Genomic DNA, 72,089 nt, shown 5'->3' with positions numbered 1-72,089 from the left:
TGACTATTGGATTTTAAAAATGTTGAGTTGTCATAAGAACCAGGACTAATAATAAAGCTTAGTTGCAGACACATTTCATAACTGTTACAGCTGTTTATTGTAGCCTAGGCCTAAAATACAGTAAATTACCAAAATCCAGAGGGCCGTTTGTAACTAGGGGTCGTCTGTAAGTCAGGTGTTCTTAAGTAGGGGACTGCCTGTAGATACAAAAAAATATGTTGTACCTGGTTGCCAAGAGAACAGATGAGACTCTGACAGTTTATGTATGAAGCAGTTGCCAGTGGTTGAGCTCATGCCAAAACGTGTCCTGTAAAAGCCTCTATGTTTATCTGTTAATGATGTATAAAGTAGGGAAAGATTTTTGCCATAAATGAATGCTCTTCCAATTATATCCTATCCACTGGACTAATGGTAACTAGAAACTTTGTAGGGGTCCGACCACTGGAACTATAGCAGTCACCAAAACGGAGGTCCCATGTCCTCTGAATGGAGCAGCATTTGTGCTCCTTCTTTAAATAATAAAATATTCAACGGCAGATTAAATTCTATATACAAAATAAACACAGTGATAAAAAATGATTTAGAAATGTCATTGATTCTGACCCTCATGTATCAACACACGTTGCGATCCCCGATGTGCGTTGTCCGACGAGGACACCTTCTTCTTCCCGCTGCATGTGAGTGCTGATCTTGCGACACAATTTCGTTTTTAAATTCCATGGGTTTTCCGAATCAGTCAGGTTGTCCGACGTCCGGCACCCCCCCACCCCTATTTGTGTGGGCACCAATGCGCCCCAATCCGATCGTGTGCGCGGAAAACCCGGGTCAATTCAATGCAAAACGGTAAAAAGTCGGGAAACCTGACGAAAATACGCTGTTCGGACCTTTAGTAAATGTGCCCCACTGTGATAGAGGTCGTGGAAGTGCATTTTTGATACCTGTCTATTTATCCAACTTTAAAAAACTGCAAGATCAAGTCAAATTATACCAATCTACAGAATTCTGTAGAAGGTGGATCAGAACCACCTTAAAGGGCTTTACCACTTATCCATTATCCAAACAAAGGGATATGAGAATCTGATCGAATGCTGGGATCCACAGCAATTACAAAAAACTGATCTGCATATACCCAATCTGTGCTACAATCACTAACATGGGTCTTTGGAAGTTGTCCAAGAGACCCCATTGAACCACAAGGAGCATCGTTCAAGCTCATGTGAATAGCACTTTATTCATATGGAGCACTCAGGGCATCCCCTGCAGACACTTATATTCAGATCCTTCAAATTTTACAATAGAATTGCATTATTATATAGTAGCCTAATATAGTATATTAATTTATATTTATGGGATCAGTTTTATCATATAGCTTCATGAATTTTGTTTCTGCAAATATTTTGAACACATGAACAATTTAAAAGTCACCTTGTCATTAATAATGAATTCATTAATATTGTGAAACCATGGAACCAGGTAATTGTGTAATAGATTGTGTTCAGGTAACACGTGAATCAGATGTCAAAGCAGGTGACTGCAACGTTACATGACCTTTTTATCTCATGATTTACTGCGCAACATTTTTTTTTGCAGGACACAGTTGTATTGTTGAAATTAGTTTAGGACCAACACAACACATCTTCTCTTTGAAGGCATTAGACTCAATTAAGAATCATCCATTAGACTGAATTGTGAAAAAAAAGAGACTGTTAGGAGTTCCTAAGACACTGGAGCACATTTACGAAGGGCCCGAACACCGCATTTTGGTCGGCTTTCGCGGGTTTTTTTCTGTTTTGTCCTGAATTGCCCAAGGTTTTTGGCGCACGCGATCGGATTGTGTCGCGTCGGCACCGGCTTGCATGCGACACAAGTCGGGGGGGCGTGGACGTCGGACAACCCGACTGATTCGGAATTTAAAAAGCAAATTGTGTCGCAAGATCAGCACTCACATGCACCGGGAAGAAGAAGGTGAACTCCAGCGGACCTCAGTGGGGGAAGAGACACATGCAGGAAATTGGACGCACGATATTAGTGAATCGTGGCAGACCCAAATCCTCGTTGGACAACACACAGCGGAGATCGCGACGGGACGGGTAAGTAAATGTGCCCCACTGTTTTTTGGCTGTGCGCCTGATCATTCCAAAACTTTGGAAGTCCTTAACAAACCCTTCTAGAGCTTAGTGGGTTGAGGCTTGAATTAGTTTATGTGCTTGGAGGAGTTGAGGGCCACAGATTGTATGGTGGGTTTACAAATCTCACATTACACTATGATCTGGTCACCTTGGAGCATATCTAATTTATCCTTTAGCTTTGACCACTTGGACCTCCCTCTTCTAGCTATTGAGTCTCCCTCTTGTACACCAACCCCTAAAACACCCCTGTCCTGGTGTTACCTTTTGTTCCTTCCCTAGCATATCTGTTTGTCACTTTCTCCTTATATTAGTGTTGCCCATTTGTTACCCCTTTGTTCATTATTCTACATGTTTAGAAGTTAGTTTGACTCTTGATTATGTATATAACAATTTAGTATCTATACTGGACCTCATTATGGCTGGAAGCAATGAGCATTGTTAAATACATGACATTTTACTTTACTACTTACTATTTTAATACTTACTTTACTATATGTTATAGATAACATATCAATATGTTATTTTCTTTCAAACGTTCTCAATTGTATTTGTAATACTTTTCACTCTATATCATTTAAATAAAGCTTTATTGAATGAAAAAAAAATGTTGATTGACTTTTTTTCCCCAGCAAGATGATAGAGACTGGAAAGAAATTTAGTATTACATATTGACCATTAAAATAAATGTTTAATGGCTTTCAATCTGGCTAATAGGATGCCCATATACCCAAATAGATACAGAAAGGGGTGATCCCAAACGAGACATATTACAGCTATATATTATAGGCAAATATCAATAAAATACATAATGGAGTATTGCTATCTTCAGCACTCCCATTCAATGTGGGAGATCCAGGAAACTCCCCCTCTCTGCTAATTTTGTGGCTTCTCCTACCTGCACACCACTTTGGATATGTTAGGGAGGGAGGCCGGACAGGGACGTGAATGTCCGGTGGAGACTACAGCAAAAAACTCTGCCAGTTAGGACCTAAGATTAGGCCAGTTCGGCAGAGTTTGCGCCAGATCTACTAAGAGGCCAGATTCTCTTAGTAGATACAGGTGTCGGAGCACCGTTGGGGGAATTTACAGATACAGCTCTGTTGGGGGAATTTAGGTGTGTAAAACGCCAGTCTTAATAAATTCTGTCTTTGACCAAGTGTCTAATATATCTAGCAATTTCCAACACTCTCATACTACTGAATGGAGTAGCAGGGATGATGCTTAACCTACCACTACAACCATTGGTAAGAATGGGATCCCAATTCCTCATTTTGCTTGGGGTCCCATTCTTGTGATCATGGGGGTTATAGCCGTCGGACCCTAAGATAAGCTTGTGAATCACTATACTGTAATTAGAAGCAATGATATGGCCCCACACAGCCCTCAACATCATTGGGTCTATCTGGGATTTCATGAGGAGTCCAAAGGAGTAGGCCTACATCCACAAAAGATTTGTGGGTAATTTTCCAAGATGTATGAAACAACCTTTCTACCGGGTTCCTATCATTAAATGAGAGTAAATGTACATAGCCAAGCCTTCAAAAAATTGTGCACAGTACTATATATAATGGAAATATAAGCAAAAAGTTATAAAAATTGATAAGTGATAAAACTTGATGAATCATATGAACCAGATAGAGCACAATATAGCTGCATCTCTATTGACATTGGTGTATTGACCCTGTATCCTCATATTCTATAACCAAGTTATGGTAACAGGGATGACAAGCTGATTTTTTAAAACCAAACTCTGCCCAGGAATATACAGATAGCAGAACTTCTAGTATAGAAAAGGAAAGTGCTGCACTCACCGCTTCCTGATGTCCTCTCCGGCTTATTTCAGATTTGTGGGGCTTGAAAGTGAGCACATGCTCCTGCACAATCTGTCTATTGACACAGTGTCCTAATCCCTGTCACTAAAATGACATTTTCCCCCTTGTCTGTTTGCATATTCCATTGTGACCCTTTCACAATTCATTTTCCACGTGAATTTCAGCCGTCTCATTTACTTTTGTAATAGGGAACACACACACATATATATATATATCTTGTCGCCTGCTATAGCTTGATGCTTATATAATCTACTTTTATAATATAAGCAAATTTTCTGCATGTAAGAGATCACAATATCCTAATAATGGACAGCACAAGGATTTGTGGGTAGATGCAAGTCTTGAAATTATTAAAAAAAAACAGAACTTACATTGTGGGTAAATATATCTATAACTAATCAGACATTTTCCTAGTATGACAGGAGGACCTCTTTGGTTCTTGCGGCATGCTGTCTATGACCTTCACAAGCCGACTCCATTAATCCCCTCCTCTGTCTCACTGCTGTATGGCTCATATTACCCACAAGAACATTATACGAAGGCTCTTATAGGAAATGCAGGGGGCCCCTGGATGAAGACGAGCTTCAGTATGATCAGGGAAAGTTGTTAAAATTGCGTTCTCCTTTAAGTACTTGGTCAGGCCAAATCCTTCCTGATGAAATCATGAAACTGTTCATATAGATATTTTCACATGAGTTTTTCACGTTGGACTGGAATTTTCTTGCATATTTTCTTTAACATTGTTAAAAAAAGAGAATTGACTGGTACTAAGTCAAGATTATTTGCAGGATGTATCATGATTTATTCATGCAAAATCTGGCCATACATATTAGATACCATTGGCCAAACCTGAATGCTTTGTCAGGAACAGCCAACCATACAATGTGGCACATTTACTAAGGGTCCGCATACCGCATTTCCAACTTTTTCCGTTTTGCACCACATTTGTGGATTTTGGGGCCCGCAATCAGATTTTGGTGCGGCAATTTTCATGCGACACAAATCGGGGGGCTGGCCGTCATACAACCCGTCTTATTCGGACTACGCGTGGGATTTAACATTCAAAATTGTGTTTCAAGCCAAGCACTTACATGCATCGGTAAGAAGATGGTGAACTTCGGAAGACCTGAGCGGGGAAGCGACACATGCAGGAAATTGGACGCATCATCTTATCATGCGTCCATCCTCATCAGACAACGCACCTCGAGGATCGCAAGGGGACGGGTAAGTAAATGTGCCCCAATATGTGTGAGGGTTTTTCAGATACTCTTCTTGAGGCAGAGGTCATGGAAGATTGCGGCAAGGCCTTTGGATATCAACATAGTTGCCTAAGGTTTAGTAAGGTTTAAAATGTACACCAGTCCATCAACGACAGACAATATTTGCCTTGATCTAGATGAAGGCAAAAACTCTTTATAGAACAGACACCATTTCTTCCTGACTACAAATGCATCAGAACAATCTCTGGTTCAACATTTACCTTAACTTTTTCTTCCAAGCTGAACAATCACAATTTTTCTAGCCTTTTATTGGAAGATATTCAGATCACTTTGCCCTTGGAGATATAAAGGTTTATTGCAATAACTTTACTAAAATTTACTAAGGTTCGCGGATTGCACTTTTGTCGGACTGTACGTCTTTTTTGGGATTTGCGCGGCTTTGACAGGTATTTAACAGGTGTCTGCACCGAGATTGTGTCGCACGCGATTGTTTTTTGGTGCAGTACAGATCGCTGTCGTATAAACTTTACCTGGACTTACCATATTCTTCCATAACATACTATTTATGTTAACATTATATAAAACTGTTATGGACCAATTGACCTCTTGTTGTATCACTTAACACAGGGCCAAATGACCAATGTGTTTTGTAATTCTTTGATACAGTCACGACAATGTGTAATATGGTTCTATTACACTGACAAATGTTTGTATGAAGCAAAGTGGTATTCATATCTGTATTACCCGACTACTGACATCCAAAATAACATGCTGATAATGCCAGGGACACTGTGAGTGGTCATATGTGTGGTGAAATGTGAGATGTCATAACCAACATTCAAATGAATGGTTGCGCAAGGGGGTGCCGTCTAGTACCCAGTAGAGGGTATATAGATTCTCAGGACCAGGTGCTGATATAATATCTCTAAGTTATATCAAATAATTCATATTCTTCATACTTACAATAGTATGTGAGTGATAAACAAATTTCACCTACCTATGTGATGTGTAAGAAGGTAAACTTCATCTCAGTAATAAATCTATTTGTTTTGCCTTTGCCCTGAAAGAACAGTTTGATGATCAGTAACTCGCTGGCACTGCCCCCTTCTGCCACGTACAACAATCTTAACATGTGGTCGCCCAGAGGCAGCAAAGCATTCAGTCCTTCCAGAAACCCGCTGAGAGCACAGACCTCTGTGTAACCTCGATTTACAGTACTGACATGAGAAGACTTTACTCAGCAGCTTTCTGGGATTAGTTCTTTTGCTTTGCAGATTTCTAACTTGGGTCAGATTAGAAGATCATGTGAGAGTCAGCACAAAGCTTTGCCAGTTGAACATTTATTTTCTATTTTCATTTATAGACTTCATGTCATAAAACATAAACCATAGTACCTGCATTAACTTTCTGTTTACCCTTTATATCCACATTGTCTGATTCATCATAATCCTCCCCAAATCCATCAGGCGTAATGTACTAGTTTATAACATCACACAGGTTGGTCACCACCTTCCACATGGTAAGAGAGGTGGTTTCTGATTTTGAATATAGTTTTTAATGTTGTTAAACAGGATCCCTTTAATTTTTATAAAGCAACACACAGTGGATTGGCAGTAGGCGCAATATTTATTCACAGGTTGGATGAAAATATTGCTGGAATACAGTAAGGCTTCAGTATACAATTTCACAGGCAACAACAGTTTGAAGACCTTCCTGAAATAGAGAGACTGCGGGATGTTATGGTCTGTTCTGGCAGTCAGATGATAAAGTAATAAAGTCACATGCAGTAGGTAATGTCATGTCAAATGTTAAAAGTAACATTAAGTCTAATATGTAACATCAAGTCCTGTAAGTTACGGTATGTAAAATTGGGTAAGTAATGTTTATTCTGGGAAGTATTGTCAAGCCAAGTTTAGTAGGTAATGTCAAGTTGTTCACTAATGTCAAGTTTAAAAAATAACATTGCGTCTGGTAAATAACTTAAAGGCTGGTATGTGCCCTTAAATCTAATAAGTGATGTCATCTGTTAAGTAAGATCATGTCTGTTAAGTAGCATCAAGTCTGGTAAGTAATGTCAAGTTTCGTAAGTAGCCTCAAATCTGCTAAGCAATTTCAAGTCTGGTAAATAATTTTAATTCTGCTAAGTGACGTCAAGTGGTCAGGGTTCAGGGTCAGTGGACCCTCTGGACCACCGTGGGAGATGGTACTAGCCAACACCTGGGACTGGAATCTAAGTGGCACCTGGTCTTCACCAGAGCCCGCCGCTGCGGGAGGGTGCCACTAGGTCATTCCACAAGTGCGACTAGTTCATGCTGGCAGCAGAGGTCGTGGTACAGATTCAGCAGGCAGTCTCGTGGTCAGAAGTAGGCAGAAGTTCAAGGCAGGCGTGCAAAGTCAGGTTCAGGTCCGGGGTCACAACAAGAGGTCAAAATGGGAATGCAGTGAAGATTCTCAGGAAGCTTTTTCAATGAAGCTCAAACATCCGGCGGGGAGTGATGGGAGCCGCTGGTCTTTATGGAAACCCGGAAATGGCCAGCACCAATTAGCGGTGCACAGGCCCTTTAAATTTTCGAGTGCTGGTGCGTGCCCTAGGGAGCGGGGACGCACTCGCGGCCTAGCCGCGACGGGAGCTGGATCGTGGAGAGGTAAGTTTTGGCCGGGGGAGCAGCGCCACAGAAGGGGGCACAGGTGTGCCTGCGATCCGAGATATCTGCTAATTAACTTCAAGTCCGGTAAGTAACCTTGCGTCTTGTAAGTAATGTCTAGTTTGGTAACTAATGTCAAAACTAGAAATTTATATTAAATCTGGTAAATGAAGTCAAGTTTGATAAGTAACATCAAGTGCGGTTAGTTGCATCAAATCTGGTAAGTGAGTAACGTCTACTAAATATTGTCAAGTCTTTTAAGTAATGTCGTGTCTGGATAAGAAGATAAAGTCAGGGAAGACTAGTGGTATGCGGTACACATGAGAACCACAAAGGTACTTGTGCAAAACAGATTATTCTTTACTCAACTCTGCAGGTGCATATTTACATGGATGAAAATAACCGCATGAGCGTTTTGATGCTACCGTGTTTTAAACATGATCATGGTGGAAATCATGATACCTTTGTGGTTCTCATGAGTGCCGCATATCGCTACTCTTCCCTGCATTTTGGATCGTGATAGTCAAGGATATGGTAGCGTGCAGCACCACATGGACTGTCTACAGGAGGATACTTGGGTGATTGGGTGAGCGAACGACGATTTTTTTTCTCGATATCCCAAGATGATAAAGTCATGTCAAATTCAACAGATAATGTCAAATCTGGTAAGTGAATTTAAGTCTGGTAAGTATTGTCAAGCCTGGTAAGTAAGGTGAAGTCTGCTTAGTACTGACAAGTCTGGTAAGGAAGGTCAAGTCTGGTAATTAAGGTCAAGTATGGTAGGAAAGGGACGCAGTCCAATCCACGATAAGGCAGATTGACGACTACTCTCTGCCCCTCGATGCGGCTCTATTCCTTCCTCAACATAGCAAGATCTCACTACAGGTGTACAAGCGCTCGCTCCTTCGCTTCCTTGTTATGGCAGCAAGATCATGTATTCCCCTCTTGTGGCGACAAACGGTCGCTCCGCCTGTGTCCCTCTGGCTTTTGAAAGTTAACGAAATAATGCTCAATTCATGACACATTTGAAAAATTCCACAAGACCTGGCTTCCCTGGACTCAGTTCAGGCAAACAACCGCATACAGGTCCCTCCTGGCCACCGGCGAATAGTGCGCTCACCTGCATGGACGCCCTTCCAATGGCCGCCCTGGCTGCCTGGAGATCCAACCCCCCCCCCGTCCCTCCCCTTTTTTTTAATTTCTCTTTCTTTCTTTTCCTTCCTCTCCCCTGCCCTCCACTTTTATCCCCCCTCCCCTTCCCCCCACCTACCTATCCCCCCCCCCCCGTCCTTTTTCTCTTTCCCCATAGAAAACACCTTGTCCCCCCTTCTCTCTGCATTTGGTCATCCTGGGCATACTAGCGAACGTTTGGCCGCCCAGCTCAGCCGACGGTAAAAATCTAAGCCTGACCGTGATTCTGCGGTCATGTCAAGTATAGAATTTAAAAAAAAAAAAGGATGGTAGGAAAGGTCAAGTCTGGTAAGAAAGGTCAAGTCTGGGATGTAAAGTCAAGTCTTTTAAGTGATATCAAATATGTTGTATGTGGTATTGCCAGGTAAAAGGTTATGTCCAAATGGATGTGACAATGATCATCAGGACATATATGTTGAAATTATGAAAGGGATGTAAAAAATAGGGCTTAATAATGTAGCTTCTTTCCAAAACTCTTTTAGCACGCAAACGAGAGGGATCGGGTCAGCTTTCTATTGCCGCATCGAAATTGTTGGTGGTTTCAAGTCCTTTGACATTCAAAGTTGCATTCCCTGTAAAGAAATAATAAATATGACAGATGAAGGTGGGCGTTAACATAACTTGAAAGGGGGACAGAATTAGAGTATACAGTACAGTATAATATATATAGTATATATATATATATATATATATATATATATATATATATATATATATAGTGCATAGATATAGAAAAGAGGGATTGTCACTTATAATTGAAGATGCCACATGCACATAATCCTGGTTGAAGTTCATCTTCAAAACTATGGAATGTAGCCATACTGATGTCCAAGTTTCCAGATTAGAGACAAGAGGCATCAAAACTATGAATTAACACATATGGAATTATATAATTAACAAAAAAGTGTGAAACAACTGAAAATTGTCATGGGTGCTCCCGCTACCCATGTCTGGGGTTGTGGGCTTGGCCGTGCCATTCTCCGTGCTCCAGTGGTCCAACTCACCTGTACTCGTTCCTGCTCCGGTGGTCAGGCCCGCGTGTCCCCTCCTAGGGTGCGTGCATCGGCTCCCGAAGATTTAAAGGGCCAGCGCACCATTGATTGATGCTGGCCATTCCCTGAATTCCTTATAAGCCAGCCTCTTCCTACACACCCCTCCGGATTTTTGTGCCTCATAGCCATTAAGAAAGGTTATTACCTATGCCCTGTGTTTAATTTGATGTCTTGTTGTGACCCCGGTTCCGTTATTGACCTCAATCCAGTGCTGCCTGTCCTGACCTACTTCTATGTGTCACGGGTGCCTCCTGCTCTCTCAATCTTTACCTGTACGAGTTCCTGCTCTGGCAGCCGGCCGCGCAGACACTCAAGGATATAAAGGGCCAGCGCACCACTAAATTGTGCTGGCCATTCCCAGGAAACTGATTTAAACTGGTTCTTCGTGCCTCGTGCCGTAGAGAAAGCTGTTTCTGATGCATTGCACTGTTATTGAGATTTCCAGTTGTGACCCCGGTTCCGTTCCTGACTACGCTCCTCTGCCATCTGCCATGACCTATTGCTATGTCACCGAGTCTGATCCTGTGCTGCCCGTCCTGACCTCCTGCCTGTCTCCGACTACAAGATTGCCGTTTCTGTACCTCGACCTTGGCTGGCACCGCGGACAAGACGCGCCTGTAGAACGACCTGGTGGTACCACGCCGCAGCAAGTCCAACACGCTTTGCGGGGAACACTGGAGAAAACCGGATACCACTTAGACTTTGGTCCCAGGTGTCGGCTTGTGTCATCGTCCGCAGTGGTTCAGGGGATCCACTACCTCTTACCCTGACACTATGTCACCGACTCTGATCTTGTGCTGCTTGTCTCGACCTCCTGCCTGTCCCCGACCACGGTTTTGCCATACAACTCTGTACTATGCCTGTCGTGTCTGTGGATCAACGTGGCAGGACCAGGCCACAGCAAGTCAAACTCGCTTTGCGACGGGCTCTTGTGAAACCTAGATACCACTTAGACTCCGCTCCCAGGTGTCGGCTTACGCCATCGTCTGCGGTGGTCCAGTGGGTCCATTACCCCTGGTTACTGACAAAAATATTTCTTATGTTCTAGGTTCTTCAAAGTAACTGCCTTTTGCTTTGATTACTGCTTTGCACACTCTTGGCATTCTCTTGATGAGCTTCAAGAGGTAGTCACCTGAAATGGTCTTCACATCACAGGCGTGCCCTGTCAGGTTTAATAAGTGGGATTTCTTGTCTTATAAATGGGGTTGGGACCATCAGTTGTTTCGTGCAGAAGTCATGTGGATACACAGCTGATAGTCCTACTGAATAGACTGTTAGAATTGTATTATGGCTAGAAAAACAATTGGCCATCATTACCTTAAGAAATGAAGGTCAGTTAGTCCAAAAAATTGGGAAAACGTTGAAAGTGTCCCCAAGTGCAGTTGCAAAAAGCATCAAGCGCTACAAAGAAACTGGCTCACATGAGGACCGCCCCAGGAAAGGAATACCAAGAGTTACCTCTGCTGCAGGGGATAAGTTCATCCGAGTCATATACTATATATAGTGGGGCACTGTCAGAATCAGTGGATCCTCTGGACCACCGCAGGAGATGGTACTAGCCGACACCTAGGACCGGAGTCTAAGTGGCACCTGGTTTTCACCAGAGCCTGCCGCAAAGCAGGTTGGACTTGCTGCGGCAGGATACCACCAGGTCGTTCCCAGGTGCGACTAGCCTGTGGTGGCAGCCAAGGTCGAGGTACCTTAGCGGGAGTCTCGTGGTCAGGTCCAGGCACGGGGTCAGGGCAGGCGACAGAGATGCAAGGTCAAGTCCAAATCCGGGGTCAGCAATGGGAGGTCCAAGCAGATGGGAATGGGAACACATGCACACAACAACACGCAGGAACTCGGGTAACACAGCAACATAGAGGACCTCAGGAAAAACAACAACACGGAGGAACTCGGGTAACACAGGACTCAGGAGCACGAACACAGGACTCAGGAGCAGGAACGCAGGAATACACAGGAACGCAGGAGCAATCGCTAGGAAACTTTCTCTCAGGCTGTGAGGCACAAAGATCTGTCAGAGGGGGGTGCGGGATTATAAGGTGGAGGTTTTCAGCTGATTGGTGCGCTGGCCCTTTAAATTTTCTGCAGCCGGCGCACGCACGCCCTAGGAGGCAGGAATGCGCGCGCACGGCAGTCTGGGAAAGAGCAGGATCCGGGATAGGTGAGTAAGGCAGCGGGGCTACAGCGGGGGCACAGGGAGGACCACAGGTGCACCCGTGATCCAAGACAGGGATCGCGGGAGCACCCGTGACAGGCACATTTACTTACCCAGTCCTGTCGCGATCACCGCTGTGCGTTGTGTCACGGTTCGTGAGGGACGAACCGTCTGAGAGTCTCTTTGGGAAGAGTCTGTGGACCCTCTGGGCCACCACGGGTCTCTTACCATCCCCCACGGTGGCCCAGCCAAGGTAACAATAGCAGGAAACAGTCACAACCTGAGATGACGGCAGGAACGCAGAGGAACACTGGCAACGCTGGTACTGACTGAAGACACTGCTGGGCTGGAGCACGGGATGGCACAGGACACGGACCACAGGATACGGACCTCAAGGACACGGACCACAGGATATGGATGTCACGGGTGGTCCCGCGACCCATATCTCTCCCCGGGGTTCGCAGGCGCGGTGCCGGCGCAGCTCACCTCTCCCCGTTCCGGAATCACTGCCAAGTTCCGTCCGCGCGGCACCTTCAGGAAATTTAGAGGGCCAGTGCACCGCTAATTGGTGCACTGGCTGATCACTTCCCCTTTAAAAACCCTGCACCTTCCTTACACTCTTGCCAGATCCTTGTGCCTAACAGCCTGAGAGAAAGCTCTTCTGCGATTTACCTGCGTTCCTATGTCACCTGCGTTCCTGTGTCTCCTGCGTTCCTGTGTCCCCTGCATTCCTGTGTCTCCAGCCTTCCTGATGTTCCTCCATGTTCCTGTGTTACCTGAGCTCCTCCGTGTTGCTGTCCTGTATGCCATGTTCCCGTACCCATCTGCTTGGACCTCCTGTTGCTGACCCCGGATCGGACTCTGACATTGCATCTCTGCAGCCTGCCCTGACCTTGTGCCTGGACCTTGACCTTGAGATTGTCTGCCGTCTCTGTACCTCGACCTTGGCCGCCACTGCAGACAAGTCACGCCTGAGGAACGACCTGGTGGTACCACGCCGCAGCTTGTCTAACCCGCCTTGCGGCGGGCTCTAGTGAAAACCGGGTACCACTTAGACTCCGGTCCCAGGTAGTGGCTTGTGTCATCGTCTGCAGTGGTCCAGAGGATCCACATCCACTAGCCTGACAATGGACCACCGGACCACAGGATATGGATGTCACGGGTGGTCCCGTGACCCATATCGCTCCCCGGGGCTTGCAGGCGCGGTTCCAGCGCAGCTCACCTCTCCCCGTTCCAGAATCACTGCCAAGTTCCGTCCGTGCGGCACCTTCAGGAAATTTAAAGGGCCAGTGCAACGCTAATTGGTGCACTGGCTGATCACTTCCCCTTTAAAAACCCTGCACCTTCCTTACACTCTTGCCGGATCGTTGTGCCTAACAGCCTGAGAGAAAGCTCTTCTGCGATTTATCTGCGTTCCAGTGTCTCCTGCGATTTACCTGCGTTCCTATGTCACCTGCGTTCCTGTGTCTCCTGCGTTCCTGTGTCTCCTGCGTTCCTGTGTCCCCTGCATTCCTGTGTCTCCAGCCTTCCTGATCTCCTCCATGTTCCTGTGTTACCTGAGCTCCTCCGTGTTGCTGTCCTGTATGCCATGTTCCCGTACCCATCTGCTTGGACCTCCTGTTGCTGACCCCGGATTGGACTCTGACATTGCATCTCTACCGCCTGCCCTGACCATGTGCCTGGACCTTGACCTCGAGATTGTCTGCCGTCTCTGTACCTCGACCTTGGCCGCCACTGCAGACAAGTCACGCCTGAGGAACGACCTGGTGGTACCACGTCGCAGCTTGTCTAACCCACCTTGCGGCGGGCTCTAGTGAAAACCACATACCACTTAGACTCCGGTCGCAGGTAGTGGCTTGTGTCATCGTCTGCAGTGGTCCAGAGAATTCACATCCACTAGCCTGACAATGGACCACCGGACACGGACCACAGGATACGGACCACAGGATATGGATGTCACGGGTGGTCCCGCGACCCATATCGCTCCCCGGGGCTCGCAGGCGCGGTTCCAGCGCAGCTCACCTCTCCCTGTTCCAGAATCACTGCCAAGTTCCGTCCGCGTGGCACCTTCAGGAAATTTAGAGGGCCAGTGCACCACTAATTGGTGCACTGGCTGATCACTTCCCCTTTAAAAACCCTGCACCTTCCTTACACTCTTGCCGGATCCTTGTGCCTAACAGCCTGAGAGAAAGCTCTTCTGCGATTTATCTGCGTTCCAGTGTCTCCTGCGATTTACCTGCGTTCCTATGTCACCTGCGTTCCTGTGTCTCCTGCGTTCCTGTGTCCCCTGCACTCCTGTGTCTCCAGCCTTCCAGTGTCTCCAGTGTTCCTGATCTCCTCCATGTTCCTGTGTTACCTGAGCTCCTCCGTGTTGCTGTCCTGTGTGCCGTGTTCCCGTACCCTGCTGCTTGGACCTCCTGTTGCTGACCCCGGATCGGAGTATGACATTGTGCCTGGACCTTGACCTCGAGATTGTCTGCCATCTCTGTACCTCGACCTTGGCCGCCACTGCAGACAAGTCACGCCTGAAGAACGACGGTGGTACCACGCCGCAGCTTGTCTAACTCACCTTGCAGCAGGCTCTAGTGAAAACCGGGTACCACTTAGACTCCGGTCCCAGGTAGTGGCTTGTGTCATCGTCTGCAGTGGTCCAGAGAATCCACATCCACTAGCCTGACAATGGACCAACGGACACGGACCACAGGTTACGGACCACAGCATACACACAGGAACGGGACCTCGGGATATACATAGGAACGGGACCTTGGGATACACACAGGAGGCTTTCACTTCAGTGGGAAGACTTGAAGATCCGGCCTGGAGTGAAGGGGGTCACCGGGTTACATAGGAAACCCGGAAGTGACCAGCGCCAATGGGAAGGACGCTGGCCCTTTAAGTTCTGAGAAGTCAGCACGCACATGCCCTAGCAGTGAGAGCGCATGGCCTGGAAGGCAGGAGGTGTGCGGTCCACGCGGGGACCCGGAGCGCAGCCAGGAGCCAGGATAGGTAAGTCCGGGTCCGAGGCAAACACGCCACCACAGAGAGGAGCCCACAGAATTCCTGCATCTGTCGCTTCCCCGTTCAGGTCCGACGAAGTTAACCTTCTTCTTCCCGGTGTATGTAAGTGCATGTCTTGTGACACAATTTTAAAGTTAAAACCCGTGCTCAGTCCGAATCCATCAGATAATCCGACGCCCCCCCCCCCCAATTTCTATTGCATGAAAGTCAGCACGATTGAGGCAAAATCCAATCGCGTGGGACACAGTCCCCCTCCAGAAAATTTCTCAAAGCCGACGAAAGTGCGATCTGCGGGACCCTTAGTAAATAAGCCCCAGTGTTTGCTAGCCTTCAATAGAGATCCTGATGTATGAAGTCTAAGATTCTAGGGACAAATTCTCTTTTTATTCCTGTAATTAAGAATTGTGGAAAAAAAATAGTTCATAAAGCTATAAATAACACAAAATGGGAACCAAAAACAACAAATGTATTATATCAGGCTTTCTTAAGCTGACACAGTCAATGGCATATTAATAGCAAACCTGTCACCGGGAATGTCAATTTTAGCTGGTGACAGGTTCTAATAGCCTATGCCAGTGATGGCGAACCTTTAAGCGGCCGAGTGCCCAAACTGCAACCCAAAACCCCCTTTTTTATTGCAAGGTGCCAACCAAAAATTAAAGCAGTAACTTATTGCTCCCTGTTCCTCAACAACGTTCAATCATATTGGCCTCCTGAGGACAAGATGGATAATTTGCATCATTTTAGCTTCTTTCCAGTGTTCCTCCGTACTCTGAGAATTGTGGGACCAGCAGAAGGTCCTTTTGGGGTGGTGGCCCGAGTGCCCACAGAAAGGGCTTGGAGTGCCGCCTCTGGCACCAGTGCCATAGGTTCGCCACCACTGGCCTATGCTATGCTAATTTTAAACATGTCTTTGTAAGCATTTTGAACACTGCCACTAAAAAACTTTATTTTAAAACTTTATTTCACATAACCTGGCCCCCCGCTGGCAGAATGTGGTGAGTCCTGGGGAAGGGGGCCCTGACATCTGCAGCAACCTGTGTCTCAGTCTCCTCATGCATTTTTCCTCTCCTCCACACCTATCCTGCTGCAGTAGTATAAGATGAGAAACTAACTTGCAGGGGTATTACTTTATTTCCTAGACAGGTAAAATTTAGGGTGGTCCCCTAGAATCAGTTTCATTGGTGGGTCCTAGGCACCTCAGTCTAGCACTGTTTCAAATGATGACCGTTACATGATTGTATCCCATGATAATAACACTTACTTCCTGACAGACCTTTTTCGATTCAGTCCTTTCAACTTCATAAAGAGGTTTTGAAGCAGCTGTGTTGCGTATTACAAGGAAAAGTTATCATCTTGCTATACAATGTTTATAATATTTAGAGCCTCCTCCTATGATGATAATGGTGACTATATACAGTGGATATACAGTACTTGTTACTTACCCCACAGTATTAGTTTTTATTACATTTTTTATGTGTTGCGATACTGCAAAAAAGTGGCGATTCGGACATTTGAGTGCATTTTTCGGTTACGGGGTTCACCGCTGGAAATACCCATTTTTATAGATTGGGAATTTTGGGACGCGGTGATACCTTAGTGTTGTGTTTATTTACTTTTCCCTCTTTTTTAAAATTATTTATTGTTTTATATGTGTCATGGGCTTTTGGGACATTTTAATGAATTTTATTTGAAATTTTTATTTATTTTTTTTAATTTTTACAATACTAGCATATGCACTATTGATCATGTGATCGTTAGTTCAAACCAATGCACTGCAATAACCATGGATTGCAGTGCATTAGAAGTGTCAGTCTATGGACTTGTCTGCAGAGAAGACAGATGCCAATAACAGACCCGTGGACCTTCAGTGAAGACGGCAGGCGATGCGATCGTAGGGTGCCGGGAGGAGGGGGAGATAGTCCCCTTCCTCTGCAGGTATGTAGCGTGATCTAACGGGTGAACTCATTCCGTTCTGGACATTTGTGTTGGTCTGGTCCATTCCACTCTTCTTCTTGGTAGTCTCCTAAGTGTTCCCAATGACTTATTAATGCATAATTTGATACCCTGGTTACCTTTGGAGAACATCTCCACACACTGTTCCTATAAAAAACACAGTCAATATAATGTCCTCTAGATCAGTGATTTTCAACCTATGTGCCGCGGCACACTAGTGTGCCGCGACACATGGTTAAGTGTGCCACGGGAAAAGTTCCCCGAACTATGGTGCCCCTGTGTAGCGCTGCCGCCGCGCCCCCGTGTTTCTGCCCCCATACTTACCCCCGCCCCGCATCGGCGATCCGCCCATCTTCTGTAGCTCCTGCACTGCGCGGCCCATGTCACGTGACTGACGCGACCTGACGTCAGGTTGCGTAAGTCATGTGACCAGAGGCACGCGGTGCAGGAGCTACAGAAGGTGGGCGGATCGTCATTAGGAGTGAAGGTACGCGGAAGAAGACATCAAGGGTAAGTATATAAGGTTATTATTTGTATAGGGAAGGAAGCTAGGGTCTTTTTTTTTTATTAGTCAAGGGAGGCTGGGGCTTTTTATTAGTTAAGGGAGGCCTCTAGGGCCGTTTAATTAGTAAAGGGAGGCCTCTAGGGCCTTTTAATTAGTAAAGGGGGGCCTCTAGGGCCTTTTAATTAGTAAAGGGGGGCCTCTAGGGCCTGTTAATTAGTAAAGGGGGGCCTCTAGGGCCGTTTAATTAGTAAAGGGGGGCCTCTAGGGCCGTTTAATTAGTAAAGGGGGGCCTCTAGGGCCGTTTAATTAGTAAAGGGGGGCCTCTAGGGCCGTTTAATTAGTAAAGGGGGGCCTATAGGGCCGTTTAATTAGTAAAGGGGGGCCTCTAGGGCCGTTTAATTAGTAAAGTGGGGCCTCTAGGGCCGTTTAATTAGTAAAGGGGGGCCTCTAGGGCCTTTTAATTAGTAAAGGGGGGCCTCTAGGGCCTTTTAATTAGTAAAGGGGGGCCTCTAGGGCCTTTTAATTAGTAAAGGGGGGCCTCTAGGGCCTTTTAATTAGTAAAGGGGGGCCTCTAGGGCCTTTTAATTAGTAAAGGGGGGCCTCTAGGGCCTTTTAATTAGTAAAGGGAGGCCGCTAGGGGCTCTTAATTAGATAGGGTCTGTAGGTTTGTTCTTAAAGGGCACCTACCACCACAAATCTACCTATAAAGGTAGATTGGGTGGTAGGTGGATCAAAGGGACGTGAGGATAGCCCTTTTAAGGGCTAATCCTCACGTCCCTGCACTTTTTGGATAACTTTTATTAGATATTTATTCAAATTTACTTATGCGGCTACTGGGGCGTGGAGTAGCCGCATCTGAGGTTACACGAGGCGGCTACTCCACGCCCCGGTAGCCACTTTACCCCTCCTACTCACCCATCTTCGGCGTGCAGCTCCGCGCCCTCGTCCGGCGATCCTGCCGTCTGCGCATGCGCAGAAGAGCAGGCCCGCGCCTGCGCGGTCACTGCTCCGAAACAGGCGCGGGCCTGCTCTTCTGGGTGAGTAGGAGGGGTAAAGTGGCTACCGGGGCGTGGAGTAGCCGCCTCGTGTAACCTCAGATGCGGCTACTCCACGCCCCAGTAGCCGCATAAGTAAATTTGAATATATATCTAATAAAAGTTATCAAAAAAGTGCAGGGACGTGAGGATTAGCCCTTAAAAGGGTTATCCTCACGTCCCATTGATCCACCTACCACCCAATCTACCTTTATAGGTAGATTTGTGGTGGTAGGTTCCCTTTAAGTTGAATTTGTATGTAAGTCAGAACTGTATATTTTATCATTGTAATCCCAGCCAGAACTTTTTTTGTCTCTGTGAAAATAGGATTTTAAAAATGCTGGGTTGTCATAAGAACCAGAATTAACAATAAAGCTTCATTGCAGACACATTTAATAACTGTTATAGCTTTTTATTGTAGCCTAAGGCTAAAGTACAGTAAATTACTAATATCCAGTGGTCCGTTTGTAACTAGGGGTCGTCTGTAATTCGGGTGTTCTTAAGTAGGGACCGCCTGTATAGGAACTCATTCCAGCAAAAGCCCCAAGCATATTGGTAGCTCTGGCAAGCAGATGCCCCTATGATACACTCACCGGCCACTTTATTAGGTAGGGCTAGTAACGGGTTGGACCCCCTTTTGCCTTCAGAACTGCCTCAATTCTTCGTGGCATAGATTCAACAAGCTGCTGGAAGCATTCCTCAGAGATCTTGGTCCATATTGACATGATGGCATCACACAGTTGCCGCAGATTTGTCGGCTGCACATCCATGATGCGAATCTCCCGTTCCACCACATCCCAAAGATGCTCTATTGGATTGAGATCTGGTGACTGTGGAGGCCATTTGAGTACAGTGAACTCATTGTCATGTTCAAGAAACCAGTCTGAGATGATTCCAGCTTTATGACATGGCGCATTATCCTGCTGAAAGTAGCCATCAGATGTTGGGTACATTGTGGTCATAAAGGGATGGACATGGTCAGCAACAATACTCAGGTAGGCTGTGGCGTTGTACCAAGGGGCCCAAAGAGTGCCAAGAAAATATTCCCCACACCATGACACCACCACCACCAGCCTGAACCGTTGATACAAGGCAGGATGGATCCATGCTTTCATGTTGTTGACGCCAAATTCTGACCCTACCATCCGAATGTCACAGCAGAAATCGAGACTCATCAGACCAGGCAACGTTTTTCCAATCTTCTACTGTCCAATTTTGATGAGCTTGTGCAAATTGTAGCCTCAGTTTCCTGTTCTTAGCTGAAAGGAGTGGTCTTCTGCTGCTGTAGCCCATCTGCCTCAAAGTTCGACGGTGAGTGTATATGTATATAGGTGATTTCTACTGTAATTAGTGCATCCATGTGATGCTATCATTCTTCAGATATGTCAAAATGTAACAATTAATATATGTTGTATTATTTGTAGGGGCATTTTCCCCTAAAGCAAGAGCAAGAGATCGGTGTCTACACCTGACTTGCCACTTCCAGAGTCACCATTGAGTGTTGTCTTTCTACATTATTCTGCAGGACCTGCAACGTACTTCTAATATGAAATGATATGACAATTAGTGATTTTTATTTGGATGCAGATGCTCAGAATTCCTTCTTTGTGTGATGCCACAGGCGGAACCTTTCCGCAGCGCTGGTGTTGCTAGGCGGGACAGTGATAGTGCGGGACGCGTGTGCCCTTGCTTTATGTTCCCCCAGGTCACGGTCACGCTGCACAGCAGTAAGAGAAGGAGATGTATCGGAGGGCGCTGCTGTCATTGTACGGGGGGCTGCAGTTGCCGGGTAACAGGTAGGTGTCCGGCCATAGCAGAGGCGCCTTGTTACGTGCAGAGGGGCAGCGATAGCGACCATGTGCAAACGTGACGATATTCTGCATCATTTGACCTCCGGTAGAGTCTCATTGTAGACCTGTCAGCCTTGTGAAGAGAGCCGCATCACGTGACTACTAGTGTGGGAGACACAGGGGGTTACCTGTACTCCCTCTGCCCCAATTATTGTGTGGCCATGTTAATGGTGAATGGTGCACTTCTTCTCCCAGCCAATAGAGCGGCAGCAAAGTGGGGTATACATTGATTTATGAGTATAGCACACAGGAGTACTTGCCCTTGGCATCCAATTACTTTTTTATCATTACTTTAATCTTTCAAAGCAGAGGTAGAGTTTTATTGGCTGCCATAGATTTTAGTCTGCCCACTTAGGGGCTGTTCAGGCTGGTGTCAAGGAGCCGCTGTGATCTGTTATAGTGCTGATGGATCTGTCAATGTTCTCTTATGAGCTGTAATCAGTCTATTTCCCATCTGGTGTCAGACGACATAGATTTTTATAGATATGTCAGATCACAGCCGTGTAAAACCTAATTCCTGGGCCTAACACTGTGCAGGGAACCTGCAATCAATATTGCTATTGATAGCAATATACGGTAGAAGCATGTTATCCTGTATGGGGAGCTTTTATAGAGCCCTATTGCCCAAAGTGGCGTGCATGGTGGGAAAGCCTGGAAACTGGCATTTAATTGTTGCCACTGTCTCCCCATGGGATTACTGTCCTGCACTGTAAAGTTTGGAAGACCATTTTCTGTAGTGTGGTTCTAGCAGCCCCTGCCTTCCTGGGGGACTACATACCGTCCTGCATTGTGATGCTAGGAGCCTCTGTCATCCTGGGGGACTACTTACTGTTCTGCACTGGGATGTTAGGAACACTGTAAGGGGGTCACAGAACCAATGAAGACTTCGATGCCCTGTTCCCTTTACAGATGTTTGGTGTGGAAAATATGGTTGCTGCACAGCCTGTATTTCATGCACCATTATACTGATATATCAAAGACTTAATAATGAAATGTGACATTATATCTGTAGCTTCATTATTTGTCAGGCACCATATTAATTGCTCAGTGGATTTGGTACAGGTTTCTAGTTTTTGTTTCTTAGACAAGTTATTATACCTTTACCCCTTCCGGGGGCATGCCTTACATATAAATTACATAGGGTGCAAGGAAATGTAGATTCTGCAATGAAGTGACTGGTCAGGGTTGGTACAGTGCTCAATGATCTCTAGCACTCTCTAGAGAATGAGTGGTCAAGCAGGCATCCTGCAGATCTTGCATCTTGGGACAACCCCTGAAGGGTTTTATATGTAATATATTTCATTTTTAATTTGGCAAAATTTGTTTCCAAGTTATTCAGAGGTTCATATGTTTTTCCTATAGATACACTAATGTGGTCTGCAGGCATCTCTCTGCTAGCAGCGTCCTCTGGTCTGAGAAATCCACCCCTGAAAGTAATGGCACAGCAAAGCCACCTGGTGAGGCAGGGGACAAGACATCGTCGCCACACCAGGCCGAGTCTTCAGAGCCACCAAAAACGGATTTGGCAAGCTTACTTGGTGGGATGAAAGTTGAAGTGAGCTCCAAAAAGAAGTTCCAGGCGATGAAGAAGAAAAAGAGCAAACAACAAGGTCAAGAAAGTGCAGACAACATCGAAAGCGCCAGTCGGATGTTCCAAATGGTGGCGGAAGAAAGTCAAACAGAAGAGTAAGAAATGAGTCCCAGTGATCATAATACAAATGTTTACTCTGCTGTATATAGTAACACCTAGGGCAGTGGCAAACCTTTGGCACGGGTGGTGGTACTCAGAGCCCTCTCTGTGGGCACCCAAGCCATCAACCCTGCCAGATAAGGCCTTCTCCTGCAGTCTGAGGAAGCCCAGGACTGCCACACTTTAAAGTGTCACATCCTTGGCTCCCTGGAACTGCTGGAGGAGGGAGAAGAGCAGAGCTGGATTGTAATTGGAGCTCCTGCTGGAAACTACAATGATCTGTCTTTTCTTTATTGGTGTCCTAGAGATGCTGATACGATTGAAAGCCCTTACAGGACTTCAAAGTTAAAAATAACTTGCTGCTTAAATTACGATGTGGGCTTTGGATGTAGTTGGGACACTTAGTCTCTTAAGTCTTTGCCATCACAAATTTCTGTTTTCAAGAAAGGTAGAACCAGAATCTGTCATCTATTTATGACAGATCCTGGGGATGGTTAATAAGTAATCAAAATAGAAAACCCCTTAAAGCTACTGCCCTTTTTCATTTTTGTGTTCCCATTTTTTGCTCCTCACCCTCAAAAATCCACAACTTTTTTTTTCCCCCTGACCTATAAATGAGCTTGCTTTTTATGCAACAAATTTATATAGGTTTTATTATGTTTCACTAGATTTTTACAAAATAATAACCTTTTGTATATAAAAAAAAATCTTGATTTTGCGCTATTTGGACACTAATAACTTTCATACTTTGGTGTACGCAGGGGTTTAATGTGTCATTTTTGGACAACAAAATTACATTTTCATTGCTACCATTTTGGGGACTGTAAGACCTTTTGATCACTTTTTATTAAATTATTATTAAAGGAAATCAACCACTTTGTAATGTGTGTTTAGATACTGATGCTGGATCATACTGTATCTTCTTTAGACATAAAAGCACTTTATTGTGCCAGGAACTTCTTTATAAAAGACCGGAGCCTAAGCTGCATCAATGTCACACAGGGCCCCAGGTGTTCTGTTTGGCTCCCAATAATGCAGACCTCTAGCATGTATTATATTCTGACCCCCCCCCCCCTCCAGTGCATAAACTGCATACTTTATAAAGATGTTTTCTGGCGAAATGAAGTGCTTTTATGTCTAAAGAAGACCTGATCAGTATTCAAACACACGCCAGCAGATATGTTTGGTTTAGATACTACAAGTTGATTTCCTTTAACCATTGATAGCTCCCAGCTGCGTGAATACAGCAATATGTTTATCTAGTACTTAAAGGGGTATTCTCGTCTGGGCACTCTCATACAGTTTCACTAATCTTCCATTTATAAACATTTCTTCAATTAGATGTTATAAAAAAAAATGCTCCTGTGTGAAGATAATTTCTCATAAATGTAGTCATATGGTCCCTTAGAAACCAGATAGCTTCCTCGGATACGACCACGTCACACTTTAGCAGCGTTGGCCAGACTTGGGCTATAGAGTCCTGCCGAACTACCAGGATTCAGCAATCATTATCACAGGACGGCTGTGCGACATGCAGAAACTCCCAGACATTTCGTATACAAAACCTTTTTGTTTATTTGTGCAATCTCTCGGGCAGAGGTGGCCGTATCCGAGGAAGCCATCTCGTTTCTAAGGGACAAAATGACTACATTTATGAGAAATTATCTTCACACAGGAACATTTTTTTTAATAACATCTAATTGAAGAAATGTTTATATATGGCAGATTTATCAAACTGAATGTGAATGCCCAGACGAGAATACCCCTTTAAGTCATAAAATAACACTTTATATTTATTTCTATGAAGCAGAAGTGCTTTGGGTGGTGTCACCAGAGCCCCTCTGGCTTCGCTTGCTATTTTATTCAGTGGTACACTTTATCCTGGGAGGTTTTTTTTTTTTTTTTTTTTCTTTAGCTTAACGGGGTCTTCACCCTTTGAACTGTATAGGGAAATATCTAGATATGATTATATTTCATTACAGGACCACTTCTGGCATTCAGAGTGTGTAAGGAGTTGCAGATTTGATTTAGAAGGCAATGAACCAGCTTCCATTCCTTGTGCAGCTAGAGGGCTCGGAGTGGTGCGCTGCATGGCGAAATAAGAAAGATTTCATTAGCTGGGTCCCAGAGATCAAGCCACAGTGCATGAGGGTTATGCGTCATGTATATACAGAAGCTTCTGTCTTGTGTATGATTTTACACTAACCTTTTCATTCTTGTAGGGAGAAGCCGGTGAGCAAAGAATTAGCGGATGCAGCGTCTGCAGTGGCATCCACTTACCCGTCACAACAGAAGCAAGTGGAGTCTGAACTGCTGCAGCAGCTGCGTCTGCACAAGCAAATGGCAGAGGAGATCAGAAGGAAAGGAAGTGATATCAGGTTAGGAATTATTATTTTTCTTCATTTAAACATTTTACAACATATATCGCACACAATATATGGGGTAAGACAGATGGGGTAAGTAGGATGATTGGTTATGACATTACTGAACAGCTTCTTCTAGGTGTGAACGGAAAGTGGGGGCAGGAAGAACAGAATGGTATGGCCGTGAAAGGGTCAGGTTTTAACACCAGCCCTTTTGATCAACTGTTCACAACAGCAGCGCAACCATTCCCTAGTGGCTGAGCAGAGTTATTGCAGCTCCGTTACATGTAAGGGTTTCCGGCTCCATTTTCTGTGTTAGGCCACTTTCCCTAGAGTGAATATTTTTCAACAAATACACTTAGTGTACTTACCAGACTGAGTTCAGCATATTAGTTCAGTTCAGCAGTTCTATGTTCGGTTTGGTAAATCCATGCACATGTCGTGAGTTTGCCAGACCAAAATCGCTCAATGGCAACCAGTCTTAGTCATGGTACAGATGTGCAGTAAATGGTAGTCGGTGTAAATACTGAGTGTCAGATTCCTAAGAATAGGTTTTCATTATCTTTAAACCCCCAAAAAACATTTTATTGCACATAAGTTTCTGATTTGTAGAAGTAGTATACTGATGCAGCTATCTAGTTGGTGACTGAATAATATTACTAATATGTTATATTGAATATAGCTAAATTTGATATGGCACAGATCTACTATTGCAGTACAGAAGATGCATAAACGTAACCAAGGTCAGACTGGAGACTGCATAGTTACCTCAACAGTGTTTTAGACACTTTATCATTGATGCCCTATCTTAAGTATTGGTAGTCAATATCAGTTAAGAGGGGGCTACAATGATCAGTTCTGAAATTTAGACAAGAATAAAATAAATTGTACTTGGCTAGGTTTTCCTGGTTGATCCAGCACTCAGACTTACCTGCTACAGACAATGGTGTTACCATAGTGTAAGCCTTTCAGGGCAGGAGAACATAGAAGAAATCACATGATACCTTTTTGAGTATATTTGGTCACCTTGAAAAATACATGGTTAGCCTCAAGGAGGTTTTGTCTGATTTCTTCACACTTTTATTCCCCTTGGCTAACACCAAATTAAGAGCTGAGTAATGGTGTGCAGAGGCGTCTATGTGGTGTCCCTGACCTGTGCAGTGGAGCTCTTCAGGAAACCCTATAATATGATGATCTGCATATGTGTTGTCCTCTAATCTTCCTTTTTAGATTTTTTGTTAATTGATGCCTCCTCTGGCCATTGCAATTATAAATGATTGGTGGGGGGAGCTATTTTTAAATCATGTTTTATTCCTGTGTTCTATTGAGAAGCCTATGAGTAAATCCCGATATCCAGAGCATAAATGTGGATTATACCTGCAGAACAATTTGGGGTAACTACACAGGTGCATAGTGTTCGCATTGGATTTTCATATGAAAATCTTCAGTGAATTTGTATGTTGTACATGAAGTTCACTTTGGATTTTTGTCTTTATTCCTCAGTGGATTTCTCCTTGAGAGAGGAGTGAGCTGCTGGGAAACTGAATCAGAAAACTGATGTTTTCCGAAATGCATCTTGTGTTTATTTTCCCTGCAGAAATATTCTGTGAAGTAAAGTCTGCTGCATTCCCACCCCATGTTCAGGAGATTTCATAGATCATTTAGTTTGTTGATGACTAACACAATCTGTCAGCAGGACCACATTTGGGATGGAATCTGTTTGACAGCACCTGATGTGTCCGATGCTTAGTGTCTGTACAATGGCTCTATAGTAGACATCAGCACGTTAGATAAGAGACAGGGTTTAATTTTCCCCACTAGAGGTCAGTAATGTTCCACCGCTATGACTTCTACAGTCTGGTGAAATCCCTTCTACTCTAGGTATAGATCCAGATGGCGCAGTGATGGCGAACCTTTTAGCAGCCGAGTGCCCAAAAAGCAACTCGGATCCCCATTATTTATTGCGAGGTGCCAACCAAAAATTAAAGCAGTAACTTATTGCTCCCTATTCTTCAACAACTTTCAATCATATTGGCCTCCTGAGGACAGCAACACAATAGAAAGATGGAAAATTTCAGCTTCTTTCCAGTTTCCCTCTGTGCACAGAGAATCATGGGGCCAGCAGGAGGTCCTCCAAACATAATTCGGCCCTATCAATTCATTCTCCCTCTTCCTACAGTCCCAAGTAGAGAAGCAAGTATAAAAATATGACCAAAAGCAGCATCTTTTAAGTTTCTTGGAACTTCAGGAAGATTCTTTGAGTCTTGTCTGGTGAGCTTCATGCTGGGGCGATGGCCCGGGTGCCCACGGAAAGAGCTCTGAGTGCCGCCTCTGGCACCCGTGCCATAGGTTCGCCACCACTGAGATAGGGGTTTCTTCTTGTGAATATAAATCTTATAGATTACCACAGATGTCAGGACTCGCTATATTATGCTTGTATTCTCCAAGTTATATTTCAATTTCTTCTTTCTTCTATGCCTTCTGCCTGGTGCATGTATTAGCCACTGTAATGATTTAGGAAGGTGTGAGCATGGGCTGGATGTAGACTACAGATAAGCATCATGATAGTATGTTATAGATCGCTTTATAGAACTTGTTGGCTTAGCCCTTATAGGGATCCAATCCGGCTACGGATGTTTTTGCTGCAATTGTGTAACTTTTATACAGTTAGTTGTAGTAGTAGCCACCCATCTCTCTTCAGGCTCTTTGCAATTAGAGATGTTCTCCAATCTAACCCATCACCCCACACTCACCCATTAGTAGTAACATCCCACATAGGTAGGAGGGCATATTTCTATTGAATCTATTGCAGTTGAAAGTGCAAATTTTTTTATGTCAGAACCTGGGCCATGTATAAACTAAACTTATCTTGTAGCTGATGCGTTTTTGTTTAGCCTGAATGCATAAAATCGTAATTTTTATTCATTTGCTAGTGAATTGGGTGCAATCTCTTGCCCAGCATTGTGCGGCTACTCCAAGGGTGCACCTAAATGTATCTTACGTTTTTTTTCTTGAAGGGCTATTCCCATTTCAGCAAATTTATTGTTTTTATGATAAAAAGTTATTACGTTTTCCAGTATACTTTCTGTGTCCCTTACAGTTTTCTAGATCTCTGCTGCTGTCAATCTATGGAAAGCTTATACCAGCTCTTATACCTCTTTTATTCCTCCCCCCCCCCTTCTCATAGACATTCTCTTGCGAGCAGGACCCTCACTCTACTATTGTCTCATATGACTGTTGTTACTCTGTAATGTGTTACTTTATTTGTACTTTCCCCAGTATTTGTAAAGTGCTACGGAACTGGGTGGAGCTATATAAATAATGATGATTATTATTATTATTAAGCTGACTATGGTCACACAGGTGCACAGCTCCTTAGCATCATAGACTCTAATCAGAGCTGTGTGATAGAACGAGCCGTGCACCTGTGTGACCATGGTCAGATTTCTATTCAGTAGTAAACATAGATTTCCATAGAAGGACAGCAAGCAGAGATCTAGAACACGGTAAGGAATTGATACAAAACATATGTTGGAAAATTGTATAACTTTTTATAATACAAGGATTTACATTAATTTGCTGTAATGGGAACAACCCTTTCATTGTATTGGGTCATTGATTATCCAGTGTCTTAAACATGATTATATTTGATGCATGGTGGCGCCTTTCATTTCGTGTATTACTTATCTTACAGCAAAGTCATCTCTGGGATGAAGGTTAAAAAGCAAATGCCCAAAACTGGCAAGCAAATGTCACCCGAAGAGCGAGAGTTTATGAGAGATGCCACCAAAAAGTAAGAAACCCTTTACTGTTATCTGCTTTTTTTCCCTCTTGTTTCACATTTCTGACTTAAGGGGTTCCCAAAAATTCAATGTTATATCACCCTGATGGTATAGGGTGTGACGTCTGAATTCCTCTTTGATTGGATCCAAAGGTTGTCCAGATCTGTATTTGTCCAGGGAATATTCTTCAATTGCTGCTCCATTCATTAGAGGCTATGAGTCTCCCATCCAGTCAGAAGCATAAACAAGCTATTTTTTCGCTCATTGGTTGATTTGTGGGACCCTTATAAAACTGATCTATACACCCTATAACAGATTTATAGGGATAGATATTTAATATCACACATGTTGGGGGTCTCCAGATGCTTGTACTGTGCGGTGACCCATAAAGGTAGAGCAGAACCCAATGTTAGTGGATCCCAATTGACCTTTAACTGATTAAATGAACCATAAGTGATTCTTAACATTCCATCGTTGTGAATGGCGCAATGGTATTTCTACAATGGTTACCTTTCATTACATACTTGGGTACCGGGTTAAAAATGATGGTTAATTGTGATGGGTCAGTGTATTTATTAAAAATACCAAACTGAGAATCTGTCAATGCGCACAGTACCACCTTTTTTGGGTATAAGATAGATGAAGAAGACTGGAGCTGCAGAATAGGGTAGGGGTAGGAATTGTAGGGGTCCAGTTGCTGGGATCCACTGATTACGAGAACGCACCACCACCAGATCAAGAATAACCCTTGATCTGGCTCTTTATTGTTGGGATCTTGGGCCATTCTAATACTTGTTTGTAGTGGGGATGAATATACAGTAACCAGTGTACACAGTTCTGCAGTGTTGCACATGTCCTGTAGGGGGCAGTCACATACCACCCACATTGGTGCACAGGCTTTCTGAGCGCGCTGAAGGTAATTATTTACTTGCATTGAATGGCGGAGACAGGATTCTCAGCGGTGGGTATGGTATAATTTTTGGGTTGTTTCAGTCCTAACCTGTTGCGGCTAATTAGAAGACACAGTCGGCCTTGTCCTTGGGTCTGTTCCGTAGTGTGAGCCGCTAGATAGAGACACGGTTTACTCTGTTCACACTACTTAGGAAAGTAAATAATTGCAAATGCGGCACAATAATACTCAAGGCTAATTCTTAAGTCGCTGCAAAACTTTTCTGTCTGGATAAACAAAGAAGGGTTTGTGGAGATGATAAGCGTGAGCACTTTATGGCTCCCAGATTATGGCAGCAGCTTAACAACAAAGGGTCGCGGTGGAGAGCGAGGGCTGCTTTTGTATATGCCACAGCGGGGAGCTAAGTGACATCATTTGCATAAAGATTTATTTAAACTACAAAATAAGACTTTTTATTTGGGGTTAAGGAGAAATTCAGTTTATAGGATATTCTGATGTTCCAGACATATTGGGGGAGTTTGTCGTCTGGGTATAAACAATAGCAGGGCTCAATATATAAAGTATTCACATGTCTTTATTCTGTCCACTTTTTCCCAAAATGGTCCCGGTCTTACAATAAAGTGCCTAGACTGCTGAGAAACATCCTGTACTTCAGTAATTTGTGTAAAAATCTTAATACTAAATAATATAAATTAACCCTTTCTCCAGATGTCATACGTAGTGGCAAGAAGACTTTTCCGTAGCCAAAGACATAGAATATGTTGTAGACAGTTAAACCCCCATAACTTTTTATTGGTGGCACCTAGAATGTCAGTTCTGGTGTAATTTTACAGATTTTTTTTTTTTTTTACATCCCACCTGGTGTCAAGGCTTCATAAACAGTTCCCAACTATAACTGGGGGTGTCAATTTTTGCAGATATGTCATGTTCTTCTTTAAACATTGATTATTGTTATCATTGTTATAATATGTAAAGATGTTCCAATCTTTACTTTGTTTTATTCATGACATGTGCGACTTTATCTTATCTTCCTAATAGAATTACTGAACAAGTAATTAAAACATGTGAAAAAATTTGATTTTGTTTGTTACTTTTTCCAATACAAATTGTATTAAATTGAATAAACTTTTTACCAATATATGTTAATAATTAATCTGTCAATCTATCACCCTCCCCCTGAAGCCGCTATAGATGCTGAGGGTGCATGTACTTTTTTGTCTTTTTTGCCCAATATAAGTCCAATTCATTAATAAAGTAGAGAAAAATAGGAAAAAATGTCTCACATACCCTTCTATCCAGAAACTTGCTTTGAGGATAGTGGAGGCTTGTTTGGAGTGCCCACGTGTTGCTGGCTTGTTTGTCCAGACAATAAGGTACTTATCATATTTCCTTCATGTTATTAAAAATAAAAAGCGCTAGGCTTTAAGATTACAATAGATGACCCTAAAAATCCAGCATGTATACGATATAAACCTGGTGCCCAGCACATTACATCATATTCTCCTCCTTGCTATTATTTCTTATGAATTATTGATGAACTTGTTATTTTACATAGTGAATAAAATTGTACTTTTGTGGCACATACTATTTTTCATACATAACTCTGGATTGTTCAGGTATAGGGTGTCCCTCTCCATGCACACACTCCCTGCAGGAGACCAGGTGTGATGTGCTGGTGCCACAGATGCATTTCTCCTGCGCTGAATGCACTGTAGGTGAACCGAACAAAACGCATCCAATCCTGGAAGTGTCTGCACATCTGCTGTATCGCTGGCATGAGTACAGGGCACAGCTGATGAGATCCCCAGGTGCCAGGCTAAGTGCTTTGGCTGATTTGTTGGGTGGACACGTCTCATCTGGCTGATCCATTAGAGCTGTGTTAAACCATGCACTCTTGGCTTGGTCTGTAAAACCAGCTCGCACATAATCCACATATTACAGGTGGCCTAGGAAATCTTCAAAGACAACTCAGGATGAAATGCTTGTATTCTACTTAGTTACTGATGTCATCTACTGGCATGTATTAAAAGGGTTGTGCGTGATGTTCAGAAAGTTGCCTAAAATTAACAGCAACTATTACTTAAAGGGAACCTGTCACCAGGTTTTTCCCTGCTAAACTACTAGCTCCTCATGTAGGGTATGAAATGTCCTTGCTAGAATTCCCTCTTTTCTGTGAAATCTCACCCATTTACCAATAAAGAATCTCCCTGAAAGCTGGGAAAATAAGAATACTAATTTTCACCTCATTTTCAGATGAAATTATCTAAATTTAGTGGTCACAGAGTTGGTGTCACTTCAGAAACCCCTATCTATTGGTTCTATAGTAATCTAGAAACATGCCATATTTAAGATATGGAGCTCAAGGAACCATAAGCCTGAAGGGATCTGCAAGATGAGATTCTTAACTGGACAAAGAGACCGATAACAAATAGGTGGGAACTTGATCATTATCTGCAGCTTGTATTTCCGTCAATGTATTTGGCTGCCTGTATGTCTAGTGCTGTAGCTCACACAACCATAAGCCTGAAGTTACCTTAAAGGGAACCTACCACCACAAATCTACCTATAAAGGTAGATTGGGTGGTAGGTGGATCAATGGGACGTGAGGATAGCCCTTTTAAGGGCTAATCGTCACGTCCCTGCACTTTTTTGATAACTTTAATTTGATATTTATTCAAATTTACTTATGCGGCTACCGGGGCGTGGAGTAGCCGCATATGAGATTACACGAGGCGGCTACTCCACGCCCCGGTAGCCACTTTACCCCTCCTACTCACCCATCTTCGGCGTGCAGCTCCGCGTAGCTGCGCGCCCTCGTCCGGCGATCCTGCCGTCTTGCGCGGTAACAACTCCGAAACAGGCGCAGGCCTGCTCTTCTGCGCATGCGCAGACTGCCGGATCGCCGGACGAGGGCGCGCAGCTATGCGGAGCTGCGCGCCGAAGATGGGTGAGTAGGAGGGGTAAAGTGGCTACCGGGGTGTGGAGTAGCCGCCTCGTGTAATCTCATATGCGGCTACTCCACGCCCCAGTAGCCGCATAAGTAAATTTGAATAAATATCAAATTAAAGTCATCAAAAAAGTGCAGGGACGTGAGGATTAGCCCTTAAAAGGGCTATCCTCACGTCCCATTGATCCACCTACCACCCAATCTACCTTTTATAGGTAGATTTGTGGTGGTAGGTGCCCTTTAAAGTTATCTTTAATGTGACACAAAATGTGACGAAATGAAGTGACGCTTCTTCTGCAACCTCTAAACCTGACTCATGAGGTGAGAAGTCATATTTTGCAGACTTTGGGGGAGATTTTTGTTTTAAAGGTTAATATGTGAGGTTTCACGTAAAAGAGGGAATTATGGAAATGACATTTCTTGGTGACAGGTTGCCTTCAACCATTAAATCTGCTGCTGCTCTGGTGGACATTGCTGATGCACAGGCCTCAGTGGTGAAATGTATATGTATGTAAATGTATGTATAGCATGTGAGGCTGGTGGTAATCAAGTGAATGATTTACATGATGTCAACGAGAGCATTGTCAGGGAAGTGATGGGTAACTATTTTTTTCATACTATTGGCTGCTTCTTCGGCAATTTTTTAAAAATTCTGAAAAAAAGCCATTTAGGCCTCATTCATTTGACAGTCTGGCCCTTAAAAAGCCTGCTGAACGGCATACCTGTGATATCCACTCTGCCTCCAATTAATTAGGTGTTATGGTTTTAAAGTAACAAAAATAAAATTACAAAAAAAATCCCTGAGCAAAGCATTTGGAGGCAGAGTAACCAGCTACGGTATTTCATTCAGTATTTTGTAGTTGTGACAGATGCACTGGGACTAGGCTTGCTTAGAGGGTATGACTGCAATGGTTAACATGTATTGTGTTATATTTAAGTTCATTATTTTTTTAAGAAAGACTTTATTGAATACGAAAACAAACAAACTGAGCCATTGACATATTACACAAGCGGCAGAATTGATCAGAAAGAGCGAAGAGCTGGATCAAAAGCGAAAGACATTGCTTCAGTCTCAGATCAAAGTGAGAACAATAGGAAATATATTTACATGGGGGCATTACAAAACCTTGCAGATGATCAGGAGCTGCTGGTAACATGTACCTCAAATGTGCCCACAAATACCTGAACGGACAGTACAAGGATCTCTCCAAAGATCTTTTTATACCTAGGCCTGTGACCAGGACAAGGGGGCATCCTCTACGCCTAGAGGAGAGGCGATTCTACCATCACCATAGACAAAGGTTCTTTACTGTAAGAGCAGTGAGACTATGGAACTCTCTGCCGCAGGAGGTTGTTATGGAGGACTCTATGTACATGTTCAAGAGAGGCCTGGATGCCTTTCTGGAGAGAAAAAATATCATTTGTTCAATTCTTAAAGGTTGGATTTGATGGACTTGCTTTTTTTCCAGCCTTTATATACTATGTTACTATGTTGGAGCAAGAATCTAGAGGGCATTAAACTTATCCTTTATCCACAGGAAAGCGGCATTGGTAAGGGTCTGACTGCTTTGACCCCTATTCTCTGGTTAGTCAGACCCTCCCCAATCAGCTTGTTATCCCCTATCCTACAGATAATGGATAACTCTCAAACTTTGTACAACCCCTTTAACCTCTCACACATGTCTAAGTACTGACTATTCTTTACGGTGAAACTGCGAATGGCTCAGTTATGGTTTGCATTAAAAAGAAAACCGCCCAGAATCAAGAATCCGGTTTTCCTGTCCTCGTAACTTACTTCTACATTAGTATGGAGTGATCTCAAGACTTTTGCTTCCACAATTCAGAGGAAAATTTCATCTATACCCTATATAATGAGAAATGGAGAATCCCAACCTATAGCCGTGGCTATGATTTTGTATAAGTCAAGGAACAGGTTGGGGACCACTTTCAGAGAATTTGAATATGCTCAAAGTGTTCCATCACTAATTAAATGTGGGCAGATCTTGGGGACTAATGTCCTGAAATAAACAAAGGTTCAGGTCCGTGATGCATCTTTTTTGGTACTTTGTATAAATGCGTCACTAGCTGAGATCATTGGAGTGGACAGGACATTGGCACCACATCCTGCGTCATCTCCGGAGGCATAGTTCCCTCCAGCAGATCAGCACAGTTGGCCAGATTAGCACTATGTTAATGATTAATTGCTGCCGGATTGTGAATTGAATGCTTCTAGAGGACCCCCCTGTGTCAGGAAGGGTTAATGAAGTCCCAATCAAAACCGTGATTTTGACACGTGGGCTTTTCTATTGCTGCAGTAATATTTCTAAAAACGGATATAGATATGTGGGCCAATATTGTGTAGAAATGATCCTCAGATCTCTGCTGACTAAGCAAGCTATGCTGATTTGGTTGGTCATCCATCCTTTTCTTGTTTTTATTTTTTTCCATGTTATGACATTAGAAAAATTATCTGCAATCGGTCTTTGTTTAAGGAATTTTCCAAGCTGCTTAAAACTAGTTGATTAGCACCTCCATCTATCAGCTGGTTGCGGCCGTGTCTATTCTGCTTTACTACAGTTGGAGCACAAAGTAGAAAGACTTCTGAGGAGTCATACTGCAGCCCCTCCTATGAGCATGTAACTAGTATCAATTATGTGCCTTTTCACTGATTGGCCAGCTCACTGCACAGTGTAGAGGGAAGATCATCTACATCACATTGCAGTGTAGTATACAGCATATTTATAGGGGTTTTCCCACAAAAGAAAATTCTCATATTTCTATCCCCTTTTGATCTTAACACAACAAAGACAATTTTAACCCCTTACTTTACAGTTTTATTGCTGTTTTCTCCTATCGGTCTTCTAGCTGCTCAGTCCAAAATCCCAGGGTGTGGGCGGGGCCTCTCTAAGCAGACTCATTACTGTATTATCCATCTAGGGCACCTGTAACCATTATCTGGTGTCATCTGGCTACTGACATTGTACTGACACATAGAGAGATGAGACAGATCAGAGTTGCATGAGATGATTACACAGAGGCTGATAGACCATTACACTGTTACACTCTGGGCTCTGCTACATCTCGCTGACATGTGCTCCCCCTTCTCCCGGATCACTTATCTCCTTGTAGTTTGGAGCTTCTCTCTCTGTACACCATGTGCTGACAGTGAATCAGTGAGTGTCTCTGAGCTTGTGCGGGGGACGTGGCTACAGCCACACAGCATCGACAGACAAAGTCAGCTCCACTATCCCATCCAAGATGGCCGCCACCCGTCCCTAAGGGAAACTACAAGGTCGTGTCTAGGGGCAACTGAAATTGTGTACAGCAGGTCTGATAGAGACCAGTTGGACTTGTATCTATGAAATGCTGAATTTTTGTTAAGATAGCGAAATAACACATTCTCTAATCCACTGTTAACACGCATTAAGTACATATAAGAAACTCGTCTTCGTGGGAATACCCCTCTAAGGGGAAGTTCATCAAAAGCTGCTCACAGGATAGTGTAGGGTAAGAACATCCAAAGCAGCTCAGCACTGTATACAAACGTCATCTATAACATCATTCAACACTCTATAACAAGGAGATCATCCAGAGAAAATCTCAAAACATTGTAGGGGGAAGATCATCCAAAGCAACTCCCAGCACATTACAGGGATTAGATCATCTACAGCAGATCACAGAGAAATATAAGGGAAAGATCATCTACAGAAGAGAACACCACTTTGTAGGGAGATCATTCAAAGCAGTGCAAGAGAAGATCATATTCAGCAGATCACAGCACAGTGTAGTGAGATCAATCACAACAGATCGCAGTGTAGTGAGATCATCTACTATAGATCATAGCACCATGTAATGGGAAGATCATGTACAGCAGGTCAGTGTAGCAGTAGATCACAGCACAATGTAGGGAGATTATTCCTAGCGGAGCACAGTGTAGGGATAAGATCATCTACAGAAGATCCCAGAACAGTATTAGGGGGAAGATCATCTACAGCAGATCAAAGCTTAGTGTACAGGGAAGCTACAGTAGATCACAGCACAGTTTAGGGAGATAATTTACAGTACATGACGTAGTGTAGTGAGAGGATAATTTACAGTAGATCACAGCACAATGTAGTTGTGTAGTTGCAGTTGACCACTGTAATGGAAATCCCTCAGCTCAAAGTGTAAACGTTATAAGGGTTTACAAACCAGCTGTGGAGGAGGTGTGGGAAAAAAAGATGCTACAGATGCAGTGTGTTCAGGTACCTCAGCAAATTTTCAGCTATATCTTACTGCAGCTCCCTTCTCCGCCATGCTGTCTTTGGCAGGTGGCTGTATCTTCTGTACCATGGCACCAAGAAGCACTGTACTGATGTCATTTTAAAAAGTGTGTTTCTGGAGAAGCAGAGATAACAACTGTTATAGAGGACCTGTCACCCATAAAAAAGCACTAGGAGCTGCTTACTAAAGTAAGAAGCTCCCAGCGCCATCTCCGATGCAGCAGTGTTACACTGCAAGCTTTATCGGAACCCTCTGATAACGCTCGCAATCACTGCTGCGAAGTACAATAGGAACGCCGGACCGCGCTCAAAGCGTGGTATTCATGAGGGGACGGTCCAAGGTGCTGCCTCTTCCCCGAACCACCCCTCCCACTCCAATGGCCGACATTGACAACCAAGCTTCCTGCGGCAGCCACAGCTTCCTACTCCCTCCCCGTCATGAATATGCTGGACTGCTGTGAGCGCTGTCCGGGGGTCCTATTGTGCGTTCTCCTAGTGCTTTTTTTTTATGGGTGACAGGTCCTCTTCATGTTAAAATCGGGAGTGGAAGCTGTATATATAAATTGTATCTCTGAAACGGAGGAAATGCAATGCTTATACAATATTAAAGGGTTGATTCTCCTCTTTATAATGAAACCAGAACTGTGTTGTTTCAAAAGAGATTGTGTCGAATTCTGTCCTTTTCCATGATGTCTATACACGTGCTATCCAGACGGTAGATGTGTAAGTAGGCGGTGTACGTAGCGTACGCCAGTCGTCAAATGGTTAGGGGCATTTTAACTTTCATTGGCTTTCTGTAAGAACCATGTATAACTCTCAGGTCTAAATGCGATAACCTTGGGATCTCTCCCCAGCACCACTTAAATATATAAATAAAATCCAAGTATAAAGAAGTAAAAATGACAGCACGTAAAATGCGTGTACACTTCTGAATAATATAATAATATTCTCTAGGACGGTAACTGCTGATCTCTCTCTTCATACCTTTTCATTTAGTGGGAGGCTCGGGGTTTGCTATATGATTACTCCATCGGCTATATTCTATAATAATGGCTATAATAACTTTTTTAAATCAGCTACAAAAATAAATTTGCCTAAAATATTCTATGATTTAGAAAAATCTGTATATTTCTTTAAAATATTCTTATCTATTGATAATTGTTATAATGTTATGAATTGTCACTGGGCGTTGAGTGGTTAAGCCCCCAGGCGTGGAGTGGTGCGTAGCAGTGGTTTAATCCATGCGGTTAATGTGCGCGCTAGGTGTGAGCGCAGACGGTGACACAGCATTATTTCATCCGTCTCGCTACCAGCCGAGTATTTTCCCTGCCATCCTCCACTCGAGTTAAGATGTAAACTGAATTAAAATAGGTCAGAGATGCTGGCGTGCTCGCCCATATCTGAAATGGCAGCTTCAACCTTTTATGCCAAGTCAGAATTCAAAACAGCGGGGGTAGCAGCGCGCAGGCCAGGGAGGGAACGGGTTGCCATGGCAAAGCTAGAATATGTTAGAATGAAAAGTTTCGGTGGAAATGTACAATGACAGTGGAGAAGGCAGGACAGGATGTGTGTGGCTCAGGATATTTGCTTGGGCTTCAAAGGAGAGATTTTTTTTTTTTTTTTACTTTATTTTCATTTTTCACATTTTTTTTTTCCCCCTGTTCCATTGAGAAGTGCTAAGTTTCCAGACTACGTAATGCGGTTTTCTTCTTTGGACAAAATAATGGATTATGTAACCGGGCGCCGGGTGTTTTTGATGTCCTGAATGAACTGTTAAAGGGACAGTATAGTAAAAATTTACTTTTATCCCGAATATTCATTTCGGAGCCATAACATTAAGAATTGTAATTTAATATTTGAATAAAACCTGTACTTTCTAGTTATTAAAAAATACTTACCGTGTTTTTCGGACTATAAGGCACACCGGATTATAAGGAGCACCATCAATAAATGCCTGCTAAAACGTCTAGGTTCATATATAAAGCGCACCTGATGACCAGCAGGTGGCAGACCTGTGCACAGTTCAAGGCAGCTGTTGTTTGTAAGTACGGTTCATATATAAGGCGCTCTGGACTATAAGGCGCACCTTTGACTTCTGAGAAAATCAAAGGTTTTTTTGTGTGCCTTATAGTCCGAAAAATACGGTAATCGAGTGTTATGATGACTTGTGCTACCATCTAACGCCAAACATGTATTTTGGTTGTAAATCAATACCCAAATTCTCATTTAACTCTAATTTTTCAAGAAACAAAGGGAAACACAGGTAGGAAAGGGTAAATCTTTCATCAAAATTAGGCTTGATAAATGGGGGCACTTACTCATAGATTCAGGCACTGACTGTGGCAATCTTTGTTATCCATGGCCGCCTTCCTTCTAAAAGAAACTTTTATAAATATGCTAATGAGCCTAAAGGGCTCTAGAGGGTTTTTTTTCAGAGCACTTCACTGCTGTAGCTTCACAAGCTGTAGCAATGAGCAGAGCAGGTCTCCCCTCCCCCCACTTTTTTTTGCTACTGCTAGATTATGCTGGCAGAGGTAGGATGGAGTGAGACCTGTTTTGATCATTTTAACAGCCTGTGAAACTGTATCACAAGGGCTCTTGTACTGCTCCCCAGAGCCTTTCAGGCTAATTAGCATAATGTAAAAAATTTGATTTTAGAAGGAAGGAGCGCGTGGATAACAAATGTAAGAATATGCCCACAATCATGGTGCCTGGATCTAGGAGTAAGTGTCCCTGGTTTAGCTGTGCTTGATTTTGATGGTAGATATTCTTTAATAAAGTATATTACAAAGTTTAATATTATCACCTTGCTCTATTTATTTCTGAAATGGGTTTACTTGCTCTTTTAGAAATTCTATTATTAGACACATTTTCATTACCTCTGTTTCTTCCCTCTATTTTCCAAATACAAAAAAGCTAATTGTGGCCATTACCTCTCCCCTGTCACCAAGTGTCCTCAGGCTTCTGAATGACTAATCTGCTGTTTTGTCTCCACATATATTGGCGACTGAATAAGGTAACTTGTACACAGATGTGCCCTCTCCAGAGACATCAGGGCAGATTTATCATAAATCCTGCCGTGATTTGCACCATAAAACTTTTTATAACCCTGCGCACCACATTCATCATTGTGACATCATCTATTGTCAGTAGTGATGTAATGATGTATCAGTGTTATCTATATAGAGGTCATTGTGCAGGGTGGGGGAGGAGATAAGCTGTGACATCATCTATTGTCAGTAGTGATGTAATGATGGGTCAGTGTTATCTATATAGAGGTCATTGCATGGGGGAGGAGATAAGCTGTGACATCATCTATTGTCACACAAAGTTTAAATATTTTCATCAATAGGACATCGCAACCCCAAAATGGTATCACTAAAAAATGCATCTCGAACCGGAAAAAATAAGCCCTCACATGGCAAGATTAACTGAAAAACAAATATTTTATAGCTCCAAAAATTGTGTCAATGAACTCTCTGGAAACCCCCTAATGCATGACCTCCCTTTGGCTCTGTGCCTCGCTGTGCGCCCATAAAACAGGTAACGTCCAAATGTGGGGGGATAAATTGAATAACAAATTTTAAGATGGTTTTCCTGTTTTCATCTTTTGTGAACATGTAAATTTTAGGGCTTAATGAACTTATATCGGACCATTCTGAATTTCGCCTCCATTTTGTTTTAATTACTATGAAGATCTCAAGGGGTTAACAAACTTCATAAAAGCTGTTTGAAAAAAGATTAATATATATTATATATTTCTCATTAAAAACAATAATGATCCCCAAAAAAGTCAATTCTGAAATCTCCTTGAAAATTTGGAAAACCGATGTTCGATTTGTAAGCCTTGTGACATCAAAATAAATGATCCAGACATCAAAAATTCTGAAAACTTTAAGCAGATACATGGCACATTTAGTAAATTAGTTCCACCACCCAAATTAGTTACTATCTGTCTGAAAACGAGGTAATTTGGGATTTTTACATTTTCCCTTATCAGCCATGATGTGTGAAGAAAAAACTATTTCACTGTGATAAGTAATAACCATATAAAGTGACGTCAGATTACAAATGGGTCTAAACCTTAACCTATAAACTCTCTGCGTCCTAATGGGGTTAAATCTAGATGGTGACAGTGAAATATTTTCATCTCTGGTGACACATTCCCTTAGTACCGTAGATTGCCAATTCATTTCTATCTAGAGATGGGCTTCTTGTGTACATCGCACGTGTTCCCCACTTCCACTAAACTTTTGAACTTTTAAGAAACAAAATATCTTCAGAGACTGCAGCGCTCGTACTTGTCGATGCTTCGTATCGCTGCGTGATCCATTTTGGAGGAGACAAGTCTGAACTCTTTGGTAATTCAAAAAGCATGTGTGTGTGTGTGTGATGGGGAATGAAACAAAAGTTGTATTCACGGGCAGCAGAGAGAAAATGAAAACCCTGTTTTGTAATCGGCTTATCCCAAACTGGAAGAATTCGGGCTGTTACACAGAATTCAGCAAGTGCCTCAAATGGCTTCTTTAAGCTCCAAGATGCTTAACCCCTTCAAGGCCCTACACATTTCAGATATTTATTTATTTTTTTAAATCGTGCTGTGTTGATTGTATTCAGATGATGATTTATTACAGTGGTCCATGCAATTCATCCTGCAATACACAACGCACCCCACCTGCTCTGGTCGGCTGGCCACTTGTGCCCACCACTAGCCACGGGGCCCCCCCTGCTGTCAGTTGCTGGCCACACGCACACGCCAACGCACCCCCTAGGCTCCTAGAAGCTGGGCACGGACATGCACTCAAGGACCCTCAGTAGCTGGCCAAGTGCATGCACTGAGCCCCGCTTATATTTGTTAACCATGGCCTCCTACCTTCTAATATCACTGGTCATGGGGTAAAAAAACATTTAATTCCTTTAGGTTGTACTTGATGGACCTGCCTCTTTTTCAAACCTTATATTCAGTGATATGATAATAATCTTATGCTAATGATCCGGAGGGCCTACCCTAGCCCCTCTGTGATCTGGCTTTACAGGCTGTTCCTCAGCACAAGAGCAGTGAGCGCTTTCTGCTCACAGGGAGCTGGGGGGAGAGTGAGACAGTGTACAGCAACATTCACACAAACGTTTGGGGGACGTATATATACGTCCCCCATACACTTTAATGGCCTCGCGGCGCAGTACGGGAGCGCTACGGTGCAGCACATAGAAAGATAGGATATGTTCTATCTTTTTCCAGAATACGGCGCCGTTTATTCCAATTGAGAGGGGTAGGGGTGAGCAGCGCTCTTATCCCCGGCCCCGATGTATGCCCGCCGTACCAGGGTAGTAGTTTTCTGGTGTAAAAATGTGGTTTACAACTTTTTAAATTCCGTTCATGTATTGTGACCACCATCTTCTACTACGACCCCTTCTTATCCACCAAAGGTGTGGGGAATATTTCCAGCTTTTATAAATCCCACTCATGTTTTCACTTTCAATATAAGTTACTGTGATCACCTACCTGATTGTGTATACGCAGACCTGGGTATACGTCTTTGTTATGGGGCTTGTAAGCAGTTCTTCCTTATCTTTATCTTTAATTCTAGCAATGAAATGAATCTCCTTCGTTTTAGTTTCCTAAACATCAAGCATTTGGAAAGCTGAGAGTGGGCGGATGTATAAACACACGCCAAGGAAACTCGTTTTCACGTGTTTTGTGTTTGCCCCCCTTTTTACATGGATTATGGCATCTCTGTGATTCGTGCAGGGGTATGGGGCACGCCTGGGTTAATCCACATGTGACTCACCCCCTTCTGTTGTACCCAATTAGTAACTACCCCATTAAATACATTTTCTCCTCCTGAGCTTTTCAATTACAGGCAATCATATCCAAAGTAATGAGAACTACTCTGAGCTATTTTATGAGAAGTATGCTGGGAATTGGCCTGCAAAGCCTAATTGCTGATATTATATATCAAGGATTCCATCTGAGAACATTTTATATCACTTCGATTTTGCGTCAGAAAATGCAGTAAAACTTGCTCATCTCCCAGGCTGTTTGCCAGGATGGTTATATATTCCCAATGCTCTACAGAAATAGACCCGAGTACGCCTGCTATAGATGGAAATCTGTACACACAACAAGCATGTCTGACCATGTAAACATAGTACTGTAAGATATGCCAACTATAAGGAGAAAACCATAATCTGATACATATGGGGGGCAGATTTATCCGAAGGTTCTGAGGTAAAACTGTTCTAATTGGCCATGGAAACCAATCAGAGCTCAGCTTCAGATTTATAAACAGCTGTGGAAAAAATGAAAGCTCTGATTTGTTGCTATGGACAACTTCTAATTACCTTATTTTTCGGACTATAAGGTGCACAAAAAAAATCCTTTGATTTTCTCAGAAATCAAAGGTGCGCACTATATATGAATCGTACTTACAGAAAACAGCTGCCTTGAACTGTGCACAGGTCTGCCACCTGCTGGTCATTCATCCTTATAATCAGGTGCGCCTTATAATTCAGTGCACCTTCTATATGATCCTAGACGTTTTAGCAGGCATTATATTGATGCGCTAAATACGGTAATCTTCCTCTATTTTTATACATAAACCACTGAACTGTCTATTAACCAGATATATACTATATAGAGTTGTAGGAGAACTTTTGATTATCAACCCTTATTTTATAACTTACCCTTTACCTATATGTAAAAAAAATTGCCTCCAAATCCATATGCAAATTATCTGAAAATATTTGGTTCTTGCTTGTTGAGTCACTATTAGAAGCTGGAGATAGACTATTAAAATGCCTTTTTGGGCTCTATAGCAGCTACAGATATACTTGGTGGCATTGTAAGAATCTTGTCTTTCAAAAGGAATTATGATGGTGGCTCTGTGTGCTGTAGAACTGAAGATCCAGGAAGTTTTGGACCTAGTTGGTTTTGTGAGTTGTAGATAAATATCCCAACTCCCTATGTCTCCACAGCCATAGTTGCAATGGTTTTAGCTGCTGTAGAGACTAAGAAATGGGCATCTGAAGCAATGTTGCAACTTCCGGCTCTCAAAGTGACTCATCGGAGGCAAAAATTGATCCATTTTCACATGACTTTGATTTTTTTTTTTTTTTTTTTAATAATAGGTAAGTTTTAACATGAAGACAATGCTAGAAATAATATGTAATACCTTACCTAAGGGTGCAGGTGGTATGTTGTAAAAACTACTAATACTAGTAAAAACTACTGTTGAAAAATTAAACTTCCTTTAAATTTTTTTATCTCTATTTTTTAAGAGCAATAACTGTTTTTTTTTTTTTTTGTTATTAACTCCATCAATATAGTTGGTTGTGGAAAAAAAAAACATTCCAACATCATTAGTTTTTTTTGGGTTTGGGCTAATAACAATCACTGGGATGTCTGGTGACAATCAGTTATCCATGTTTCTGGTGCAGAATGGGTCAATTTATATAAAAACCTTTTAAGGCCTGGTATTCTTCAATTCCTAACATTTCTTCATAGTCATCAAAGCCTTACCTGTGAATTTTCTAAACGATGGTGAGTCACTTTGATGCCTGGGACCATTACAGCCACAGGCATCAGAAGTGCAAAAACATTAATGGCAGGTACACTGGCTCCTGATAAAATATCCCAAAAATCTAATGTATCCTAGTGGTAATTAATAGATTTCAATAGTCTATTTTTCCGTTTCCAGTTAATGAATTGCCGTATGGGGATTTGATGCTTGTTTGTTAACAGTGGTGTGTTTTTTGGGTCTTTACAGATCACTATACTCTGGAAAACGTCTCAAGATATTTCCTGTTCCTGCTGCCTTGGAAACGTCTATTGGCACAGGTGAGCTTAACCAAAGCTGGATGGAAAAAGGGCAATTAAAGCAACCCTCTACACTAGATAATTTTAGACATTTCTGATAACCTTTTTTCTCACTGATGGTTTCAAAATATGGACCTTAGAAAAATTCTCACCTTACTGTAATAGTTATCACTGGATAGCCAGGCACACCCCCATTGGCTTGCTCTAGATCTAGCTGTATGTCGGGTAAGATGATAAAGTTGATTTTATGGGGATGTAAGGGAAACCATTTTTAGCTGAGGGTGCAGTCACACGAGCCACTAGTGCTGCAACGCTAGCACACAGGGGTGGGCCTCGGCCCAATGGCATATGCGTTTCGCTGTACTTGGGTTCTGTTTGTAAACATAGTGCTAGTGGCATGTGTCACCGCACCCTTAAAAAAGGGTGTCATTTAAGTATTAGGGCTCCATGGGAACCTGTCGCTAGCAGTATTTGTGAAAAATGTGGTCACTTTAAGACAGGTATCTAAGACTTCTATATATTTCCTGTGGGCACTTTAAGGCAAAGCTAAGATTTAATAATCCACCTTAGTTAATGGACCTAGGGCTGCAAATTGGCAAATGATTAAACACTAAGAAAAATAAATCCCAGGTAAAGATTCTATATATCAATACTGTCTCACATGTCACTTTTGAGCTCCTTCCTAATTGGTTGGTTTAAAGAGCTTGACTTCCGACTTTATACAACCACTTTACCTCACTCCAAAGTTGCTTTTTCTGGATGATACCACCAGAACAGGCAATGAAAGAAACATGATCTGGGAGGTGGTAAGATACTTCACAACTGGTTGCTGTTTGTTTGAATGCTCCTCTTTGATGCTCCTCCGTTGATGCGATGACTCTCTAGCGTGAACTATATACAGTATGTAGATTATAATAATGTCTAGTGACAAGTGCTCTTTGTATGGATGGTTTGCACTTGATATTTGGGAGTGTATAGCGTTAGGAGGTGCTTCCTATAATCCCCCTGAGATTTGTGGAAGAAAGGTGAGAAAACTCAAGGTGCTTAGTCAGTTAGTTAGACGAGATGTAGCTTTTATTGGGCTATATGCCCATCAAGTTAACCGGCGTTTCAGCTCGTAAAATCTAGACTTCATGTATCTGCCTGTATGACGGGTTTATGGATCTATCTGATCAGGCAGGTAGCGGCACAATTTTTTAGCACAATTCTATTAAACACCTCTCTTCTATGTGAAAAGCATCTCTCAATATTGTGACACCCAATACACGTTTCTTCACGTCGATCATTCCTGTGCCTTCTTCTGGGAGGGTAGCGAGTTTCAGCACTGCAGAAGAATGACACTTCTATAAACTAATAATTATCCTAACTAGAAAAGTCAATTCAAGACAACTCAATGTAAGTTTTTGTGTTTCATGGGGCCTGTTTAGAACAAATACAAAAAATTATAATTTTTAGAATAATCTATGTTCACTTTGACTGACAGCTGCCATTGGCATTGTGAAAGTAGTCACTGGCATAACCTACAAGGGAATAATACAGCTCTTCTCCACCATTTGGAGTGTAGAAACTCCAGGCAGTCACACTGATAACTACATGTCCCATGGTTCCCTTTCTCAGTCCTCACAAGGATTGAGTGGACAGCTAAGCAGGGGCATAGTTAATGGAGTGGATCCTTTGGGGTAGGTGCCTCAGGGAGTAAAAAGATGCCACTTTAACTTCACATAGGTTACTTACAGTGGGTACGGAAAGTACCTTTTAAGTACCCTTTTAAATTTTTCACTCTGTTTCATTGCAACCATTTTTATGTTCATTGCACTGCACCCTATCTTGACAGAAAAACTGAAATGTAGATTTTTTTTCTAATTTATTAAAGGGGTTGTGTCACCATAGCAAATTGCTGTAATTGGGTCCAATGCATTGTGACAAGTACTTTCACCATTTACACTTATTACAAAATCTGCAGGCTTACTGAGATAACTCCTTTTGTCCTGGTTGCTGGCGCCCCCTGGTGGTAGCTGTGTCCGTCCTGAGTTACAGCTGATCTGGCCGAGTCTGCGCACAAACATTCCCCCAGCTGCTCTGCACTACAGATCACTCCACGGGCTCACAGCTCCTCTCCACACTGAGAGATCAGCTGACACACTGCAGCCAATAGGAAGTGAGAGAGGAGGAGGGGCAGAGATTGTGCTGTGATGTCCACTGATTACCAGCTTCACAGGAGCTTCCAGCAGCAGATATAAGGTAACTGCATCCAGACAGACATGGCTATCTGCTGCTCAGAGGAGTCCTCCCCAAACATGGATCATAGCAATGTAGCAGCCCTTCCTCCCTCCACCATTAGTCAGGTCACACAGGAGGCTGCAGAGATAACACAAGTAACAGGCTGAGCTCTGACCTCTCCTGATGCAGTCCTCCACCTGTACTCTCCACCATTCACTGTCCCTCCATACTACCCTGCTGTCCTGCAGTCCTCCTCCTGTACTCTCCATCATTCACTGTCCCTCCATACTACCCTGCTGTCCTGCAGTCCTCCTCCTGTACTCTTCTCCATGCACTGTCCCTCCATGTTACCCTGCTGTCCTGCAGTCCTCCCCCTGTACTCTTCTCCATGCACTGTCCCTCCATGCTACCCTGCTGTCCTGCAGTCCTCCTCCTGTACTCTTCTCCATGCACTGTCCCTCCATACTACCCTGCTGTCCTGTAGTCCTCCTCCTGTACTCTTCTCCATGCACTGTCCCTCCATACTACCCTGCTGTCCTGCAGTCCTCCACCTGTACTCTCCACCATTCACTGTCCCTCCATGTTACCCTGCTCTCCTGCAGTCCTCCCCCTGTACTCTCCACCATTCGCTGTCCCTCCATGCTACCCTGCTCTCCTGCAAATGGGCCCCTGTCCCTGACTAGCAGGGAAATCGCTAAAGATCAGTAACATGTGAGAAGCTGTCACCTATTTATCTATCCAAGTCCTATTATCCATCACCTGTCATCTATCTATCTGTCTCAATCTATCTCATATCCATCTATCTAGAAAAAGGCTCCAGATATGGGAGCTGAAACGTAGCACTTTTGGAATAAAAGAATTCCTTTTTCACAAGAACTTGGAGTGCCACCATTTTTTGATTTTTATCTATCTAATATCTATCTATCTATCTCATAACTATCTATCTAATATCTATCTATCTAGGTGATTTAGTTGCAATTCCTTACAAAATACACAGAAAGAGATGCAATCAACATACAAAAATAGAAAAGTGTATTAGTAAAAGTCAAAAAACAACTAAAAAGGTCCATATTATTGCACCTAATTTTGTACAATCAGTGCATACAAGTGGAGCAAAACAATGTATTCTCACAGTATCATGGTAGGTCACGTGGATAGTAAAGTGTAAATATTTCTAGGTCTAGAAAAATGCAGGGACGGCAAACTCCATGCGTATCCTCACTTCAAAGTGACTTCCTCAGGGGTAAGTGTCACTTTGGAGTAACGATACACGTGGGGTTTGCCTCCCCTGCACCCACCTAGACTTCCGCCATGCGTGTCAGCCTGACTGACCATGATGCTGTGAGAATACATAGTACATGTGTACTATGTGTAGTGCCCTGTGTAGTGTGCGGGGGGCGCCAGATTCAGGATTTCTGGCGCACGTTCTTCATGAATCTGGTGCCCCCTGCACTGCTTTGACAGACTGCACCAACTTTTTTTGGTGCACTTTTTGCATGGGGCGTATGACACATTTCTATTGGACTTCTATTGGATCAGTAAATGCAGGGACTATTTGAGCACAGCAGGTGGAAGGAGACTCTGAAGGCTGAGCGCTCTGTAGCACTGAGTTCTGCAATAACTGCCACTGTCAGTGCTGTGCATGTGCCTGGCCCCTCCCACATCTGCTTCTGTGTGGAGCAGAATAGAGGCTGAACAAGCATCATAATAACAAATAGAAAGGAATCTTTAATTCCAGGTAACCATTACAAATAGATTTTTGAAATATTTTAACCTCTTTGACAGCTTTTTGTAGTCATTTGTTTCGTGGCATAACCCCTTTTAAACAAGAAAAACTGAAATATCACATCGTATTCAGACCCTTTGCGTGACATTCATATTTAACTGTGCAAGATTAGAGAAAATGGCTCTGTTTGATGTATTTTTATAGATGCTTATATTCTCAGAACAATCCACTCAAATTCATATGACGATTCGGTCAAAACATGACCTTCCTCAGATACAGATTGAAGAGAAGCGAGAATTGTGTTGAATGCCGTATCCGCCGCTTGTGAACCAGGCTAACAGGCAGCTGCAATGTGGCCCACATGTCAGTCTGGGTCACAAGCGTCGGATACCGCTTTCTACACAATTATCTACACTTGCTTCTCTTCAATCCTGTATCTGCAGAAGGTCATGTTTTGACTGAAACGTCATATGAATTTGAGTGGACTGTGATGAGAATTAAAGATCTATAAAAATACATCAAACAGAGCCATCTTCTCTAATCTTGCACATATCTGGGAAATCCTACAGAATTGCTCATATTTAACTCACATGCTGTGCATTTTCTACTGATCCCCCTTGAAATGGTTCTACTCCTTAAGTGCAGTTGTGTTTAATTAAACTGATTGGACTTGACCTCACAGCTCACAGTTGCATGTCAGAGCACATGAGAATCATGAGGTCTAAGGAACTGCCCAAGGAGCTCAGAGACAGAATTGTGGCAAGGCACAGATCTGGCTAAGGTTACAAAAAAAATTCAGCAGCACTCAAGGTTCCTAAAAGCACAGTGGCCTCCATAATCCTTAAATGGAAGAAGTTTGGGGATGACCTCAACTCTTCCTCGTCCTGGCCGTCCAGCCAAACTAAGCAACCGTGGGATGAGCACCTTGGCGAGACAGATAAAGAAGAACCCCAAAATCACTGTGGCTGAGCTCCAGAGATGCAGTAGGGAGATGGGCGAAGGTTCCACAAAGTCACCTATCACTGCAGCCTCCACCAGTCGGGGCTTTATGGCAGTGTGCTGACGCAAGTTCCTTCTCAGTGCAAGACATATGAAAGTCACATGCAGTATGCAAAAAAACACCTAAAGGACTCCAGACTATGAATATGGCCAAGTACAGAGATATCCTTGATGAAAACCTCTTCCAGAGAGCTCTGGACCGAAGATTCACCTTCCAACAAGACAATGACCATAAGCACACAGCTAAAATAGCAAAGCAGAGGCTTCAGAACATCTCTGTGACCATTCCTGACTGGCCAGAGCCCGGACCTAAACCCAATTAAGCATCTCTGTAGAGACTTGAAAATGGCCTCCACCAATGTTCGCCATCCAACCTGAGGGAACAGGAGAGGATCTGCAAGGAAGAGGCAGAGGATCCCCCAAATCCAGGTTTTAAAAAACTTGTTGCATCATTTCCACGAAGACTCATGGCTGCACTAGCTCCAAAGCTGCTTCTACGCAATACTGAGAAAAGGGGCTGAATACTTTTGACCATGTGATATTTTTGTTTTTTTGATTAATAAATTAGCCAAAATATCAACATATTTTGATCTTGCCAATTGGCTGCAACAAAACAGAGTAAAAAATGAAAAGGTGTCTGAATACTTTCCATACCCACCCACTGTAGATACATCACTAGAAGCAGAACGTGAAAGATACACGAGATGAAGCACACTGCTCCCGTGCAGCAGCATTCGTGTCACACACAGATTGTGATATCCTGCCCACAGGAGGGGGTGAGATAGAGATGATTGGCTCACATATCATCTGCAGGAACCAGAAAACACAAGACTAATGATACATTACACTCTTAAATTGCTATGGCCAATGTAATTCATTGATTAGACATATGTTTCTCTCTATGTATCAACTATTTTAATTTTTAAGAGTCTGCTATGCCACGTTTTTCAGTTTGTGGTCCAAATTGGTGTAAAAGCTTTTCCTTATAATAGACACATTAAAGAGAAGGATTGACAATTAACCTACCCAAAATAAATACTTAGTTAAAAACTATGATTAAAAATCATTATCCTTATCATTATTCTTCCTTCCATGGCTGCAAATGGATGCATTTCAAAATAACATGTGACTCAGCTCAGCTCTCAGCCCTCACATTTGTGCTCCTGTACTGCTCCTCGTGGGGGCTGAGAGCTGAGCAGTCTGCAGCACAGACAAGTCACAGTGTTTTTTGAAATGTATCCAAACCAAAGCCCAACCCCTGGGACCACACAGAGGATTCTGTCAGGGTGCAAGGTAAGTTATAACACCCAGTTATATTGTAATGCAAATGCATAGAGAAAGCAGAAAGGAATATTTGCACTGCAGCTGTAATGTACTTCTGTAACCGGTCTTTAGTGAAAATGAGGTCCCTGGTGACAGGTTCCCTTTTAGAGGTAGCAGCAATCTGAACAGATTTCGGTCACTCTGGGCTGAACATTATAGGTTACAACATAGTTATACTTCTTTTAACTTCTCCAGCTCACAGAAGGTGATACACATTTGACTGTCTGTATCCAGGACAAGGGGTGAAGCCCTATGTGCAGCCCAGCACCAATATTTTGGCAGGTGCCTAGTCTCTCTTCACCACCAATTCATAGAGGAGAATGTCATGAGATCTGACTGTGATCGCCTCTCTGATTGAGATGTGATGTGGATTCTGGGTGTGAGGAGACTCCTATGGAATAAATTAGGGGAGGTTAGTAAGCGCCTCCAGTGGCGTCTGTTTCTGTACTAGAAGTGGGATTGCAAAATACATCTTCTCCTCGGAGCAGGAAATACCAAAAGATATTTGATCCCTGACGTCTCCTGCATGATCTCTGCTTCGCTCGTTGTCCCAGAATTTAAAAAAAATGTGTGTGACCCTTTAAAAATTAAGGCGTTTAACTTGCACCATCATTTTTGGGAAAGCTGAAAAAAGTTTTTTTGTTTGCAGCAAATGCCATAAAGTGAAATCTAAAACAACCACAAATCTTGACCATTCATTTGGGCCATTCCTTATACGTCTGGTTCCCATTGTAGATGCTTTGAGTGGAGCTTCATACACATCAATGTGAGATACATGTTATAGTCTGAGAGATGTTTGTTATAGATCACATTAACCTTTTCATCTCTTGACTTCCCATCACTCCCCATATCCATCAATGGGCCTTGTACACCCATATCCTTGTCCAGGGGTTAACCAGTTGTGTTTCTAATTGGTGAAGGGATCTTGCAACAGATTTCTGGAGGTGTCAAATAAATCTCCTTAAGGAAGCCAAGCATCAGAAGGCAGGAAATTCCTCATGTAAGAACAACAAAGGACATGCATAAAGTGGTGTGAGGGAGGTTGGTATGCTAATATAATCGGTTAATTTTTTTCAGAAATATAGTAAATATCAAGGACATGGCCATGAGAGAAATATTTTCTAATTCCCCCTATAAACTTGTTGGATTAAATGGGTTGTACCAAGTTATAGTATATAATAATCTGATTGGTGGGGGTCCAACCATTGGGACCTACATCGGCCGCAAGAATGAGGGTCCCATTCTTTGTTTGATGTAGCAGAAGGTCGGGCAAGTGTCTCTCCACTCTACTGTTATAGGAGTGCCGCATCCGCGCTGTCTATATAATGGGGGGCTGGTGGTTATATACTGGGGGGCATGGGCTGCTGGCTATATACTGTGGGGGGCAGGAGCTGGCTATATATTGGGATACATGGGCTGCTGGCTATATACTGGGGGGGGGCAGGGACTACTGGCTGTACATTTTGGTGGGGCAGGGACTACTGGCTGTACATTTTGGTGGGGCAGGGGCTGCTGGCTGTATATTTTGGGGGGTGGGGCAGGGGCTGCCGGCTGTACATTTTGGGCGGCCAGGCCCTTCCGGCTGTACATTTTGAGTAGGGGGGCAGGAGCTGCTGGCTGTATATTTTGGGGGTGGGCAGGGGCTGCCGACTGTACATTTTGGGGGGCAGGGGCTGCTGGCTGTACATTTGGGGGGGCAGGGGCTGCCAGTTGCATACAGGGTGGAGGCTGTGCCCAATGCATTTCCTACCCTGGGCTTATATTCGAGTCAATCAATGATGAGGATGTGTATATGATCTGTCCTGGGGTCATAGCTACCGAGAGGGCATGACCCCTGGAGAATACCACATTTTGTGTTGAGAAACTTTATGAAACAAGGAGGAAACAAGGAGGACTGGATGTGAATAAGTTTGTGGATGGGATGAGCCCCTTCACTACCAAACAAAAGTATACATTTGAGATTTTTTCTACAAGAAATTTGAATGATCTCGGGTCATCCATAATTATGATTGACACATGAAAATCAAGAATGGATAAGCCGTGGTGACTTACTCATAGATCCAGGCACAATTACTGTGGTAATCTTTTTATATTTATTATCCATGGCCTCCTAAAATTACTTTAAGGAGCCTATAAGGCTCCTGGGGGTGTTACCAGAGGACCAGCATGCTTTAGCTTTAGATAGTGTCTCACCCTCCCCCCTGCTCCCTCAGTCCCTCTGCCTGTTGTCATTTCACAGCAGCAAGGAGTTTTGGCACATATTGGGAGGGTGGAAGGGCTCCTGCACATTGTACCAGCCTGTGAAGCATCAGCATTGAGGGGCTCTGGTAACAACTCTGGTAAAGTTGATTTTAGTAGCATAACAAATATAAGATGATTACCACAGTCACTGTGCCTGGATGTATGAGTAAGTGTTCCATCATGATGGATTTTGATGGTAGATTTCCTTCTTCATGTCCGGGAGTAGCATCCTTCAGACTGCTGGTAAATGGTTTTTTTTGTAATTTCAGGAAACTGTTAGGAAGACGGTCTGTTTAAAATGGAAATATAATTTAACCAAGTTTAAATGCCAAAGTCTAGACACGTAATTTTTCAGACTATTCCTTTCTTGCGGAATCTCATGGATGAAAACCTTTATGCATTCTCTTTTCATGCTCTGTAATTCTAGAACCATGTGCCGTTTACATGATTTTCCCTGAAATTGTAGATTATTCTAGCAATTGACACAGTCTTGTGTTTATAGAAGATAAATCCCAAATAATTTTTGCTTCAAAATGATGGATTGAGAGGTTTTTGAGGGGTGTTTTTTTTTTAGTTTCCTTTTATGCAAGGTTTGTACCTGTCCCTTAAAAAGTGGAATGGATCAACTTCTTTGGGATCTTTTATTTTGGTTATGTACAGAGCTCGTTTTCTCTTAATAGGGCCTCTACAACCTCTATAACCTCAAACTCCTCTTAAAAAACCATAAAAATAAATGCCTTTAATAAAGAAGTTCATTGGAGCCTAGCAGGGAAATTGTCTTGAGTCATCCCTACCTTCACCCTTTCAGCCATATAGTAATTGTCATATAGAGGTCTCCATTTAGGAAGGTACTCGTAGCTGCAAGGCCAGACAGGTGGTCCACCATCTACTCATGAACTCTCTAACATTGTGATCTACAGAAGATTTTCTCTTGGTTGCCAAGGCTTATAGGACAGCCAAGTATTGGTAGAGTTATAGAGACAATTGTCCCCCTTCTAGAAACTTTTTTCCCAGGAAGCATTGCTCAAAACACTTGGATTTTGATGTACTTTCTAGCACCCTTCTAATGCCTCCATACTGTTTGGCTACCCGGGTGAAGCACATGGCCGGGTGGAGAAGTGTGCAGGAATGAGTGCTCTTCACCCATTCCCTCTGCCCAGGAAGCTGTGCGGCCATGCCAAAAATCCGGCCAAAAATAGGACATCCTCTCTTTTGAGGAGCAGCCACCCAGCTCAGACACTGTGCTCACCGCATTGTGACCGGGTGTAAAACGACCTCTATGAGGGGCCATGATGTGTCCACCATTTGTGCAACCAAATTACAGCCCCCAATACGGTTTGTGGGGCTCTAGAGTGGCTACTTCCCAATGGCCAGAGACAAACAGAAAAGCTTGAAGTCAAAGGCAACAATGTCGGAATAAGCCTTCACTTTTATCATCATCATCTCTGCTAAAGTAGATTTGACTTTGTGATACAACAGATGTAATGGGTGGCTAACATGCTTCTATATGCACTATTCTTAGAGGTGTCGCCAAATCTTTGGGATCTGGAGTTGGCTAAGGAGATTGCAATCATCAGTGAACATCCACCAAGGAATGGCTTTGAGGAGATGATACAGTGGACCAAAGAAGGAAAACTCTGGACCTTTCCAGTTGACAATGAGGCTGGTAAGTTTAGATGATTACATGGTTATATTGCTGTACTGATGACTGCAGCCCTCTCCGTAGTGACTGTTGGAAGGGCCACCTACCTACCTCAGTGCCTCCATACCTCCTAATAGGAAAATGCTTTAACATATTGTAACCAATAGAAGTAAGATAAATTGATGAACCTCTACTTCCGTAATAACATGTTGCTGTACATACGATATCACCTTTCTTGGGGGCCAATTTTGTTGACCCTCGCCTTCTGGCACTAATGGTTGTGATCGGAGGTGATGCAGATTGTGCTCTTTTTAACACTTGTATGTACTAACAAATTAGGGGAGGCCTGTTTGTTACCATACTGCCTGTGCATCCTTTACATGCTTCACCTGCAATATCATGTAATAGATGGATAAATGTCATTGCATATGGTAAAGATTCCATATTGGGGCTAGAAAACTGAAAAGAAAGTTTACCCCTTGCTGCCAATGCCCTTTTTCGTTTTTTTTTTTTTTTTTTTTGCATTTCATTTTTTGGTACTCCATAACTTCTCTATATTTCCGTGTCTGTATGAGTTGTATGAGGTCCTGTTTTCAGCATAATTAATTTTACCTCCTACCTTCAGTATTAATATCCTATGTAATGTACTGGGAAGCTGGAAAAAAATTTCGATTGCAGTATTGGCATCATATTTTGATGAACTCCGTGCTTCAAATGACACCTCCACATTATTATTTGGGTTAGTACGATCAGAGAGCTATCAAGTTTATATAGGTTTTATTATGTTTTATTACATTTTAAAAAAATGTTATCTCCTTGTATGAAAAATAATTTCTTAGTTTCGCCGTATTCTGCCAACTATAACTTTTTCATACTTTGGTAAGTGTGTGTTAGTTGTCGTTTTTTCCTGGGTGAGGTTGTGTTTTCTTTGCTAAGGTTTTGGGGACCGTACAACACTTTTCATTCAGATTTTTATGTGGGTTGCAAAATGACCAAAAAGTGTCAATGGACATTTTCCTTTACATGGTACATTGGCGCATTACAGATTCTTCTAGAACGGGCATTTTGGAAAGCGGTGATACCTGACGTGTTTATGTTTATATTTGTTTTTATATTGGTTTTAGTGAAAGGTCTTTTGGGTTATCAAATCGATTTTTTTTTTTTTTTTTTTACTACTTTTGAACCCTAGGGGGTCTTGATTGCTCATGCCATACATATACTGCAATACTTCTGCGAGAAAATATAATTGGAAAGTCTAATAATTTGACAGATATTTTTACGGACCACAAATGGTTTAATAATAAAGATGATTCACTTGCTAGTTATGTACAATACATTTCACGGTAAATCTATTCTATTCTGCAGTCTAATATAAATCTATTCAGTACGTGGCATTGAACATACATGGACGTAAAACACCGGTTGAAGGCAAGGTTTGATAAATCTCCATGTATATAAATGGAACGGCCTTGATGAATCTCTGACATTTTTACTCTTTTTATGAGATCTTAGAAATTCACTTTCTTGCTTAGATTTGATGAAGTGATTCATAATCTGCCGGCGCGGCTGGCTGTCCCTACATTCCCAGGCTGGCACCATAAAAGATTGTCCTACACCCCATTATGCCGCCCTGTTAGTAAAGAAAAAAATCTGTAAGGCTACAAAATTATAAAGGACACAACAATCATCAGGAATGTGCGTGTATGTGTGTGGCTGTTTATTACTTCCATTCTCTTGGATCAGCGGGGAACGTTCAGGAGATAAAGCTAGTTCTAGGTCAGTGGTCCACATCCAATTACCAACATGTCAGAAGGCTCATTTGCAGGCCGCACCAATTGGTTCTCGAGGGCTCGGAGAAAGGCAGAGCCTGGGGAGCATCTTGGTGGGAGACAGCCCGGCAAACAAGAGAGGATAATATGACGTGAAAGGTCCCAGCAAGTGACAACAATATAATAAATGAGAGTTACAAGAATTATTTGTGGAAGGAAATGCGTTCAAAGGCAATAAATGCTCTCTCACCTTCTATGGCAACCGGGAAGGGAAAATCTGCCCACTTCTGGAGCTCCACTGAACCTCTACATCTGATTGCAACTATACACATGTAGACACGCTGCATCTCGCTGCAGTCAGAACTTGTATAGTTCATTGTAATTCTGTGAAGTTAGTAGTAATTTTGCACCATCTTTAATCTTAAAGCGAACCTGTCACCGGGAATGGGATTCTTAGGTGCGGAGAGGTTCCTATAGCCTATGCTATGCTGATTTTAAAAACACCTTTGTCAGCGTTCTTAGTTATTTCAGTAGTTTATAATGGTTTCATTTAGATTTTCAGGCCCCTGCCAGCAGCATGTGGTGAGCCCCTCCTGGGTTCGGGGGATTCTCGCAGTTACACGCCCCCTTGAGCACTTCTCGTCCACCTCCCTGTTCCCTGTGCCTCTTTACCTTGCGCCAGCACACATACTCGCTACTGCCGTGAAAGGGAGAGGGCAGCAACGGATAGGGGAGGTGGAGGAGAAATGCTTCATCTCAGGGGGCAATAGCCAGAGACCCATGAACCCGGAGAAGCTCTGGTGACACCCCCCAGAGCACTTGGTTTTTCATTAACATAAAACCAGGGCTCCTAATAAACCTATAGGGGCTCATTTACTAAGGGCTCCACGGCCGCACTTTCGTCGGATTTCCTGAATGTTTCCATTTTGCGCCGGCTTTCATGTGACAGAAATCGGGGGGGCGTGGCCTTCAGACAACCCGACGGATTCGGAAAAACCGCAGGATTTAAAAACCGAGATGTGTCGCAAGATCAAGCACTTACATGCACCGAGAAGAAGCAGGTGAACTCCAGCAGACCTTGGCGCAGCAGCGACTCCTACTGGATATCAGACGCGCGACCTTTGGGAATCCCGGCAGGACCCATATCCACGTTGGACAATGGGCCGCAGGATTGCGACAGGATTGGATAAGTAAATGCGCCCCATAGTCCTAATCGTGCTCTTGGGATCTACCCAGCAGTGTTAATGGTTGATCTACCACAAACAAAGTTGTTGATTTCCTTTAAAGTGATTATCTGTTGTAGATACCTGAAATGCTGCTGAGAAGCTGGTGCCAGAGCCATTCCCATTCTTTTCTGTGAGATTATTTCTGGCATTTGTTGCAGAACTTAAAGGGATTGTCCAGGCTTTGCTTTATTACAAAGAGCTCCACACCTGAAAGTGGGTAGTGTGCGGTATTGCAGTATAGCTGAACTGATATACCAGCAAAATCCAAGGTCCAATGTGGTGCTGTTTTTGGAGTTTTTCAGTATTCTGGTGACCAATGGATAATGCCAGCTGCCAAGCATGATGTAGGAGGGATGATTTGGGCATGTTTTGCAGCCACAGGACCTGAGCACCTTGCTGTTATTGGGTCAATCATGAACTCCTCTTTGTACCAAAGTATTTTAGAGTCTTAAGAGAAAATTGCTGAAACTGGGTCATGAAATTGGACAATTATCCCAAGAGCACCCACAAATTTACAACAGAATGTAAGAACCAAGGTTTAATGGCCCAAAGAAAGTCTGGTCCTCAAACCACTTGCAATGATTGTAAAAGAGCTGAATGTCCACAAACCTCAAACATTCCTCCAGAACGATGATAACACAATGGCATTTTATAATAAAAGGCGCACCTTGGTGATGAATGCTTCTTCAGGGCATTTATTCCAGGGCATCCATTGAATATTCCTGGAGGATATGTTATATGATAACTCCGAACACGGTGTGAACATAGGCCCACATGATCCTGATCTTGACATGTACCCATATAAACAGTAGGATAACGTTCTCCAGAATTTTTCTATAATCCATAGTCTTGGCAAGTGATCCATCAGAATAGATCAGAAGAGAAAAAGTGTTATTGTACTCGCCCAACATGACCTAAATTCACAATTTCCTTTTGGGTGGAGTTATTCCATGTACAATGTTTGCAGTTGTTTTATGGGAATACAGAGTAGAATAAAGGTGCCTTTGATCACTGGAGGCATCTCTATTTGCTTGTGAGAAGCAGGTGATCCTTCCGGCTAAGTGACAAGATCACGTATAGATCCCCAAGGCACAAGTCCTGATTGGGAGTAGGTGAACAATGGCCTTATTAGTAGGGTATACAGAAGGCTGCAGCTGTCAGTGGATACTCAACAGCATAATTATGAGATAGGTTTGTATCTTTTGGTTAAGTCACGATAATTTGGGAAAGGTAGTCTTTGTGAATATACCGGTAACTACCAATGAGCAGTACAGGGAGTACAGCACTAGCAAACACTGGGTGGCATTTTCAACTCACTCTATATTTACAAAGGGGACCTGCAGGTTCAGGTATTAGATATGTGACAAGCCACTTTGGGAATAATCCTCTAATTTTCTTTCTATAGAAGTTCTTAAAAGGAGAGTATCACCAGTAAATAACTCAACTACTTATTATAACTACTTTTTGTTGCCATTTTATTTGGGATTGAGCATAAAACTCACCAAAATGTAAAGCTACCATGTTATACTTGTATGTCTATATGTCCTGTTTTCTTCTGCTTCTGATTTGTAAATTTTACCATGAAGCCTGGGACAGGGGCTTAATGACTGCTCTGTTTTTACGACTGGTGGACTAGATATAGCGGGATAGCAACACTTGACAAAAAATGTAGTTCTGTAGTACAGACAGTCCCCTACTTAAGGACACCTGACTTACAGACAACCCCTAGTTACAGATGGACCACTCTGACCACTGTGACCTCTGAAGCTCTCTGGATGTTATCAGCTGTAAGGTGTCTGTAATGAAGCTTTATTGATAATCCTTGGTTCAATTACAGCAAAAAATTTTGAAACTCCAATTGTCACTGGGACAGTGAAAAATTTTGTCTGGATGAATTATAAAATATACAGTTTCGACTTACATACACATTCAACTAAAGAACAAACCTATGGAACCTATCTTGTATGTAACCTGGGGACTGCCTGTATTACCTTGTTAGGCAAATGATCATTTTCATTGGCTGTGAGCTGAACACACAAATGGCAGCTAGCTCACGACTGCCATTGATTTGAATTACATAAGGTCACGGTGCAATGGGCACACCATGTCTCACCACACCGTGACCAAGACGGATGACCACAATGCATATTTTGGAGAAGGTCCTAATTCTGCACAGATTTGGCGCCCGGTTGCTCAGCTGCTATGGTAAAGAGAGAAGCGAGGAACACTTACCCCCTCCCCCATCACCACCCACACGTTTTTTATTACACAGTCGTATGCATTTAGTCTTACCTGAGGTAGAGACCTGTGCACTCATATTTGTTGTTGCTACCATAAAGCAAAGACATGAACATGTAATTGCAGAATCCAGTCATTGGTGGTAGCTCTTATATTCTTGTACCATTTTAAACCATTTACTCTCCCCCTTACACTGGTAAATTAGATGTTTTTTCTTGCGTTTTAAAGGGCAGTCCTTGGATGTCCTCCATAGGTTTGTCTTAATAATCTTACGTTGGTGTAATTTCTGTTTGTAGGTCTTGATGAGGAGCAAAAAGTGGAGTTCCATGAGCATGTGTTCTTGGAGAAATATTTGGAAGACTTTCCAAAGCATGGACCAATCAGACATTTTATGGAGTTGGTGATCTGTGGCCTTTCTAAAAACCCATATCTTACCGTCCAACAGAAGAAGGACCACATAGATTGGTTCCATGAATACTTCAACAAAAAAGAGGATCTTCTGAGAGAATGTGAAGTCTACCTCAACTAAAGCGGAAGAGCGGTTCTTTCTCTCATCTTTTCTTGAATTCATAGTTGTGCATCATGGGACCCTGAGAAAGGGAGGAACTTTTTATGGGATTTTTGCCGGGTCAGAATGGCTAATATGAGATATTGTTTAATAAAATATATTGCATAATTTGTCCATGTATTTCCAACTTTCTTGTCTAGGTAAAGTTAACTTGCATTCTGTTCTACGTGTTGGTAAGTCTATGCTTGTTGGGCGTTGGCCAATATTGTCAATGCGCAGTATTGGACCTCACAAGAAGTCCTAATAGAAGTCATCAAGACCTGGAGAGAAACGCTATGTAAGAAGAAAATTAAGATACTCAACTATTTTGAAACTATTGTACAACTAAATTCAGAAACTTTCAAATTCAGACTTTCATTCAGAGATTTCTTGTAGTGATCATTGGGTTTCTTCTTCCGAGAAGACCCACGTCTATTGGGAATTGTGTGTAAAGATACGTATGTGTTAACTTTTTTGTATTGTGGATTATATCCTTTGATGTACATTGAACAGTAGCCTGACATAGGGTTTGGCGTTTCAGTAGTGAGAAGAGAGTTCAGCCCTAATAACCCCCCAAGGATGCCATGTTGGGGGGGGGGGGGGGGCTGTATAAGAGCGTTTAAAATTTTAATAGTGTGATGTAACAGAGTAGCATACAAAGCAGGATCTAGGGCAGTGATGGTGAACCTTTTAGAGCCTGAGTGCCCAAACTTCAACAAAAAGCCACTTATTTATTGCAAAGTGCTAGCGCACTTTCAATCGTTCATCCTCCTAAGGACACCAACACAGTTGAAAGGAGGAGAGCAAATTCGTCTAATATTGTAGGAAGATTCTCCAGGAAGATTCTTTGAGTCCTTTCTGGTGAACTTCATTCTGGGGAGATGGCCTGGGTGCCCAAAGAGAGGGCTCCGAGTGCCGCCTCTGGCACTAGTGCCATAGGTTCGCCACCACTGATCTAGGGTCTGGATGCAAGGACCAGCATGTATTGCAATAGTTATTCCTGCAGGGAGATCAGGAGTAAAAACGTGGATGTATCTATTCACTTAAGATGCAGGACAAAATCACTAGACAGCATAAGTAAAGACATTATATTTTTTTAAATAACGCTCAATTTCTCCTGATGATCTGCCCATACTGGCTGTACCAGTTTACTTTATCAAAAAAAGCTACTCTCACCAATGTGATTTTACATGCATACTCACATAGTGTTTATAAAAGATCCAAATAAAGATTCTTATAATTATGTGATCACAAATAAGTTATATTTTATCAGCCAAAGGCCCTTTTTGTTTAATTAAGTAAAAATAGGCCTGGCCATTAGAGTGGTCTAAGGAATATCTGATCTTTATTGTATAACAGTGAGAAGAGGGTTCCGGTTAGAATGGTTTGTAGATGCCGCAGTCTGGGTTTGTCTCTAGACCGAATATAGTAAGGACAAGGAAAATAATTTGTGCTTGTTTATAGGCTCAGGTCACATCCGTGTGTTTCAATTGTATCACTGGATCAAAACAACAATAATGTCCTAGTGCCAGGTCAACACCTTGACTGGAACAAATGACACTTTTAGGACCCCATTGACTTTCCATCATGGTAGCCATAATTTTTTTGGACAAAATAATAATATGCTAGATCATATTTCTCTCTAGTATATGTGTAGGTTTTTTTACCGGACAAAACAATGTATCTTCATTAGAATCTGCATGAGAGACCTGTCACACAGGTGTAGCCGTAGCTTTGTCTTTAAGTAAGGAACACATGCATTGGATGCTTATTAATGTGGCAGGAGGCGGTGAGCGAAGCTTGAGGACAGGAGTTGAGTTGGGAGTCTACTGGCAGCTTGTGAAAACGTTTTTTGCTTTGTCTATTTTGTTTTTGAAGAGGCAAATATTCAGTGATTGAAACAAGATAAAATGGTGTCAAGAGCTTGGAGTGGAGAGGAGCATGTGCCATAGATGGATATCTACAACATAGAAAGGATATTGTACAAGACTGGCTGTAAAGGAAGAAATCAAAAGCCAATCTTGAAGTCTTAAAAAAAAAAAAAAAATCTTATTTTGAGACAATTGCTTACTACAAAGATCCATTTTTGGGGTTTTTAGAGATGACCCTCAAACTCAATATCAAAAAATGATTGTAATGAATCCCCTCGGTCTGCATTGCACGAGCCGTATACCCAATTGGCTCTTTTATAACCATTTTCTTGTGATATCACAGCTGTGTCCTATTTTAGTACTATTATGTTTTACAATAATACCCAGAATTTGCCAGCCCCCCCCTACAGATACATTTTTGGAGTATGACTAATATTTTTTGTGAGTCAACTATTGGCCCTCACACACAAACATTTGGTAGAATTTGACTGTTGATAACGGGCAAAGATGCAAATTCATGTGGCTTATGTAGAATAACTACATTCATGCAACCTCAGTTCTGAGATCACACATCGAGGTGTAACTATAAATAAAAAACACCTTTCGGTTTAAGGGGCTAAAAGCTTTATATAGATTTTAAGTGTTACAATCTGGGAATACAAACATGAAGAAGGAAATACCCTTTTATCTGATAAACCTCCTCTGACAACACCAATAACTATAGCAATCACCAGATATTGGCTTCAAGTTATGTAAATGATGTATGTGACGTCATCACAGGTAAATTGAAGGGGGATTCAGACAAATGTAATGGCACCCGGTCATGATGCAGTGAGAACAAGTCTCGCCGCACTGTGACCATACACAGAGAAATATGGAACTGGAACCATTTTTCACTGTGTTATTGTGCTGGCTGCTCGCTTCTCTATTGAGAGGGGAGGGGTGGGCAGTGCTCACTACTCCTCTCCTGCGCGGGATTGTATTTGGCAGGTGATGAGCAGTGCCTTGGTTTTTCCACACATGCCGCTTAGAATTAACACTAAAAAGTTCAATTGTTGTCTCATCAGACCAGAAAATTTTATTTGTCTTGCACTGAGGAGAGACTTCTGTCAGCACACTACCATAAAGCCCTGATTGATGGAGGCTGCAGTGAGAGTTGACTTTGTGTAACTTTCTCCCGTCTCTACTACATCTCTGAAGCTCGGTCACAGTGACCCTATGGTTCTTTTTTACCTCTCTCACCAAAGCTCTTCTTCTAGAATTGCTTAGCTTGACTGGATGGCCAGGTCGAGTAAAAATTGTGGTATTCCCAAACTGCTTCCATTTAAGGATTATGGAGGCCACTGAGCTCTTAGGAACCTCGAGTGCTGCATAAATTCTTTTGTCACCTTGGCCAGATCTTTGCTTTGCTACAATTCTGTCTTTGAGCTCCTTGGACAGTGCATATGCTGTGACATGCACTGTAAGATCTTACTGAAATTATTCAGAATGCAGAATTTTTGAAGTCAGCATAACATAGACTTTTCATGTGATTAGTTAGATTTAAAGGGATATTCCCATGAATACAAGTTTCTTATATGTACTCAGGATAACCTAAATAATATTGATGGTTATGTTTTATATTGAATTTTTTCCCATTAATCTCTTCCTCATGCAATTCCTTCCCTTCCTTGGTTTAACTTGATGGACAAGTGTCTTTTTTCAACCGTATAAACTACGATACTATGGTAACAAAATAACACATTCTCTAATCCACTGTTATTAACAAAATCGTTTCACAGATATAATTCCCACCTGTCTCTATCAGTCCTGCTGTATACAATTTCAGTTGCCCCTAGACACGACCCTGTAATATCTGACTGTGGGTCGGGCGCCATATTGAGACCGTGTAGATGAGATTTGTGTCTGTCTATGCTGTGTGGCAGTAGCTACGCCCCCTGCACGGAGCTCAGAGACTCTCACTGATTCACATCCTATCAGCACATGGTGAGGAGAGAGAGAGAAGCTCCAAACTACAAGGAGATAAGTGAAGGAGGAGGCAGCCACATATCTGTAAGATATGTAACCGTGTAATGGTCTATCAACCTCTGTCTCATGCATCTCTGATCTGCACAATCCACAAAATAGGTACTACTACCACTAGCCTAACTCCCCCTGGGACTTGGTTTGGTATGAGTGTAATCAGTTATTCTATGAAATAATTAGAGCCCACCGCAAAGCGAGTTGGACTTGCTGCGGCATGGTACTACCAGGTCCGTTCCACAGGCCTGACTTGTCCGCAGTGGCAGCCAAGTTTGAGGTACAGAAACGGCAGGCAATCTCGTAGTTGGGGACAGGCAGGAGGTCAGAACGGGCAGCACAGGATCAGAGTCAGAGTCGTAGCAACAGGTCAGGGCAGGCGGCAAAGGAGCGAACGGGTCACAACGGAAATTCTCAGAAACAGCACAAGGCATCTAAACAGCTTTCTCCAAGGCTCAAGGCACAAAGATCTGGCAAAGCAGGATGGGAGGTACTGGATTTTTAAAGGTGGAGTTGTTCAGCCAGCGCAGCAATCAGCGGTGCGCTGGCCCTTTAAATTTCCTGAAGATGCCGCGTGCACGGAGACGGGGACAGGCGCACGGAGTTTGGCCATGGATCTGGAATGGGAAGAGGTGAGTTGCGCTGGCGCCACGCCTGCGAGCCCCGAGGGACCACAGGTGACACTCATATTTCTACATCTATTAATTTTAGCTGGAGATATATATACATATATATATACTGTTTTATTTATCTAAGATTTTATCCCATACACCAATTCATTTCTAGCTCATAATAATTTTGCTATTCACTTTTTACTATCTTTAACTAACTTATTAAAAGATATGCATTGATATGTAAGCCCATAACAACATATACATCATAGCTCTTACCATATATCAATCCCTATTTCAACCTCTCATCATTTTAACTGCATTATTATTATTTATGCATTGTATTAGACCTGATGAAGAACTTTGCGAAACGCGTTGTCAATTGAATAAAGAAACCCCCTTTATCGAGTACCTGCGCCCCACGAAAATCTCTTTGTACAAGAGCTAAAACAGCAATAAAACTGAGTAAAATTGTAAAGTAAAGTGTTAAAATTATTTTTGTGTTAACGTCACTAGGGTATAGAAATGTGAGAATTTTCTTTTGTGGGAAAACCCCATTAAGGACATTTTCACACAAGCTGGAAGTCCTAGCGTTGTCAACATACAGCTGATTTTTCTTGTGTAAGTCATTTTTGTAATCTATAGAGAGTTTTGAGGTGATCTTACAGAAAGGAACTTTATTCTGGATCATTGAGGGGTTCCTGAATCAAAACTCCTACTTTAAAGGACATCTACCATAAGATTATCGGTGGTAGACTGTCTTATAATGGATGCTGGTTACCTTTGGGGGACGATGCAACTGTTTGCAGCTTAAAGGAAACCTACCACTTGAAGTGACAGGTATAAGAGGGAACTACCGAGCACCAGCGCAGGGAGGTACGCGCTCGGTGCACCATGCGCGCGACCATGCACGCGGCTACGCACGCGGCTACATAGGAAGTGAATGAGAGCCGCGGGCACGGTCGCGCGCATGGTGCGCCGAGCGTGTACCTCCCTGAGCCAAAGCAGCTTCGGCCATGAAGTTTAAAAAGTGTTTTAAACCGCGATACTGCGGTTTAAAACACTAACAAAAATAAGCTCCGGCACCAGCTCACCCTGAGCTGGGGCTCGGTAGTTCCCTCTTATACCTGACACTTCAAGTGGTAGGTTTCCTTTAAAGGGGTTTTCTCATGAAAAGAAATTTCAATCCCCTAGTGATGTTAACACAATAAAGATCATTTTAACACCGTACTTACGTACAATTTTACTGAGTTTTATTGCCGTTTTAGCTCCTATCTCTCCCTCCGCTGCTCAGTGCAAAATCCCAGGGTGTGAGCGGGGGCTCTCTACGCAGACACATTATGATCCATCTAGTTTTGTGGGGTGACAATGTGGCTACATTATCAGGGTACAAGGTGTACTATATATAGGCTGAAAGACCATTACACTGTTACACTGTGAGCTCTATTAGATCTCACAGAAATGTGCCTGCCTGCCTCCCCCTTCCCCCAGATAACTTATATCCTTGTAGCTTGTTACAATGTGAGCTCTGCTACATCTCACATACATGTGCCTGCCTCTCCCTTACACCTGGTCACATCTCCTTGTAGTTCTTTACACTGTGAGCTCTGTTACGTCTCACAGCTATGTGACTGCCTCCCCCTTTCTCCCGGATCACTTATCTCCTTGTAACTTGTAGTTTGCAGCCTCTCCATTTTCACAATCTCCTGGCAACTACTGTCTGTGTCTCAGTGTTCAGCAGTGTGAGCTCCGTGCAGGGGGTGTGGCTACAGTCACACAGGAGAGACGGACAGATATCTCAGCAGCACAATCTCATACAAAAATCCAAGATAGCATCCCCGACCTTAAGTGAGAAGTTACTGGGTCGTGTCTAGGGGCAACTGAAATTGTGTACAGCAGGACTGATAGAGACGGGTTGGACTTATATCTGTGAAATGCTGTATTTTTGTTAATAACAGTGAATTAGAGAATGTGTTATTTTGTTACACTGAGTACATATAAGAAACTTGTCTTTTTGGGAATACCCATTTAATCCTTGGTATTACAGAGAAAATATGGTAATGAAAATATTGACATTAGCTTGAGGCTCTCAGGCACACGTCACCTGAGCGCCTCATGGCTCACCCGCTCCTTAATTATTCACACCCCCAGTTCACTGATATCCATCCCTCAATCCACTCTCTTCTCAGAATGCCATTGATTTCATCCAGCTGTCTGAAAATCTTGCATATGCGTGAGAACTTGTCCTTTGCGTAGACCTCAGGTTACCAGTGCAGTTGGGCAAGGAGTCCATGTGTGAGATTTCCAGACAGCAAGAAGTCACCGGCTGTTTGAGGAGAGCAAGCAGAGGGAAGGATGAATATTAATGAACCGGGGGACGTGCATAATTAAGGAGTGGAGGAGCCATGAGGTGCTTGGGTGACGTGAGCCTGAGTGCCTCAGGTTAATTTAAATATTTTTATAACCTTATTTTCTCTGTAATGTGGGAGCCTGGGATTAAAGGCCATCTACCTCTAGGATGGAGGATTTTAAACCAAGTACACTGACATACTAGTGAGAGCTGGATCTTCTTGCCTGTAGTGGCACCTTGATTGTAATTTTTAGAGAACATGGCACTTTGTCAATCTATCTTACATGCTGTGATCCTCATTGCTAATTCTCGCTTTAAGTGCTTCCTAGATGAAAAACATTTCTTTTCAAAGAGGAAACAATTTCAATGAAGCCCTGACAATCATTATTAGAAGCCATTCTGTGCTAATGACAAAATATTGGAAGTTTATCAAGTCTTATGTGGTTGGTAATTGTGTTGGAACGGCAGTTTCTAACTTCAGGTCTTATGTCGACTAATGCACCCTGCTCGAATGGCAAAAGGAGGCCATTTTGAATCTTCTCTGTCAATCACATTCTACTTTTTTTTTCTTTTTTTTTTAATGTGGGACATATTTTTTTCTTTATGAAGGTTTTGGCATCGCTTCCCAGTTTAAATATTGTAATCACAAGCAGGATTCCAATAAATGGGAACAGTCATAGTATTAACACTGGGCAGATAACACAGGATCCACCAATGAGAAGAGCCGATTATGACCATTTAAATCCTGCCCTAAACCACCCATGTACACGCCATAAGGTATGTTCACAATAATGCCTTGAAGTCATTGCTGTTTAATATTTTAAGTGAACCTGTCACCAGGAATGTTATTTTTAGCTAGTGACCAGTTCCAGTAGACTATGCTATGCGGATTTTAAAAATGCCTTTGTCAGTATCCTGAATAATGTTACTACTTTATAAAAATTTATTTCACTTTACTTGATTCCCTGCAGCAGAGGTAGGCAGGACCAACGTGATGTCATCATTTCACCCGCCAGATTCAAAGCTGCACCTCAGAGGGGCATAATAGAAGGGGTAGGGTATGCAGAATGTATGGGGGAGGGGTACAAAAAGGCAGGGAAGTTGTGAGGTGTGCAGAATACAAGTCATATAATGGCCTGATATAGTGTTTTATGCCCTAAGTACACACAATTTACCACTGATTTATACATTATTTGTTGAAACAATCAGGTACTGTTTAAAAATGCTGTATAAACTTGCGTAGATGCTGAATTTTTCAGCACAATTTTGTTTTGATAATATGCTTTAGTATATAAAAAAATAAACTTGGTGCCCCTGTAGATCTTCCTCTCTCTGTGCTGGGCGTTTCATTAGTGAACGGAGGCTGCTGGGCGTTTCATTAGTGAAACGGAGGCTGCTGGGCGTTTCATTAGTGAAACGGAGGCTGCTGGGCGTTTCATTAGTGAAACGGAGGCTGCTGGGCGTTTCATTAGTGAAACGGAGGCTGCTGGGCGTTTCATTAGTGAAACGGAGGCTGCTGGGCGTTTCATTAGTGAAACGGAGGCTGCTGGGCGTTTCATTAGTGAAACGGAGGCTGCTGGGCGTTTCATTAGTGAAACGGAGGCTGCTGGGCGTTTCATTAGTGAAACGGAGGCTGCTGAGCGTTTCATTAGTGAAGAGAGGCTGCTGAGCGTTTCATTAGTGAACGGAGGCTGCTGGGCATTTCTTTAGTGAACGGAGGCTGCTGGGCATTTCATTAGTGAGGGGAGGCTGCTGGGCATTTCATTAGTGAGAGGAGGCTGCTGGGCATTTCATTAGTGAGGGGAGGCTGCTGGGCATTTCATTAGTAAACGGGGGCTGCTTGGCATTTCATTAGTGAGGGGGGGCTGCTGGGCATTTCATTGGTGAGGGGGGGCTGCTGGGCATTTCATTAGTGTGCGGTGGCTGTTGGGCATTTCATTAGTGTGCGGTGGCTGTTGGGCATTTCATTAGTGAGGGGGGGCTGCTGGGCATTTCATTAGTGTGCGGTGGCTGCTGGGCATTTTTTATTAGTGAGAGGTGGCTGCTGGGCATTTCATCATTGGGAAAGCCTACATGGGACATTTATTTAGTGAGGGGAGACCAATGCATTTCCCACTCTAGGCTTTTAAATTTTCACAGTTTTTGAGGTAAAATTAGGTGCCTCAGCTTATATACGGGTTAGGTTATACTAGAGTATATACTCTACTTGTGACTAATATTGTCATGAAATATGTCATTTGAGACATATTTTTTTGTTTTTATGCATAGATTGGGGCCATTTCAATCAAAACAATTCCTTGACTGACCTGTCCCTATATTATATCATGCGTGGCTGGCATGTAGCGCTATACTGTATACCCCGGCTGCTTTTCCTGTTAGCCCTATTATTATGACATGGTAATAAATACTAAAAGCTACCTATAAATAGTAATAAAGTAGACGTAGGAAAGGAAAAAAAATCAAGTGGTCAAGTGCGTTATATCCCCTGATTTTGTATTATTATGTTAAAACCAACCAGGAATCACTTGGTTTATATGTTCCAGCTAATAACTGGACAAGTACAGACGTAAGTCATATAGTAATGCGTATAATACAAAACGCTTTCTGGCATAAGAGGGACCCAGAAATATGAAGATGTGGGTCGATAATATACAAACAATGGAATGTTTTCCTCTCTACCTGTATACATCAATTCATTCTTAGGATATGATGTTCACTACCAGTCACTCAGAAGGAGTGTAAACATCTTAAGAATCTGCGGGGATGTATTGAACACAACATGCCAGCATTCTGTCTTACATTGGAACCACCCTGGGGCACATTTAAATGGACAGTCTTATATTGCATTGTGCTGGATGATAAATTTTACCTAGCCGTTGTCTTGGCACAACCAAGGTCCCATAAAATTAAGTGTTAAATGACGAAGCACTGTTACCATCCAGCCCAACCCATTGCAGTGACTTTGCTGCATCCATTTCTAAACTGAAGGCTGCTTTACACATTGTTAACACAACATTAACGCAATGCAATTACGCATATCTCCTCCTAGCAGCCTTTGTATTGTAACGCAATGTAAACAACATGTGTGAATGCAGCCTGAAGGAAACTTCTGCAACATCCACCACCCAGGACTAGTCTTTTCTTGGGGCCTGGAGGAAGCCGGGGCCCAGAATACAAGAGTGGATGTCGATTTCGGCTAAGGGCACGCTGATGTCACGATGCTTGGTATGGGGACCGGAGGGCTGTCCTACAGCCTGGCAGGTATCCAGCAGGTGGTGTGTGCAAGAAATATAGAGGGAGAGGCTGATGTACGGTTTTCTCCCTGGAGCAACCCCTGAGGTGTCTGTAAGATAAGTCCCTGGGTAATGGATGGGGAGCCCATGGTGGTAACAGCCGTATCCAGGGATCAGAGGGAGGCAACGTTGTGCAAAATAACTCACGGGATCAGAGGTAGCAGGCAACGGCCAGAACGGTCAAACAGCAGATTCTGGTAGTGGAGTGGTCGTGGAGAGGGTCCGTAGTAATAAAGCACAAGCCTGGTAGTAGATGCAGGCTGGGATAATTCAGATGGAGCTGTGTCCAAACTGTGGAAGCTACAGCTCTGGGTTAGAGTCTCCTGACTCAGTTCCTGGGATTGGTTTATGTGGTGGCACTGAAGGTGTACTGAACACTGTCTCTCTGTTCACTTTGATGCACTGCTCTGACAGACCCTGCAGTTTGGACTAGCTAGGACCATGTGATCTCCCTTTTATACTCCCCCTGGTCAGGTGGTAGCACCTCTCCAATCACACTCAGTTTACAATACAGGCAACTAAATGGATTACATCTTACACCCATTTAACTATTGCCTTTTCAGGCAGAGGCCACAGCTGCAGATTACCTGCAGATTAGCGTTCTCCCTGCATTATCCTGTGGGTGAGTTGCGCAGGCTCACCAGATGGATCCTGACAGGAAGAGGGTCCTGTTCGCAACTACCCCCTTGCCTATACGTTGGCAGGGGTGTTGCACTTGTCACCAGAATATTCTAAACCCCCAACCCTTTTAAGAATAAAATTTGTCTATTTACTTGTAAAAGAAAAATAATTTGTTTGATATTTTTTAAATGATTCATTTCAAAAGCTATATTTACAGTACATTATAGTTTCCTGGCTTTGTACAGCTGTTTTAAACAACAGTCTCCACATTTATGTCATATCAATAGATTAATGGAAAATACCATCATTACATCCACTTCTTACAATATATATAATATATCCATCCCCTCCCTGCACAATCACCTCTATATAGATAACACTGACCAATCATTACATCACTACTGACAATAGATGACGTCACAGTTTATCTCCTCCTTCTTCCTGTACAATGACCTCTATATAGATAACACTGACCCATCATTACATCACTACTGACAATAGATGATGTCACAGCTTATCTCCCCCCCTCCCTGTACAATGACCTCTATATAGATAACACTGACCCATCATGACATCACCACTGACAATAGATGATGTCACAGCTTATATCCTCCCCCTCCCTGTACAATGACCTCTATATAGATAACACTGACCCATCATTACATCACTACTGACAATAGATGATGTCACAGCTTATCTCTCCCTCCCTGTACATTGACCTCTATATAGATAACACTGACCCATCATTACATCACTACTGACAATAGATGATGTCACAGCTTATCTCCTCCCCCTGCCTGTACAATGACCTCTATATAGATAACACTGACACATCATTACATCACTACTGACAATATATGATGTCACAGCTTATCTCCTCCCCCTCCCTGTACAATGACCTCTATATAGATAACACTGACACATCATTACATCACTACTGATGGTAAATGATGTCACAGCTTATCCCCTCCCCCTCTCTGTACAATGACCTCTATATAGATAACACTGACCCATCATTACATCACTACTG

The 72,089-nt window shown here is 42.9% G+C and overlaps 2 protein-coding genes across 7 annotated transcripts in view; one reads left to right on the top strand and one right to left on the bottom strand.

Moving 5' to 3' along the window:
• The window catches only part of LOC140117596 (mitochondrial ornithine transporter 1-like), a 17,908-nt gene extending 11,587 nt beyond the window's left edge, over window positions 1-6,321 (bottom strand). The window contains exons 1-2 of one of the 5 annotated variants that reach the window (XM_072134467.1): window positions 3,941-3,958; window positions 130-197 (exon numbers count right to left, since the gene is read on the bottom strand). The gene's annotated coding sequence lies outside the window, so the exon portion shown is untranslated. Of the gene's footprint in view, window positions 1-129; window positions 198-224; window positions 312-3,940; window positions 4,070-4,332; window positions 4,356-6,178 lie in introns of those variants that run through there. The other 4 variants (XM_072134466.1, XM_072134469.1, XM_072134465.1 and 1 more) reach the window with 4 other exon arrangements.
• Window positions 6,322-20,361: 14,040 nt separating this feature from the next.
• Window positions 20,362-60,425, top strand: MRPS31 (mitochondrial ribosomal protein S31). 2 transcript variants are annotated; one of them, XM_072134462.1, is made up of 7 exons: window positions 20,366-20,539; window positions 21,956-22,279; window positions 24,506-24,661; window positions 28,341-28,439; window positions 44,314-44,384; window positions 54,395-54,538; window positions 60,044-60,425. In XM_072134462.1, the coding sequence occupies exons 1-7, from the start codon at window positions 20,484-20,486 to the stop codon at window positions 60,274-60,276; spliced, it is 1,083 nt and encodes a 360-aa protein (XP_071990563.1). In that variant the 5' UTR covers window positions 20,366-20,483; the 3' UTR covers window positions 60,277-60,425. The 2 variants fall into 2 exon arrangements, with proteins under 2 accessions (XP_071990564.1, XP_071990563.1); XM_072134463.1 differs by lacking the exon at window positions 54,395-54,538 and having other exon boundaries at window positions 20,362-20,539.
• The last annotated feature ends 11,664 nt before the right edge of the window (window positions 60,426-72,089 follow it).

The sequence above is a fragment of the Engystomops pustulosus genome, chromosome 2 (assembly GCF_040894005.1).
Source record: "Engystomops pustulosus chromosome 2, aEngPut4.maternal, whole genome shotgun sequence".
Classification (NCBI taxonomy): Eukaryota; Metazoa; Chordata; class Amphibia; order Anura; family Leptodactylidae; genus Engystomops; species Engystomops pustulosus.
The sequence above is the reverse complement of the archived record's forward strand: the minus strand, read 5'-3'. Positions and strand labels throughout refer to the sequence as shown.

What these genes read in the sequence shown, in the direction of transcription:
- MRPS31 (XM_072134462.1), top strand. Translation starts at nt 20,484, where the DNA reads ATGTATCGGAGGGCGCTGCTGTCATTGTACGGGGGGCTGCAGTTGCCG. An exon ending in AGGAAAGGAAGTGATATCAG is followed by an intron (nt 24,662 to 28,340) that starts GTTAGGAATTAT and finishes CTTATCTTACAG; the next exon opens with CAAAGTCATCTCTGGGATGA. An exon ending in TCCAGTTGACAATGAGGCTG is followed by an intron (nt 54,539 to 60,043) that starts GTAAGTTTAGAT and finishes TTCTGTTTGTAG; the next exon opens with GTCTTGATGAGGAGCAAAAA.